Source organism: Aquarana catesbeiana, linkage group LG04, assembly GCF_042186555.1.
Source record: "Aquarana catesbeiana isolate 2022-GZ linkage group LG04, ASM4218655v1, whole genome shotgun sequence".
NCBI lineage: Eukaryota > Metazoa > Chordata > Amphibia > Anura > Ranidae > Aquarana > Aquarana catesbeiana.
The window spans coordinates 165,160,748-165,232,836 of record NC_133327.1 but is presented as its reverse complement, the minus strand read 5'-3'; the positions used below and the strand labels follow the sequence as shown (position 1 = coordinate 165,232,836).

General features: G+C 43.7%; 1 protein-coding gene across 1 annotated transcript; it reads right to left on the bottom strand.

The window, feature by feature from the left end:
• Window positions 1–18,495: 18,495 nt before the first annotated feature.
• On the bottom strand, window positions 18,496–38,634 carry LOC141139607 (carboxypeptidase B-like). The gene is made up of 11 exons (XM_073625906.1): window positions 38,570–38,634; window positions 38,342–38,417; window positions 34,176–34,300; window positions 31,114–31,210; window positions 30,929–31,030; window positions 30,205–30,306; window positions 28,627–28,737; window positions 28,452–28,542; window positions 26,573–26,775; window positions 22,687–22,771; window positions 18,496–18,819 (listed from the first exon to the last, which is right to left on the bottom strand). The coding sequence occupies exons 1-11, from the start codon at window positions 38,632–38,634 to the stop codon at window positions 18,635–18,637; spliced, it is 1,242 nt and encodes a 413-aa protein (XP_073482007.1). The 3' UTR covers window positions 18,496–18,634.
• Window positions 38,635–72,089: the final 33,455 nt, after the last annotated feature.

The window sequence follows — 72,089 nt, the reverse complement described above, 5'->3', positions numbered from 1 at the left end:
ATTATTAACAAAACAGGTGTGCTTTATTGTCACAGAAGGTAAAAATACAAAATACCAATTGACATAGTACATAACACTTCATGGAATTTATACATGACTTCTTACAGATCGAGTTGGTGTGCATAAACTATAGGGAAACGCATAAGAAATATCAATACTATAAGCAGAAATAACTCTTCCCACATCAGGAAACCTCTCCCACCCCACCAACAGACTATTCACACACAACACACTACATGAGATTAGGAGGATATCCACGGGGACCAGACTTTTTCAAATTTCCATGGACAACCTCGGTTAATATATGTCATTCTATACATGGGTATAGCTGCCTCAATCTGTGCTTCCCAGGCTGCAACAGTTGGGGAAGAGGAGTTAATCCACTTCATAAGGATCTCCTTTTTGGAGTAAAAGAGAAGATAGGAGATAAGTAATTTAAGATGATAGGATCGTTGCTCGTCATCATGAACCCCCAATAGAGCTAGCTCTGGCGAGGCTGGTATGAATATTTGTAACCTGGAATTAATTTCTCCAAATATCGCAGACCAAAATGTCGCTATAATGGGGCACTCCCAGAACATGTGGAAGAAGGTTCCATTTTGAAGCTTGCATTTAGGACATATGGGGTCTTTATCAGGGAAGATACGATGGAGTCTCTGAGGAGTGTAATAAACCCTATGAATAAATTTGACCTGAATTAATTTGTCCCTAGATGCTATCACTAACTTATGACCATAATCCAGACAGTCCTCCCACCCCTCCTTATCCAATGAAGGTATGTCTGTATGCCATCTTTCCCATAATTTCTCTATCTTGGGAGAATCCTTGCCTAGGAGTGCATTATATAGAGTAGATAGGGGTTTAGAAATATCTCCGGGAGAAAGAAGTTCCTCAATGGGATCAGCTTGAAGTAGGGGTGTTTGTGGAAATTGAGCCCTAGTCGCGTGTCTAAGCTGTAGATATCTGAACCTCATCCATTGGGGTAACTGAAATGTATCCATTATATCTGGTAGGGGGAGCAATTCCCCTCTAGGCATTATTTGCCCCAGGGTTGTAATACCATATCTAGCCCAAATCTGCGGGTCCAGGATAGTTCCCCCATAAAGGATGCGCTGGTGATAATTGACCCGGTTTAAGGTACCTACGTCTAGCAGCCACCCATACCTTCCACGTTGCCCGGGTATGCCCGGGAACCTCCGGGTATGCCCCTGGTCCCCAGTATAGGAAGTTACGGAGGTCAGTAAGTGAGCCCAAACAGTTTGCCTCAAGACAGACCACCGCATTGGTTCTGGAGCCCTGAAACCACCAGTGGACCAACACCAACATAGCAGCCCAGAAATAAATCTGGAAATTGGGGAGAGCCAAGCCCCCCAACCCGGCAGGCAACCACAAGGTGGAGCGTGCCAACCTAGGGTTCCCCCCACTCCAAATAAAAGAACCCACCAGCCAATCAATCTCCCTAAAGAAAGAAACAGGGACCCAAACTGGGCAATTTCTGAACAGATAGTTAAATTTAGGTAGTATGATCATCTTAAGGAGATTGATGCATCCCAGAAGATTCAGTGGTAAATTCTCCCATGCAGAGCATTTCGTACGTAGGGTATTTAAGACAGGGGTTAGATTCTTTACAATAAAGTTGGGGGGATTTTTTGTAATCACTATCCCAAGGTATTTAAACTCCTTCACCCATTGCAACGGGGAGGAGGGGAGTCCAGAGGCAGCACCATCATCCAGAGGGAACAATACTGATTTTGTCCAGTTGATTTTTATACCTGATAAACCCCCAAAGTTATCAAAAATTCGCAGGGCAGCCTGTAAGGAGGGGCCGGCGTTGTTTAAATATAAAAGCGCATCATCGGCATAGAGGGAGAGGCGCTGTTCCATCATTCCCACCCGCAGGCCCAAGACGTCTGGAGCACTCCTGATCGAAATAGCCAGGGGCTCCAGCACCAGGGCGAACAGGCTGGGGGAGAGCGGGCATCCCTGCCATGTACCGCGAAACAAATTAAAAGAATCCGAGACCCAATTGTTCGTACGGAAGCGAGCTCTAGGTGCAACAATTGAATACTGTGAATAAACTTGTGACCAAATCCAAATCTACCTAATACTTCCCATAAATAGTTCCATTCAACCGAATCGAATGCCTTTTTGGCATCGAGAGAGGCAATAACTCTGGACCCTGGGTTATCACGTGAGATAGTTAGGTTGAGGAATAGGCGTCTAATATTTATGTTGGTTCCCTTGCCTGGCAAAAAAACGGTTTGATCTATGCCGATTAGGTCCTCTATGACATGAGATAAACGGGTGGCCAAGACCTTAGCAAAGATCTTGGCGTCCACATTAATTAAAGCGATGGGCCTGTAGGATGCGCAATCAAGTGGATCCTTACCAGGTTTGGGAACCAACACAATTACCGCCTCATTCATTGAATCAGGCAAGGTCTCCAATGTCTCCAATTTAGAAAGTAGTGAGGTTAATTTAGGAGCTAGCAGCTCAGAGAAATTAGAGTAAAATTTGGATGGTAGACCATCTGCCCCAGGTGCCTCCCCCCCGAAGATGTCCCATGGCAATTTGAATCTCTTCAAGTGTAATATATGCCTCTAGACCCTCTTTGGCTTCCTCAGCCAGGACTGGAATGGACAGGGAGTGAAGAAATAAGGACAGGGCGGAGTCAGAAGCAGTAGTCTGAGAGGAGTACACTTCCTGAAAGTACTCTCGAAAATGGTCACTGATGTTATTAGGTGCCGTAAGTATCTGGCCAGAACTATCCCTAATGGAACCTATGGGGGTAGAAGGTATGTTACCTTTAGCCAGCCATGCAAGAAGTTTCCCATTCTTCCCACCATGTTCAAATACTCGTTGGGTTGAATATAGTAGGGCTTTGTCCGTTTGGGCCATTCTAGCTGTGGATAATTCGCACAGAGCGTGTTTCCACGCCCTATACCGGTCATCTCTGGCAGAGACAAAGTCAGGCTCTAGAACAGCGGCCCGTGTCTCTAGCTCTTCCAGGGTACGAGCAGATTCACGTTTAAGACGAGCAATGCTAGTCCCAAATTCCCCTCTAACCCAGGCCTTAAAGGAGTCCCATAGAATAGGTGGAGCAGCAGAGTCAGCATTGTCCGTCCAAAAGTTGCAAATGGAGGCTGTAAGACGTTCCTGCAGCCTCTCATCATTAGCCCAAAATCTGGAGAGCCGCCAAAGGCGGGTTCCAGGGGGGGTAGTCAAAGTCAGCGTCAGGCATAAGGGTGCATGGTCGGAGATCCCTCTGGGAAGCACAGTCAGGTCCTGAACATGCAAGAAAAAATTGCACTATTTTAAAGTCCAAAAATTATATAAACACATGTGCAGGTGAAATTACAGATGCTTCAGCAATCAAGATGAATTATGTGGTCTTCACAGAAGAATGGTGAAAAAATGCATGCTTACCAAATAGTAAGCCAAAGTAGACAGTTGGCTAATACCCCAGCCTGGGTTGATGGTCAATACTGTATGAAGTGTAGACCTCGGGGGCCATTGACCCCCATTGACAATGTTAGCTGTGACGAAACGCGTCTGAGGAGGTACGTGCTGACGTCACCACACTGTCTCTTTGAAGAGGACGGGACGTGTTTGCTTATGCCGGACGGCGTTTGAATTTCATACGAGTTTTTATCGTTTGTATGTAAGTGTAACTCTTTTTAACCTAATAAATTAGTGTTGACGGTATTACACTATTGGTCTACAATATAGATACCATCTGATGTTAACTATGGCTCCGTGGGATCCTTCCCCTACCTGCTGAGTGATTGATTTGCATCTCATACAAGCCCTCTATCGTGACCTGGTTTCCTGTTGGTGTTGTTACTTGCGCAGTTTAACCCGACATCTGGTAAGGAGGCTCTCTGTATGGTGACCGCCCCACTTGATTCGTTTTCCACTGGGTGGATTTTTTGTTTCTTACTACTTCAATGTCCTCTTTTTGCTCCAATCCGGAAAGGAGACCCTCTGTCTGGTGATGGGGCAATTAGTTTCATCCTTTCCACTGGGTGTTTAATTTTATGGAAGAGCCCTGGGGCCGTCATAAAAAAAAAAACAGAATTATGAGTTTGAAAAAAAAAAGTTTTTTTTACAGAATTCTGAGTTTGAAAGTCAGAATTCTGAGTTTGAAAGTCAGAATCGTGAGTTAAAAAAAAAATCTACAGAATTCTGAGATTAAAAGTCAGAATTCTGAGATTAAAAGTCAGAATTCTGAGTTTCAAAGTCGGAATTCTGAGGTTCAAAGTCAGAATTCTGAGATTTAAAGTCAGAATTCTGAGATTAAAAGTCAGAATTCTGAGATTAAAAGTCAGAATTCTGAGTTTCAAAGTCAGAATTCTGAGATTAAAACTCAGAATTCTGAGTTTCCAAAGTCAGAATTAGTCAGAATTCTGGGATTCAAAGTCAGAATTCTGAGTTTCAAAGTCAGAATTCTGAGAATAAAATCTGAATTCTGAGATTAAAAGTCAGAATTCTGAGTTTCAAAGTCAGAATTCTGAGATTCAAAGTCAACATTCCGAGTTTATAAATATAGTAGTCTCTATTAGGAAGATTTTAGGACCAATGAGCAATAAGGTAGTAACACCCACAGATCATCATTCTGCAGACATACATGTCTTCTGCTCTGTATAGAAATATGTAAATCTATCTTAGTTACAGCACACAGTATAGGGAAGCAGGCAGTGCTGGGTTCTCTGGTTCCTCTACTGTATTAATTAGTTCCTCGGTTTGCTGTCTTATCCTTCTTCTCTGTCATCTGCTCCAACATAAAGAGCCATGCTGAAAACATGTGTACAGTATTGTGTGTGGGGGGGGGGGCGTGCACAGCTTCCATAGATAGCAGAACACAATGGCCAGCACAGCTCTGTACCCCAACTTGTAGGAAACATTGCACTATTGTCCCTACATGAGGGAATTGTGAATAGCTAGAAGGCAGCAGGACAATGTGTGTCTATGGTCATAACAGATTAATCATAGCAATTAATTGTATAGGCTGATAAGGTGTTTCACACACAATATATCTCATATTCAACATAAAAAGTAATGGTTAAGAGTCCCTAAGTGATAGCTTGGTGGTTAGAGTAATAGGTTTATAGTGTTGAATGTTGTGGGTTCTAATCCAGTTCAGAGCACATTCACTTGTTATATATTGATTTTATATTAAACATATTTTAAAATATGAGTTAGTGAGGGCTTAAATAGCATTTTATTGATATATCCAAATTGATTTCAAGGATTATTAACAAAGACATATTGATAAAATTGTTGTATAAGCTGACTACTATAAATTAGAGAGTAGGGATTTTTTTTACAAATCTGTGTATATATTGGGGTGATTTTGGTGACATGGGGCCAGTTCTCAATTTCTGGAAGCTGCATGATAACCATCATGTCTTATAACTCAGCCCTGGGCTCTGCACCATAAGGTAATCTGTGTGTACTACAATGTACACGCCCATATCTCCCCTTCACTGATTGGCTGCACTTTATCCCCACTGACACTGATGCAGCGCCATTTTCCTCTTACCTACACCGTTGACACAGAATTTTTTCCCATCCAATGACACCACCAATTCCGGGTCATTTTGTTTCCATCCAGTGACACCACCGATGCAGGGTCATTTTTCCATCCAGTGATACCACCGATGCAGGGTCGTTTTTCCATCCAGTGACACCACCGATGCAGGGTCGTTTTTCTATCCAGTGACACCAGCGCCTGCCCTCCACCAGTACCCAGGGTGAAGTTTACAAACTGTGCCCCCTCCCCCCTCTCAGGTGGGGATTTGGGGAAAATAGTGGCATGAAGAGCAAAATACTGTCCCTGTATATATATATATATATATATATATATATATATATATATATATATATATATATATTTGTAGTATGTAAGAGTTTAAAACTGGAGCACACATAAGGGGCTAACAGTAGTGAAGAAGGAAAATGACCCTGCATCGGTGGTGTCATTGGATGGAAAAAAATTACCCTGCATCTGTGGTGTCATTGGATGGAAAAAATGACCCTGCATCGGTGGTGTCACTGGATGGAAAAAATGACCCTGCATCGGTGGTGTCACTGGATGGAAAAAATGACCCTGCATCGGTGGTGTCACTGGATGGAAAAAAATTACCCTGCATCGGTGGTGTCACTAGATGGAAAAACGACCCTGCATCGGTGGAGTCACTGGATGGAAAAACCAACCCTGCATCGGTGGTGTCACTGGATGGAAACAAAATGACCCTGCATCGGTGGTGTCACTGAATGGAAAAAAATAACCCTGCATCGGTGGTGTCACTGGATGGAAAAAAATGACCCTGCATCGGTGGTGTCATTGGATGGAAAAATGACCCTGCATCGGTGGTTGAGTTATAAGACATGATGGTTATCACGCAGCTTCCAGGGACAATCTCCTGCAATTGAGAACTGGCCCCATGTCACCAAAATTATCCCAATATATACACAGATTTGGAAAAAAATCCCTACTCTCTAATTTATAGTAGTCAGCATATACAACAATTTTATCAATATGTCTTTGTTAATATGCCTTGTAATCAATTTGGATATATCAATAAAATACAATTTAAGTCCTTGCTATCTCATAGTTTAAAATATGTTTAATATAAAATCAATATATTGAAAATATATATATAATTAAAAAATGTGCTCTGAATTGGATAAGAACCAGAACTTTCAACGCTATAAGTCTGTTATTGTACCCACTATACTATCACTTAAGGGTTCTAAAGAGTTGCTTGCTATGTTTAATATGAGGTTAATTCTCTGTAAAACAACTGTATTAGTCCAGACAAGTGATTTATGGTCAATTCGTTATGACCAGTCTCCTGAAATTGTGAACTGCCCCCCCGGGGAAACTGTAGATGACACCCTAATGATCCCATCTGATCACCCTAATAATATATACACCGTTTTTTCTTTGAAATCTCTACTCTCTAATTTATAGTAGCCAGCAAATACTACAACTTTGTGTGCTCAATATATCAGTGTGTATTTGTTAATATACCTTGAAATAAATTTTGGATATATTGATAAAATACAATTTAAGCCCTCACTATCTCATATTTTAAAATATATATATATAAAAAACTCCCTCACCTGGATTAGAATCCACAACTTCACCAATGTAAGTCTGCTGCTCAGAATTCTGACTTTTAATCTCAGAATTCTGTAGAATTTTTTTTTTTTAAACTTACAATTCTGAATTTCAATCTCAGAATTCTGAGTTTCAAAGTCAGAATTCAGTTTTTTTTTATGATGGCCCCAGGGCTCTTCCAATAATTTCACTTTTTTCACCTTGGCTGTTTTTTATAGTGATCGTCACTATTCTTGGTTTTATTTTTATTTTTACTTTTTACTCTGACGGTATCACGCTATGTATGTTTTTGTTTTTTACACTTTATCAATGGATATTTTTGCTAACGCATGCTGAGGAGGCGGCGAGGTCTACACTTCATACAGTATTGACCATCAACCCAGGCTGGGGTATTAGCCAATTGTCTACTTTGGCTTACTGTTTGATAAGCATGCATTTTTTCACCATTCTTCTGTGAAGACCACATAATTCATCTTGATTGCTGAAGCATCTGTAATTTCACCTGCACATGTGTTTATATAATTTTTGGACTTTAAAATAGCGCAATTTTTTCTTGCTCGTTTATGTTTGTGCTTATCCCACTTTATTGCAACTTAGGGTTTTGTCCACCCTACTGAAACAGTTTAATAGCACAGTTTTTTCTTTATTCCATAGATCCTGAACATATTGTAGTGTAGGGCCAGAGGCATATACTAGATCTATTCTAGACAGGGATTTGTGAGAGGCGGAATGACAAGTATAAACCCTCAATGTCGGGTGCATGTGCCTCCACACGTCAGTGAGGGCAAAAGTTTTAGCCCACTGCCTGAGATCTGGAGTGTCACTAGCCGATCGGTGTAGTCTATCAAGGTGCACCAAGGGAACCATATTAAAATCCCCCAGGAGAAAGACCAGGGCTGTGTCAAATTGCACCGCAATTTGCATGATCTCGTGAAGGATTCTACCAGTGGCTGTTGGGGGATATAGATTCCAACTAATACCACATCCTTATCATATATATTAGCATGTACAATAATAAATCTTCCCTCTCTGTCAGTTTTGACCTCAAGAAGCCTAAACGGCAGTGTCTTGTGAACCAAGATGCTGACCCACGGGCATATGTGGAGAAGGTAGAATGATAATTTAGGCTAACCCAGGCTTTTTTAAGGCAGATAGTTTTGCTACCCTGCAGATGTGTCTCCTGGAGGATACAGATCTGCGGGTTATATTTGTGCAGCAAGCGGAACACCAGGGAGCGCTTTACAGCAGTGTGGAGTCCCCGCACATTCCATGAAATTACTTTGAACTCAGCCATTAGACGTGAGATATGGGGGAAATGTAATTAGTAACCAGCCCGAGGGGGCAGCATCTGAACCCAGTATTACATACAGTAATATGCACAGTTCTATGTCAAAATTTTTAGGTATAGACAAACTAAAGCACCTATAGAAAAAAGAAAAACCAAATAACAAAAATAACCCCCCACCCCCACCCCCCACCCCAACCTAGGAATGCTTTGTTCCCCAAACATCAAACACCCAATGTCAGGGAGTGTGAACCAGTGGGTGCAGTCAGTTAGTGGAGTTAAATCGTCCACATAAAGTGATGAGAGGCTCCGCCGCCAATAGGAAGTAGGGGAAAAAATTCCAACAATAAAAAATTATCAGGCTATTCCAATTCTTGTCTTCATGAATAAAGATAGAAAAACAAAAAAGGGGGATGAAAAATGAAGAAGAATAAGGGAAAATGTCTTCTTGGTTATAACCCCGTTGCCATACCATACAGTGGGGCAAAAAAGTATTTGGTCAGCCACCAATTGTGCAAGTTCTCCCACTTAAAAAGATGAGAGAGGCCTGTAATTGTCATCATAGGTATACCTCAACTATGAGAGACAAAATGTGGAAACAAATCCACACAATAACATTGTCTGATTTTTGAAAGAATTTATGTGCAAATTATGGTGGAAAATAAGTATATGGTCAATATCAAAAGTTCATCTCAATAATTTGTTATATATCCTTTGTTGGCAAAGACAGAGGTCAAACGTTTTCTGTAAGTCTTCACAAGGTTGTCACACACTGTTGCTGGTATGTTGGCCCATTTCTCCATGCAGATCTCCTCTAGATCAATGATGTTTTGGGGCTGTCGCTGGGCAACATGGATGTTCAACTCCCTCCAAAGGTTTTCTATGGGGTTGAGATCTGGAGACTGGCAAGGCCACTCCAGGACCTTGAAATGCTTCTTATGAAGCCACTCCTTCGTTGCCCGGGCGGTCTGTTTGAGATCATTGTCATTCTGAAAGACCCAGCCACGTTTGATCTTTAATGCCCTTGCTGATGGGAGGAGGTTCGCACTCAAAATCTCACGATACATGGCCCCATTCATTCTTTCATGTACACGGATCAGCCGTCCTGTTCCCTTTGCAGAGAAACAGCCCCAAAGCATGATGTTGCCACCCCCATGCTTCACAGTAGGTATGGTGTTCTTTGGTTGCAACTCAGCATTCTCTTTCCTCCAAACATGATGAGTTGTGTTTTTACCAAACAGTTCTACTTTGGTTTCGTCTGACCATATGACATTCTCCCAATCCTCTTCTGGATCATTCAAATGCTCTCTAGCAAACCTCAGACGGGCCCGGACATGTACTGGCTTAAGCAGGGGGACACACCTGGCATTGCAGGATCTAAATCCCTGGCGGCGTAGTGTGTTACTGATGGTAGCCTTTGTTACGTTGGTCCCAGCTCTCTGCAGGTCATTCACTAGGTCCCCCCGTGTGGTTCTGGGATTTTTGCTCACTGTTCTTGTAAACATTTTGACCCCACGGGGTGAGATCTTGCTTGGAGCCCCAGGTCGAGGGAGATTATCAGTGGTCTTGTATGTCTTCCATTTTCTAATTATTGCTCCCACAGTTGATTTCTTCACATCAAGCTGCTTACTTATTGCAGATTCAGTCTTCCCAGCCTGGTGCAGGTCTACAATTATGTTTCTGGTGTCCTTCGACAGCTCTTTGGTCTTCATCATAGTGGAGTTTGGAGTGTGACTGATTGAGTTTGTGGACTGGTGTCTTTTATACTGATAACAAGTTCAAACAGGTGCCATTAATACAGGTAATGAGTGGAGGACAGAGGAGCCTCTTAAAGAAGAAGATACAGGTCTGCGAGAGCCAGAAATCTTGCTTGTTTGTAGGTGACTAAATACTTATTTTCCACCATAATTTGCAATTAAATTCTTTCAAAAATCAGACAATGTGATTGTCTGGATTTTCTTTCCACATTTTGTCTCTCATATTTGAGGTATACCTATGATGACAATTACAGGCCTCTCTCATCTTTTTAAGTGGAAGAACTTGCACAATTGGTGGCTGACTAAATACTTTTTTGTCCCACTATACAAGGAGAGTTATTTCACCAGCGTGTGATCGCTCACCATTGTTAGAGGCACTTGTCTGCTCAGGATACATCTAGGATCATCAAGCCTCACCAGAAATTATTGTCTAGGAGAGATAGGCATGGCAGCTGGTATACATGACCGAATAATCATAAGAAAGAGGAAATTTGAGCTTGCAGTACAGTAAATTAGCACTAGAGTCCTCCAGTTACCAGCTTTAACAAATCATGAATTCCAGTATTAGGGACACTAATCTTTTAGGAGGAAAGCGTGCACTGTCATTGCTACAGCAGACAAACTACCGATCTCCTACCATCCCTGCCCAGGTTTCCATAAGTATGCTGGCACCAGTAAATTAATGCAGATTACATCTGAATACAAAATTTGGCAGTCTTATAGGCATATATCACCTGGACTTGCCAGGGGCACATTACTTAAAATTCCAATAGTCAGTCAGGCAAAAGGCACAACAGGTGCAAACATGGACTTACTGTTAGCAGGATATGATCATCTTACAGTATATATAGTAGATACAAAATAGAATCAACTGCCAGCAGATTAGTGTTTTGGAGGAAGTGACTCCAGCCATGCGTTAGCATCTCGGGGGCATGTGAAGAATCTGGTAGTCTCCCCATCCTGCACCCGAAGACGTGCAGGGAAAAGAATGCTGTAGCGAATGCCCTTAAGGCGCATGGCTGCTTTGACCTGATCAAAAGAACGCCTAAGTTTTTGAGTTTCAACTGAGTAATCAGGGAAGATAAGTAGCTTGCTATTCTGGTATAGCAATTTTCCTTTCACTCTGGCTGCTCTGAGCACCTCATCTCTATCCCTGAAATTCAGAAACTTCAAAATGAAAGTGCGCGGCGGAGCTCCAGGGGGACCTGGTTTGGGTGGAATCCGATGGGCCCTCTCGACAGCATAAAATGGCGAAAACTGGGCCGCAGGAAGAAGGGTGCGCAGTAGTCCCTCAATAAATTCCGTCGGACGCTGACCCTCAGCCCCTTCCGCCAGGCCAACAATATGGAGATTGTTCCTCCTATTGCGATTTTCCGCGTCTTCGGATTTATATTCCAGGGCCCTGATTTTAGTATGTAGGGCACGGAGATCAGCTCCATGGCTCTCCACAGTGTCTTCCACATGTCCCAGGCGCTGCTCAGCAGTAGACAGTCTGGAGCGTATTTTATCCATATCCAGTCTGATCAACCCCACATCCAATTGCACCACATCCACCTTAATGGTTAGGGCAGTGAGAGAAGCCTGGCAATTAACTATAGCTGCCAGCACATCAGCTAAGCCCAGCTGTGAAGAAGGGGATTGTCCCGGCTGCTCAGTTTGGGATGCCATGTCAGTGAGGGCGCGCTTCCCGGCCCCCACACAGTCGACACAGGCCACCTCTGGTATCTCTGTAACAGGGGGAAATTTCAACTTCTTACCCCTTCTTCTTGTAGCCCGGGCCAAGCGGCGGTACATGTAGGTGCTGTATGCCGAGATTCAGGCTCTTTTTACTGCTTTTAAGGAGGAAATAGCCTCGGATCTCAGCGGACTTTCAGAGAAGCGTCCTCTCACAGTGCCATCTTGGCCACACCCCGATACTACACTATATCTGCTACACAACAAAAGTGAAGTACCGTGAAACTTGAACGGTATTTGGCTCAAGTAAACAACAAATTTGGCAAAATGCCGAGTGTTGCTCACAGACAATAGAACTGAATATACAGGTAGGTGATAACACACAGGCGATTCTCAGGAAGTACAGCATAATATTTCAAACTTCTGTACCATACAAAAAAAAAGAACAAAACAGGGTTGCAGAAAGAATGAACTGTACTCTGTGTGAGAGTGAAAGAACCATGCTGTTTGATGCAAATATGCAAACCACATAGTGGGGGGAGGCAATTATGACCACATGCTATCTCCAAAATTGACTACCAAGAAAATCAGCTGAGAAAACTCTATATGAACTGCGGAATGGAAAAGCCCTGAAATTGAACCATCTAAAAATTTTGGCAGCAAAGCCTATATGCACATCTCAAAATAAAAAAATACAAAATAGGATGTTTGCGCAAAGAAAGGTGTACTTGTGGGGTACAGTGAATCTTAAAAGTGATACAGAAATCTACATCAAGACACAAACAAGGTAACTGTCACGATCAGAGGGTAAGAGGGTAACAACTAAACAGGTGTACTCAAGTACGGTCCTCACAGGGTGCAGGAGCACACAAAAAAGGTGTGCCAGAGTCGCAGGATCCAAGGAACCACCCTGTCTTCACCAGAGCCACTGATTGTGTGGATGTGGCGCTGTGTGGCAGCCCCCAGGTTGCGGCTCTCTAGCACACCCATGCAGGCACAGTGAAGCTAAATAGCACGCTGGTAGGACATGGGATACACATAGAGACTACACTGAGGGAGACACACACAGCAACAGGAAATCCACTGACAGAAACCAAAGAGGATATAACTGCACAGCCAGAGGGAAACACAGAGAACAAAGACAGAATCAAACAACAAACAGAATCAGGGAATACCCAGCAATAAGACACACCAGAGGAACAGGAGGGTCTGTCTTCAGCGTGGAGACACGATCGAACATTAAACCACAGGTGCACAGGTTTAATAACAGCTAGGTTAAGGGCGGATTAGCAGGAACCTGAGCAACTTGAACAAGAGGTAAAACCCAGCACCGGATCAATGTACATGAAACCGCAATATTGCCCCACCTTTTACGGGGCCTCCCCAGCCGCTGGGGTCTGGGTTTCAAGGGAAAGCGAAGATGGAATCTTTTTACTAGACAAGGAGCAGAAACATCAGAAGAGGGAACCCAGGATATTTCCTTAGGACCAAAACCTTTCCAATCAATCAGATATTGGAGTTTACCACCAGAGACTTTGGAATCCAGGATTTGGTTAACCTCATATTCTTGAGACAGACTGGTAGGAAAGGTTGCCAGCATTGATGAACATGAAAATGTATTAAAGACCAATGGCTTAAAGTGGAGTTTCGCCCCCGCATGAAAGCTGCTGTCTTTAACTAGTAGGACACTTACCTTTCCTGGAATCCAGTGATGTCGGCACCCCAGCCGATGTTTCCATCAGCTCTCAGGTGCTGCCGCTGCCATAGCCGGTAAGGGAAACCGGCAGTGAAGCCTTGCGGCTTCACAGCCGGTTCCCTACTGCGCATGCACGAAGCACTCTCTAACTGGCCCAGTGGCGGGGCAGGAGGAGGGAGGAGGAGGGGGCCAGACATCTGACGTACCTCACAGCAGCGAGGTCTGACAGGAGTGGAGACAGGTACCTGTCAAAAACAGGTACCCACTCCCCCCTCCCCCGAAAGGTGCCAAATGTGGCACTGGAGGGGGGGGCAGATAAGTGGAGCTTCCACTTTTGGGTGGAACTCAACTTTAAGTAGAGATACATGAAAAGAAATGGCATTTTAAAATGAAAGGGCAAAGTCTATAGCAAACTGGATTGATTCTGGCAGAGATGACATAAGGCCCAATATAATGAGGAGCAAACTTCATGGAAGAAACCTTTAGGCGGTTATCCTTCGTAGCAAACCAAACTTTATCTATAAGTAGAAGGACGCTTCAGTGATATTGGTCAGCAAGTCTGTCAGCTGCCTGCAGAAGTAGGGTCTGGACCTGGGACCAAATCTGATTCATACTCTTCTGCATGACTTCTAAGGCAGAGATCTCAGGAGTACAGGGTATCGGCAAAGGAAGACGTGGGTGTTTACCGAAAACTATAAAAAATGGAGATTTCTGGGTGCTGGCATTAAGATAATTATTGTGAGCGAATTCTGCCTAAGGCAGAAGGGTAACCCAATAATCTTGGTGAGCAGACACAAAGGTCCGAAGGGACTGCTCCAAGGACTGGTTGTTTTTTTCAGACTGTCCATTGGACTGAGAATGGTAGGCCGATGAAAGCTGCAGTGATACTTCTAGGGATTTACAAAGAGCTCTCCAGAATTTGGAAGTAAACTGGACTGAAACTATACTTATAGGCATCCTGTGGAGTCTAAAGATCTCACGAATGAAGACTGGCACCAGTTCTGCTGCTGATGGCAGTGAGGGAAGAAGTACAAAATGTGCAATTTTGGAAAATCGGTCTACCACAACCCACACTATAGTACAGCCCTCAGACAGGAGAAGGTCAGTTTTAAAATTTATGGTGATGTGACACCAAGGTTCCCTGGGGGTAGGCAATGGGAGAAAGGGTCCTGCCAAAGTTGGTTAGGGGATTTGATACGGGCACAGACTGGACAGACTTTCACAAAGTCCTTAATATCCTTGTGGGGGCTTGGCCACCAGCAGAGAAGAGATAGGAACATTAGGGTCCTGTGGATACCCGGATGACCAGAGAGCTTAGAGTCCCTTCGTGACAGCTTCATTCTATAATTTACTGGCACTAAAGTTTTCCCTGGTGAATAGTATGTTGAAGGAGAGGAGTGCAGAGTGTACAGTGGTGGGTAGTATGTGCAGGATGGTGTCAGTAGGACAGTGGACAGTGTCAGTAGTTCTTTATTTTTATTTATTTTTATTTTTTACAATAACACTTTCTTGTATTTGTTTTTTCAAAGTGCTTTTTGGGGGCCAGTGGATGGAGGCAGTAGAGCAATGGACAGTATCATAATTTTTTTATTATTTTTTACAATTTCATTTTTTAATTATTTTTTACAATTTATTTTTGTATTTTTTCACAATTATTGTGGTGGGTGGGGGGCAGTGGACAGTGTCAGCAGTTCTTTGTTTTTATTATGTTATTATCTATAATTATTATTATTTTTTTAAATCATTTTTTAAATATTTTCCTTCACAGTGCTTCTGGGGAAGGGGGTGTGGGTGTAAGGGGCAGTGGACGGTGTCAGTAGGGCAGTGGAAAGTGTCAGTAGAGTGGTGGATGGTGTCAATAGTTAGGGTGGGGGGGAGGGTGATGTCAGTAGTTTTTTATTTTATATCTTTTTACAATTTTATTTTTTAGCATTTTTTCCAATTTAATTTTGTAATATTTATTGCATTTTTTTTTTAATCAGCCCTGTTGGTGGGCTTTGGTGAGATATCAGGGGTCCAAACAGACCCCTGACATCTCCCCTTTGAGACAGAGAAAGGGACTGAGGACACTCATTCCCCAGTCTCTTTCTCAGCAGCCTCAGCATTATAAACAGAAGACACAGAGGCTCCTATTCATTCATAAACTGAAGCAGAATAGACACAGTTTAATCAGTTATCAAAGGACATAAAAGCGATCGGTAGCGATCCCTCTCTATGTCCACTTCAGAAGAAAAGGGGCCGGTAAATTACATATTTACCATCCCCTTCCTCCGCTCTCCACCCTGACACATCTCCCTAGCAGCTGGCTGTGGGGGGGATGAGGGGGCAGAGCAGGAGGACACAGCGGGCTGGAGGAAGAGGACAGGGGGCCGAAGGAGGAGAACACAGGCGAAGAGGAGGATCCGGAGGCTGGAGGAGGAGGACACAGGGAACAGTCGGGATGATCGGTGCGGCGGTGGGACAGTTGCAAACACCGAACTCCCTGTATAGTTTCTCAGCTGACAGCCATGGGAGGGAGAGGAGTAGAAGCGTCTGTCAGCTGAAAAGCTATACAGGGAGATCGGTGTTTGCAACTGTCCCCCCGCCGCACCGATCATCCCTACTGTCAATGGACAATTATCCATGGGTGCAGGGTAGGTCACAGTGGGACCCCCCCTTGGGGGCCTGTGTGCAGTGAACACCCTACACACATGTATGACACACAACTGGCTCAGGGGGGATGTGGACTCCTGCCAAGAAGACATCGAGGTAGACCCTCAGTGCCCACAGCGGCCACCTCATGCTCACTAAAAGAACAAGGAGAGGTTCCCAAGGTGGAATCCACCGAAATCTACAACCAAGAGGAATGGGCGCTGATTCATCAGAAGGATCCAGCTCTTATGCAGGTGCAGCGTTTCCATAAAACCACCATAAAGTGTCTAACACAGCTAGAGCGATATTAAGGCAATTGGACCGACTTGGGACGCCGAACAATGTGCTGTATCACCAGTCACGCATTCCTACCGAGCAGTAGAACATCATACAATATGTGATCCTCCAGTCACACATCCTCCAAGTCTGCCAAGTACTACACACTGTGATTAGACACTTTTGGGGCTGACAGGACTGAGTCTTTGGTCAGAAGATACTTCTTCTGTCAGTGACTGGCAGAATGGGTCCAGAAGGTCTGCCGGGAGTGCAAGACTTGTTCTGTAGGTAAGTCCCCGCCTGAAAGAACCACGCCAGTGACCATTACCACCTTGAGTTGGACTTTTTAACAATCTCCAGGTCGCCCCCAGGATATCAATATGACCTCGTTTTTGTCAACCATTTTACCAAATTTGTGGTGAAGGTCCCCAACAAGGATCAGATGGCCCCAACCACGGCTAAATTGTTTTGGGACTATGTGGTCCAATCTTAAAGTTGCTCCAAATAGGTACTCTCAGACTAAGGCCCAAACTTCAAGTCAGTGATTTTGTCTGAGCTGTGCCAACTCAGCAGTATCAGGAAATTACATACCACGCCCTAGAATACACAGGGATGCTGGGGACTCTGGAACAAGGGAACTAGGACAGATAGCACCAACATGTGGGGCGGGCCTACAATGATACCATGCCCCGGGCTACCCCGGGCTACCGCCCTTTTTCCTGATGTTCGGGCATTATGGTTGGCTACCAGTGGATCTCCTACTGGGCTCTCCTGAAGAATCCAGTAGGAACACCTATCACCTGGGTGCAGGAGCACTGGGATAGGCTACAGAAAGCCAAGCAGGTGGTGCTAGATAGACACAGAAAACACATTTTTCCTTGGACTCCAGTGTATGGTTTGCGACTGTTCTGCCAAACCAGCAGGAGCTTGAGAGAGATGATTGATTCTGTGGAAGTCCCACCAGCGCAGGAAGTCTCAGCTGAAAGGTACCTGCCTTCTCTCTTGCTCGAGACTCTGGCCTCTCCTGATCTGGAAGCAGGAGGCCACAGTACAGTCACTAGGGATAGTCCAGCCACTCCTGCGAGTTCCATGGACTGTTCAGAATCAAGAGAGGATTTGGGCCCAGGTGATGGGGGTTTGGAAGGCCTGATTGACTCCCATCCACCTGTAGCCTAGGAGTCACTGCCAGAACAGGATTACCTGCAACCTGGTTTCTCAGAGATCACTGTTGCTTGTTGGGCTTTCCAGTCTAACTGCGGCCGGCTTCCTGCAGGATACTCTGATTATGTTGTTTGAACTTGTAGCTATTATGCTTTAATTATGTTCATTGCATTTTTCTTTTTGCTCTTTACTGTGCTGCGATGCTGAGGACAGCATTTATCAAAGGGGGGGGGGGGTAGGCTGGTGCAGTCTACTTTCTCCACTGCACTGGATGTTGTTGCCCCATGTGACTTTAGCAGCCATCTTGGGTCAGGCGGAGCCTATTTAGGGCCCTGGATTCCAGGCTTGATGCGCATTTCACGTGTGGTATTGTAGTGTAGGGACAGGTCTTCCATCTGACAGGAAGACTGATTAGAAGCAGGGAGAGGTTCCTTCTGGGAACCTCCCCACTTGGGTTCAGACTGGCCAGGCTTCATTCCGCCCCTCAAGACAGACATTGTCGGCACATCTAAGACCTGCTCTGCTACATATTGCTTTTACATGCGGTGAGTGTTCCCGGTCAGGTGCCTTCCCATCGTGCTTGTTGTGAATTACTGGATTCTGCATTAATACAAATTATGCTCTCTGTTGCTGGACTCTATGTGTTTACTGCCTTTGCACCACGCTGCACCTCCCCACAGGCGACTTAAAATAAGTGTTTGCCATTTTGTTAGCTTTAGTCATTTGTAGTTTTCATTTCAAAATAAATGGACATTTGGAAAATGCTAACAATATCAGATGCTTAGGCATCAGAACTATATATATTGTATATGGTATGTGTGGTTAATCAACAAAAAAAGTTAAATGATCAAATATATCCATATTTCCATTAAACATCTTTATTGTCACTTTCTTTCTTTATCAATAGATTTTACATCATGTTATTGTGTTGCAAATGAAAACCTAGTTTAAAATTAATGAATGGTATGAATGGAACTTTACATTTCTCATTGACTTTACGGCATTTGGCCCCACTGGTAAGTTACTTATTATGCATTGTTCAAGACGTAGTTGGCAATGTATTTGACAGCAAGCATAGTTTCCTCACAAGTGGGTTTGATCTGACTTTCGGGTAGAGCAAATCCATATTCTTGTTTGTCGCGCAGTTCAAATGTGTAGGAATATTTCACACCAGCATCATAAGCCCAGTCATCGGAGCCTCCTGCAGCAAGATCTGTAGTAAAGAATACATTGTTTTTTTAAGGATATTTATAATAGATACAGTAAAAGAGTTGTTTCACCCAAAAGTCATATTTTAGCTATAGCTTGATTCTAGTGAACCCAAATGAGCTGATTTAGAAACTCCAGGAGAAAGCTATAGTCCTTGTCACTTTATCTGCCCCTCTGTCTATTTATGAGTAGTCCTCACGTCTCTTAGGCCAGCTATAGATGGTTCGAATCTCGGTCGGCTCCTGCTGAAACCAGCTGAGATTTTAACCGTTTCAGCAGGCTGAATGCACCAAGTCGATAGTTTAATCAACTTGGGTACAACCAGCCTGCCGAATTCACTTGTGATTATCGCTAGTGGCTGCTATCTATAATCACTGTGTTCTCTCGGAGGGAATAGACAATGGCTTGGACAAAGGGATTCCCCTTTCAGCACTGGTTACAGGAAAAAAATTAGCATTGTCTATTGCCTGTCTAAGTCCTTATCTCCTTTTTGTACTGTTTTGCACTGAGCTTCACAAGCAAGCCACCTAGTATCTAATGCTCCGAAAACCCCTATAATTTCTCAGGCGCCCAAAGTTCCCAAAAATAAACACAAACCCCCTGGTAGGATTGGAGAATATATACAGTAGATGTCTGATTGCAGGTATTAGTAAAAACAGCCCTTCACTTTTAAAAGATAGCAAAGATATTATTACACAATTGAGGGATTTGCCATTGAATGAGGGGTGTATTCTGGTGACAGTAGATATTGAATCATTATATTCTAACATAAAAAAGGGAGATGCCCTGAAAGCAGTAAAACTGGTTTTAAGAGATCAAATAATCTGAAAAGAGAACTGAGAAAGTTTATTGTGGAAGCCTTGCAAATAGCAAATATTCCTGGTATCAAAATCAGTCTTACATCCAGATTAACCACTTAAGCAGTTTTACTGCTACAGGGTGACACCTCTGCGCCAGATCATGTATACAATTTATACAGTTCACAAATGTAAATACACCCCTCACATTTTTGTAAATATTTTATTGTATCTTTTCATGTGACAACACTGAAGAAATTACACTTTGCTACCATGTAAACTAGTGAGTGTACAGCTTGTATAACAGTGTAAATTTGCTGTCCCCTCAAAATAACTCACCACACAGCCATTAATGTCTAAACCGCTGGCAACAAAGATGAGTACACCCCTAAGTGAAAATGTCCAAATTGGACCCAAATTGTCAATATTTTGTGTGGTCACCATTACTTTCCAGCATTGCCTTAACCCTCTTGGGCATGGAGTTCACCAGAGCTTCACAGGTTGCCACTGGAGTCCTCTTCCACTCCTCCATGATGACATCACGGAGCTGGTGGATGTTAGAGACCTTGCGCTCCTCCACCTTTCATTTGAGGATTCCCCACAGATTTTCAATAGGGTTTAGGTCTGGAGACATGCTTGGCCAGTCCATCACCTCTACCCTCAGCTTCTTTAGTAAGGCAGTGGTCATCTTGGAAGTGTGTTTGGAGTCGTTATCATGTTGGAATACTGCCCTGTGGCCCAGTCTCCGAAGGTAAGTGATCATGCTCTGCTTCAGTACATGTTGGCATTCATGGTTCCCTCAATGAACTGTAGCTCCCTTGTTCGGGCAGCACTCATGCAGCCCCGGACCATGACACTCCCACCACCATGCTTGACTATAGGCAATACACAGTTGTCTTTGTACTCCTCACCTGGTTGCTGCCACACACACTTGACACCATCTGAACCAAATAAGGTTATCTTGATCTCATCAGACCATAGGATATGGTTGCAGTAATTCATGTCCTTAGTCTGCTTGTCTTCAGCAAACTGTTTGCAGGCTTTCTTGTACATCATCTTTAAAAGAGGCTTCATTCTTGGATGGCAGCCATGCAGACCAATTTGATGCAGGGTGGTGCATATGGTCTGAGCACTAACAGGCTGTCCCCCCACCCCTTCAACCTCTGCAGCAATGCTGGCAGCACTCATACGTCTATTTCCCAAAGACAACCTCTGGATATGCTGAGCATGTGCACTCAACTTCTTTGGTCGACCATGACGAAGCCTGTTCTGAGTGGAACCTGTCCTGTTAAACCACTGTATGGTCTTGGCCACTGTGCTGCAGCTCAGTTTCAGGATCTTGGCAATCTTCTTTATGTAGAGCAACAATTCTTTTTTTCAGATTCTCAGAGAGAGTTCTTTGTCATGAGGTGCCATGTTGAACTTGCAGTGACCAGTATGAGTGAGTGAGAGCAATAACACCAAATTTAACATACCTGCTCCCCATTCAAACCTTAGACCTTGTAACGCTAATGAGTCACATGACACCAGGGAGGGAAAATGGCTAATTGGGCCCAATTTTGGAGATTTTCACTTAGGGGTGTACTCACTTTTGTTGTTAGTGGTTTAGACATTAATGGCTGTGTGTTGAGTTTTTTTGAGTGGACAGCAAATTTACACTGTTATACAAGCTATACACTCACTACCTTACATTGCAGCAGTCATTTCTTTAGTGTTGTCACATGAAAAGATACAATAAAATATTTACAAAAATGTGAGGGGTGTATACACTTTTGTGAGATACTGTATGTGAGCTAACTTTTCCGGGTAGGGGGCGTGCGTGTGCGCAGCCGGCGGCTTGCTCCCGCTGTTTTTACACACATCGGGAGCCAAGCAGCAGGTACTGTGGACTCGATGTCCGCCGGCACCCGCTGATCATCAAGCAACGAGGCAGAACGGTGGTCTGCCTATGTATACAAGGCAGATCTCCGTTCTGACCGGAGAGAAGATATAAAATTTGTATTCTTGCAAAGCAGGGAATACATTTAATCTTTTCCACTAGTGTAGTAAAATACTGGTTAGGCACCCTCTTTGTCGAGTGCTCCAATGGAAAGCCACTTTCCATGGGGGCACCTGTGCATGCTCGCTCCTGATCCCCAATGCTGTGTCCATTGACACAGACAGTGGGACTCGGCCCAACCCCCCCACTCCCGTGTCACAGGTATTGATTGACATCAGCGGGAGCCAGTGGCTCCCACTGCTATCAATCTGTCCAATGAGGAGAGAGACAGCAGCAGGAGCCACTGCACTCATGCACATCGCTGGATTGGATCGGGCTCAGGTAAGAAAAAGGGGGTGGGTCTGGGGGGGAGCTGCAGCTCACAAGGTTTTTCACCTTAAGAAGACTTAAAAACTACTAATTCTTTTTTTTTTTTTTTTTTTTTTTTTTTTTAATCCTACCTTAAACTCACTGACCCTGACCTTTTCTAAAATGGAAGACAAGGTAAAATTGTGAAGTGATATTTTCCTACAAACTAAACATATCTCCTATAGTATAAATTAATATACAGTATATAATAAAAATTATACAATGATATATTAACAACAACATACAAGGCCATCCACAACTTTGCCCCTAGCTACATCACCAAGCTTGTCTAAAAATATCACCCAAAACATCCTCTTCGCTCTTCCCAAGATGTCCTGCTCCTCCTCCAATACTCCCATCTAGGATTTCTCCAGAGCTTCTCATATCCTTTGGAACTTCGTACCTCAATTTGTATGGCTATCTCCTACTCTATCTGCCTTTGGAGGATCCATGAAAAGAGAATCCATGAAAACTCATCTGCCAGGGAAGCCTATCCCAACTCTATCTACCAATTGGAATTTTAATTCCCTAACAACTCATCCCCACATAGTTATTACCTTTGCTTCAGTTGCCGTTCTCTTTTAGATTTTAAACTCTTGCGAGCGGGGCCCTCCTAACCCTCTTGGCTTAAATTATATTGTAACTCTACTGTCTCCCTTTATTTTTTAAAACACTATGCAAACTGTAAGCTCTGTATTAATCGTGTACAATAGTAATAATAACTTACAAATTGTAGATGCACCAGGACCATACGTGTATTTAGTTCCATAGAGGGAAGTCAAAGCAGAAACAGCATCCTTGGCAACAGTATTCTGAAAGAACATGGAGTCACAAATGTATTAAAGAGAATAAACATCTCTGTGAACTTTCCAGACTGGTACATATAATGTCCTGGTGCTATGTGTGATTTAAACGGGGTGTGATTTGCTATATTTGTATCATTGCTCAAAGAACGCTCTAACAGAAGAAAGCCTATGTTCATATATTTATAATGCCTAGGGCCCAACTACACAAACCCTATTCTTCATGTGCAGCCAGTGTTTGGCATTGTCAGCATCCACTATGTAATACTCCTGACGCTGGAATTATATTTTCTGCCTCTTGGCCAGGTAAAATGTGCCACATCTTCCTTGCCTTTGTGTTGGCTGAGGAGAGGACGAAAGACTGCTCACTCAATCTGCATATGTTCACCCAGAACCAATCCTCTAGAAGAGTAGTGAAAACAATTTTATTGGCAGTTCCATCAGAGCTTAAGTTGTGGAGAGGCAATAGGATGCAAAGCCTACACAGTATTAATGCTGTGTAGTAAATTTACTTGCCAAGAGTACTCGGCTTGGTCGATTGATAGAGATCTATTGATTTCTCCCTAAATTTGGCCTTGTTGCACTTTTCTCTTCTACCGCTAGGTGACCAGGAACTTGGTGGTACTAGATATGAGAAGGGCAACCCAAGGTCAGGTCATGGGTATATGGGGTATTTCAGCCAATGGGCAGGGGTTTTCTTGAATCCCTTGGCCTGCTGGGAGAACTTACATATTCGGGTGAGGTCAGGTGATTGGTGTTCTGTGCCACCTGGACGGCTGTCTGGGTGGACGTGTGTCGTATGCTCCAGGCTGCTAGGCCAGAGATTGGGCCTATCCCGGGGGCATTTGGCTGCCGGGCTGTGTGAAGGACTCTACAGAAGTGAAAGGGAAGCATAGGGTTTGGACTGCGGCTTGCAGTCCAACCGAAAGTGAAGGTTCTGTCGGCCGGAGAACCTGTCAGTGGTCGGAGGTAGAAGGGAAACTGTTGCCACAAAGGGACCAACCACCTTTACCAGGGACCACAGTGAGTAACTGAAGAATGTACCGGAACCATATTCTCACCGAACGAGCACGGTGCAGAATCTGGAAACTTTGGGCGGTGATCAAGTCAGGGACCCAACCAGCAGAGGAGATACTTGCAGGGCAGCCTTGTGAGTCAAGCCAGGGACCTTGCCGGTCAGCATGGGTGAAGCTTGAGAAGTATCTGGAGTGCCAAGCTAGGGACCCAGCAGGGAAGCGTGGGTGACGCTTGAGGGTGATACCACCGTCAACTTTGGAGGAGCTCAAGGGATTCAGAGTCAGTGAATCAGTGGGTCTAGTGAGAGACCAGGAGCTCAGTGTTGAAGAACTACAAGACGGAGTTGTAGTGAAGCTGAATGAACTGTTACGTTTGAGTTAGGAACTGTTGAAGGACTGTTACCATAGGAGACAGCATTCCAACATGTGCAGAAGTGGCGCCTTGCTGGGGCCTTTCCCTGCACGGCTGTCCTCCTATTGAGGTCTCAGAGTGTGCCAATTGAATCTATAACTACTTAAGGGTGTCCTGGCCCTAACCCTCTTTCCCCCAAAAATACAAAAAGGACTATCAAAAGAAATAAAACCTCTTTTACATCCAAGAAGTGTCTGGCGCCCAATGACTTTCACCATCTTTGCATCCACTATGCCTCATAACCCACTAAATATTGAAGGATGTCAGCTATCTTTGTCCTTGGAGGTCCTCATTAGACTGGACAAGGCCGGAGACCTTGCTACAATACATTTTGATGTCATATGATAATGTCATATTTGTTTAAATATTTGCTTTACATATAAGGTATCTTTTATGATTTGGCTACTTTTCTGTAATTCCATGCAAATATATTTATTTTACACTTTGATATCGGTTATGTTGAAATGGTAATTCTACAATGTCTCTGCAGTAGTGCCCTTGTTATTTCTACTTTTCTGTGTAAACCAAACTTATAACGAAAAAGTTAAAAGATAAGATACCTATACTAATTGTGGTGATGTGTAATGTGGTTTCTATCGGGTTGATTTACTAAAGAAAAACAGGTTTTTCACTTTGCAAGTGAAGTTGCACTTTGCAAGGGAATTTTCCTTTTTTCGACTTTATGAAAAATACCCAATCATGTCCAAGGAAATTAAAAAAATTACATAGTTACATAGTTAGTCAGGTTGAAAATAGACACAAGTCCATCTAGGTTGACCAATAGAAAAAAAAACTGAATAAATAAATAGAAGACCTCCATATACAGAATCCTGTACCCACCGTTGATCCAGAGGAATATGTAAAGCAAATAAAGTGTGGTCCAATTTGCTCCAGCAGGGGAAAATTGAATTCCTTCCTGATCCCCCAGAAGGCATTTGGATACTTCCTGGATCAACAATCCCTAGACTTTTTACCAATAAACTAAGCAAAACTTCCCTTGCAATGTGAACAATCTATTTATCTTTATCTATTTATCTTTAGCAGAACAATCCCAGTGTGTTTCTAAAGCTATTCCATCAGGGGGCAAGCAAAACCATTGCTTGTTTACAAGCCAGGTAGAATAGGAAAAGGTATGGGAAGATTGTTCTATGGTTTCCAATAAGAAATATTTCCCCCAGGAACTCAGACAATTTTTGAAAGCTAACTTCTTAAAATCATGAGTTATCAGTAATTGGTGGACTTGCCCTTTACACACTTTAAAATATAATTTAACACAGTGCATTGGTAATGCATTTGGAATGATTTACTAAAGGAGAAGAGTATGTTCTTCAGAGGGCCTCACAGTATGGGTTTTGGAAGCCATCCCTCAGAATTTGCCCATGGCTGAAAGATTCATGCATTTGCGCGCCAGAGAAATATATACGCTTGATACCTTGTCGCCAGGAGTCATGAATGAAGACCTGGAGATTCATTTTATGATATCGGTCCTCTAGAAAACTAATAATAATTACCCACTGGTTGCCTGATTCTACTCCCCTTCCTCTGCCGGAGGGTACCACCATTCTTCCACCCCAATGGCTTAGTTTATAAGTGCACACAGCAAAAGGTTTTTTAAATCTATTTGAATTGATCTTGTTTTATTTTAATTTTGATTTCTTATTTTTATATATATATATATATATATATATATATATATATATATATATACCTGTATATTAAATTTACCTTGTTAATAATGCTTTACACATTTATCCTTTTATGCAGGACCCATAAGGTCTTTTTATTTCATCTTAATTTGGAAACATTTGTCTGTTTGTAAGTATGCCAGTAATTTTATTACTAATATTTTATTATTTTTGCAAAGTTTACTATTTATGCTCGTCTATCAATATATAGTGTGAGGGGTGTTTCTTTCTGAGCGCCACCTGGTGCATCATGCTTTGGCAGCAGCATGGCTTTGTGACTCGGCTGCACATAAATACCAACTTCAAACATGGCTCCCTCATGGCCTGAAGAAATAGCATGCATGCTCCAAATGCGTGCCACGCCCACCGTCAGTGACGTCAGTGACGCCAGTGATGCCGGCTCAACCTCCGTCCACCCAGGAACCTCGGACCAGCCTTTTGGGAAATGTTGCTGTCTACTCACACTGCCAAGGGCTTTATCCGGTTTCCCTTTCAGGAGGAACTCCGGCCATCCAGCCACCTACAGCGGAGACTTTTATCTAATTGCCGAGCATTACCTACCATGATTCTGTGAGTCGATAACATATTGTGGTCATAAAGGTCCTATACTGCTACACTTAGATGGTGCTGCTTCTTTTCTTGTCTTTTAGTAAATCAACTCCACCATCTGGAAAACAATAGGTGTTGTCAAACTCACCAGTTCCTTGTGATCTTTGGAAAGAGTACGGGTATAAGAGTAAGGAAACAGCAGCATCTGGCCATAAGAGTGGATAGTCAGGTAAGCCTTGATGGAATCAATGTTGGCACGTATAAAGTCAGCTACAGCTTTAGCTTCCTTTTCAGATTCAGGAGCAGTACCGCAATATGTTTCATCGCAAGCTCTTGTAGAAGCTCCGGCAGCTTAAAAGGAAAATATTAAACATAAAATCAGATTAGAGCAAATAGACTAATGAGTATGTAAACTGCAGCAATGGATTTATATACAAAAACATTGAGCTGTGAGCAACACTGATAGGTCTTCTTTCAGACACTTTCATTCATGAAGCCCACATTTGGATAGTATGTCACCCATATTTGATATCTGACTGAATATAGCATCTTACTTCTTTAAATGAATAGCACAGTATTTGTAGTTACTGAATTTAAGCACATTTTGATGGAATTCAGTGGAAGCTACAATAGAGTAACTTCACCAAAATGTTATTAGACAACTTGCATATCTGCATATTATGGGGCGTGCACACGGACGGACTTTCCGACCAGACTGGTCCGACGGACTTTCCGACGGACTTTTGACAGACTTCCGCTGGACTTTTTTTACGTACTGACTTGCCTACACACGACCGGACTTTCTGGCAGACTATGTCCGCCGGTCTTCCTGATGGACTTTTCCGAATGAATGGACTTGCCCACACGCGAACAAGTCCGTTCGAAGATGATGCAGAAGTCTGGGCCACCGCTAGCAAAAGAGCGGCAGAAGATAGCGGAGGAGCCGGCAGAAGAACCGGACACTGGAAGAAGAGGCCGGAGAGCGGGAGAAGAACCGGACACTGGGAGAAGAGGCCAGAGAGAGCGGCGAAGTCGGAAGAAAACCCCCGAAGTCGGAAGAAGACCCCCGGAGCTGTCTAATAAATTACTTTAAAAACCTGTGTAGTGTGTTTTTTTATTGACCCCATACTCATTCACATTGGGTGGGGGGCCGGGAACTGGGGGCCCCCTTATTAAAGGGGGCTCCCAGATTCCGATAAGCCCCCCACCCACAGACCCCGACAACCAACGGCCAGGGTTGTCGGGAAGAGGCCCTTGTCCTCATCAACATGGGGACAAGTTGCTTTGGGGTGGGGGGGCCACAGGGCGCCCCCCTCCCCCAAAGCACCCACCCCCCATGTTGAGGATATGCGGCCTGGTACGGTTCAGTAGGGGGGCTGCTCGCTCGTCCCCACCCCCTTGACTGGCCGGCCAGACTGCGTGCTCGAATAGGGGTCTGGTATGGATTTTGGGGGGACCCCACGCCATTTTTTTGGCGTAGGGGGTTCCCCTTAAAATCTATACCAGACCTAACGGAGATCGTCGCCTCCTTCTCGCGCTCGCCTCAATAGGAAAATTTGTTTTTCCTATTGCAGCGAGCGCGAGATGTAGTACCCTGCCCTTGCGTCGTATCTGGTCCGTCGGACCAGCATACAGACGAATGGGATTTCCGTTAGGAACTGAGTCCGGCGGAGTTACGACGTAAAGATTTGAAGCAGGTTTCAAATCTAAAGTCCGTCGGATTTCCGACCGAAACGGTCCGTCGGAAGTCCGATGCAGCCCACACATGGTCGGATTGTCCGCCGGATTCGGTCCATTGGACCAGTCCGGTCGGAAAGTCTGCCCGTGTGTAAGCTGCATTAGACAATTTGCACATCTTCAGCTGTGGAGGAACTGCAACCCATAATGTCAAAGCCTGTTGAGATTTGTGAACATCCAAGAACATTCTTTATTTCCTACAGCTGGAATATGCACTTTACATGAGTTTAAGAAAAAAATCCTTTTTTAGGATTTTTAAAAAGGTTTTAGAAAAACATGAAGCCACTTACTGCACCATCCAGCGTTGAAGTTTCTGTTTAAATCGGTTCCCATGCAGGCCGAATTCTTGTTAACAGAGAGAGTCTTTCTCCACATGCGGTACTACAGTGAACATTACCATGGTTAGAGAGTTTAGCTACACTAAATAACAGCTCCTTTTGTTATTGATTGTCACAGGCTACTTACTGTGGTCCAAGAATACACATAACCATCAACGTTCATAACAGGGAGAACATAGAAGTCCAGGTTGTTCAAGAGGTTGGTAAACTGAGCATCACTGCCGTAGTTGTTAACTGACTGAGATTAAAAAAATTAAGTTAACTATATCCCATACGAATGTGTAAACATTTAAAAAAAAAACTCAACACAGGAGACTTGTACCTATGGTTCGAAAAGACATTATTTGTATACTGCAAGACTCTAACTCAGAAAAGAGATGCTTTTATCAATGTACTTAAAGTGGAACATCACCCAAAAGGGGAAGTTCCACTCTTCCTTCTCCCATTTTTTCTCTCTCATATTTAGAACTTTTTTTCTTGGGTGGCAGGTACCTCCTTTTGACAGGTACGTGCTTCCACTTCCACTCAGATCACCTAAGCGACCCGAGCAGACTTAAAGTGGAACGTCACCCAAAAGGGGAAGTTCCACTCTTCCTTCTCCCATTTTTTCTCTCTCATATTTGGTACTTTCTTTCTTGGGTGGCAGGTACCTCATTTTGACAGGTACGCGCTTCCACTCAGATCACCTAAGCGACCCGAGCAGACATTCATCCCCCCCCCAACCCCCCCGCCCGCAACCTTCTGGGACATGTCGCAGGTCCCAGAAGGCTGCCGGGACAAAGCACAGCGGGTATCTGGCTGTCAAGCCACAAGGAGTCAAGCCGGCTGCCCATAGTTAACATGCCGACACCCGGGAGTGAATACTGGTGAAGAAACCAGCCTGGGTGAGGACAGTGCTGGATCCCTGGACGGGTAAGTGTCTGTTTATTACAAGTCAGCAGCTACAGTTTTTGTAGCTGCTGAGTTTAAATTTTTCAAGTAATAACTGAAAAACCGCTTTAAAAAGACCCTGTCACTAACTTGGCCAAAGTCCACCCACCTCCTTTCATACAAAAAATGTATAATAGTATAGAATATCACTTGAGTGACAGCTCTGAGTCTGCTAAGGCTGCTGAAATCACATCATGGTGGCTCCAACTAGTTGTCTAGGCGTTTTTGGATGTCTACACAATTTGGATGTCTACACAAGGGAGTCTTTTACAGGTAAATAACATGCAGAAAATACAATAAATGCACATAAATACTATGGGAAGACTTTTGTTGTCTTTTTTTTCCAATAACTTTTTTTTATTTTGTTAAGTAAGAACCTTACAAATAAATTGCTGTATATATTAAACAACATTTGTAGTAACATTTAAACTGAAAGGCATTTAGTATAGAGTTGTTCAGATCTTGATGACCTGGGCCTGCCTACCCCAAATGGGTTCATACTGTAGATGGGAGGTCACCAAGTAAATCTATAGATCAGCCCATTCATACTTTAAATAGGGAAGGAATATTAGAAGAGGGGAAAACAGAAATATAGGATAATCAGAAATACTGATCTACACCGACATATTGCTTAAATGATTGTCCATAGGTTTCTTCAACTGGCAACAACTTAAAATGAATATATATATTTATCAGTTTGAATCATGATGATATACTCAGTATTTCCATTATAGCTTATCCTAACTTGATCTTGCACACAGCAATGTGTACTCACTTCCTTTACAAACCACTGACAGAAAGCAGGGGAGATCCATTCTCTAGCGTGGATCCCACAGTCAATGAAGACAGCCTTCTTGTTTGCTCCATTTTTTCCAACCTTAAATATTAAACATTACTGTCACAATTTTTTTACCAAATAAACAACATAGAGCAGGGTAATTCAATTGTAGACATACCTGTTCTTGATAGAAAAATATGTAAAATATGAACAGACCACAAAGCAAGTAAAATCAGTGTTGGCACATCATGGGCAGATCATAAGGAAATATGGTAAATAAATGCCCATTGTGTTGGCATTCCAAAGCTGGGAGTTCTACCCCAAACTGAACGATTTTCCTATATTTCACTTTTAGCACATAAACGACACAAATATTGCAGACTACCTTTGATGCACATTGCTTGGGAAAACTGTATAGTGCATTGCCATGGACATACAGTATCTCTTTCTATAGGGAAAAGATTATGCTAGTGAAATAACACTTCTGTGAAAAGTGTGAAAGGATTACCATGGTGAACTAAAAGGCAATGCCCACAGTACAAACACAATACAGACTTTCTAAACAGGCCCTCTCTACTTACTACATTTTGAAAAGAAACTTCAAAAGGTGTAATCCAGCCCCACTCTACTCCACCCCAGAAGATATAATTTTTTTCTGAAACTACATTAAATACCACCATCTATAAATGTGCGCTGGTAATAATGCTGACAGTAAAATTACCTTAAGTAAATACAGAGGACGTCCCTGGTATGAGGTTCCAATCTGAGAGCGTGACACCAGAGATGGGTTCTGAGCGGCGATGTTAGCAGACCAGGCATTGATCTTTGGGATACACAGATTTTTTAGTCAACATGAATACTTTATATACAGTACATTGCTTAGAGAGCTACAGTAAACATACGTACAGTATCAAGATTGTTGTACTTTTCATAGCTGTGTACTGCACGAATGTTGCTATCACGCTGCTTGTCCAGTGCAAACTGCAGGTCATCGATTATAATTCTGAAGGAAAATCAGATTATCATGTTATACATTTTAGAAAAGGGTAGCTGTAGAAAGCAGATGGTTAGTTAGTTGTCTGCCTTTTTTTCTTTTTGGTTCATTATTTCATTTATAGTGGTCTAATCATTCACTATACCCTGGATAATTTCATAATTTTAGTCCTAGTGCTGTTTTAAATCAAACTTTGCCTCAGCACTGTAGTGGCTGCAGCCAGTCAGAGATGGAATCCCTGGCTCTTTATGGTCCAGCTCACAGTAGCTAAATCAATTTCTGGGCTTCTGATCATGCTACAGATGCTAAAAGATTGCACTGCAACATGGTATAACAACGAGTCTGCATGAGAAAATGCATTAGCCCTCGTTTAAACTGGTGCAACTTGTCATGCAACTTGACAGTTCCAAATGGCATGACAAGTCCTATTGTCAGCAATGGAACTGTTCAAATCGGTGCAAATCCGACTTTGCAGTACCACACCGATTTGAAAAAAGGGTTCCTGCACTATTTTGTGCGAGTCAGGTGTGACTTGCATAGACATCTGTGCATGAAGTTGCACAGATGTCAGACAAATCGCACCTGAAATCTCACTGACCTGCAGTTTTGAAATCGTGCTACTTCAAGGGAAGTGGCACGATTTCAAAGTTGCATTCAGTGTGAACAGGGGGCTTAATTTGATGTCACTGAATGTGCAATAAACTCCTAAGATCTTATTAGAAGAGACTCAGCTTATTCAATTACCTGTAATATTGAGTTATTTTATGCAGATAACAGCAAAAAATAGATCACTATTATACATGATCTGAAAAAATAAAATGAAAGTGTATGTCAAGTCAAAACTTTTCATTTTCTTTTTGGGCAGAGAAAAAATCTCTGGGTCTCCTTTAGAACAATTTCTCTTCACTATCACAGTGACAATGATTAAAAGGAAGTAAAATAGAATCTTCAACAGCACAACACAATGAAGCAATAACAATATCATTTACTCAGCATATATAGATAGATCCCCCTGAGGAAGGCACGTGATCACCCTGTCGTCACGTGTAGGGGAGGGGCCAGGACGGTGGAGGAGACAGTCACTTTCCCTCTGAGCTAGCTGCTGATTCACACAAGCATGCAAACCATTTGGAGAGGATTTTAACATTGTATGTTTTCTATAGCCTGGTGCACTGCAAGCACCCATAAAGTGTGAGTAACCTGATGTTTACCTACAATAAATTTCTATATTTAAACAATAATGCACTATCTGGCCTCTTTTGTATTTTAAATTAGGGATACCACCTTTGGATTACACCTGGGGGAGCCTGTAAATCCTACTACTTAGAGCCCAGAGGTGGTTCAGCTGCTGTTGTGGACCAAACTTAATTGTGCGATCACACAATTGGAGGTGGGCGGAGTCACACGGGAGGGAGCACGTGTGTGAAGTCACGGTTAATATTATTTGGATCATCATCACGGAGTCACTTTATGAGACATTAAATTATATATATATATATATTTTCACTGTGGACTTGCTGAAAATAAGTTTTGAATATATATATCTTTTTTCACTGTGGACTTGCTGAAATAAAGATTTTTTGATATTTTGATGTTTCCTTCAATATTTTTATATTTCTTTTACTGTGCACTTGCTTGCTTATAATATATATATATATATATATATATATATATATATATATATATATATATATATATATATATATATATATATATATATATATATATATATATATATATATTCACTGTGGACTTGCTGAAATTAAGTTTGGAATATATATGTATATATCATTTTTTTTTTCTCACTGTGGACTTGCTGAAATTAAGAATTTTTGATCTTTTAATGTTTACTTCAATTTTTTTATATTTCTTTCACTGTGCACTTTGCTTGACAACAAGTATTTTATTTATATATTTTTGCACCATTTATATTCTTTGTTTGGGAATTCAAGTTGCTCCAACATTCACTTGTGCATTGCCCACAACAAATATATATATTTTTTCACCTGAGTGAGTGATATATCACATAGCGCTGCATTTGTTTATTTTGAATATTTTATACACAGATTATGGGAGTGTGAGTATGCTTAACAGCTGTGGATTGGTTCTCTTACTTTAAAAACATTCTTTGGACACTCTTCATAGCTCGCAAGACATCTATCTATATCACCCTGTTTTTTCTCCTATCTGGGTCTCCATTAGAACACTTTCCCTTCACTATCTATCACAGTGACAATGATTAAAAGGAAGTAAAATACAATCTCCAACAGCACAACACAATGAAGCGATAATAAAATCTTTTACTTAGCGTACAGTAAAGGCTAGAACCACTGACAGTTTTTTCAAATGTATGTGTGTGTTGCTGTTGCATATTTTTCTTCATTCCCTTTCTGGTGAAACCTTTGTCCCCGGGAGAAACAGAGATCTAAATTTCTCTCGCGGAGACCCCTTCTAACCAAAACACCCCGAAAATGTTTGGCCAGAGATACACTTAATAAGCACAATAATATTAAAGAAAACAAAATCCCATATTACAGCAGATACTCCAGATGTTGTAAAATGCCTTTTATTCTTACTGCATGAGTGTCAACCATTCATGCAAGTATGTTCAATGTAATTCAGCATAGTTCAAACCTGTATACCGGTAAATGGTACCATTGTATAATCTACATTCTGCACAATCTGCACTCCCCCAATTCACAAATGATTTACACAAAAAACTTTTTGTGTTGTGGTGCAATGTTGAAAGGGGAAAACTCCCCTTTAATTGAAAGGCCAACTTAGAGCATTACAACTCAACTTCATTATCTATAAATTACACATTTGTGACATGCATCCTTACAGAAAATATTGTAATTAGTTTTTTGTTATATCTGAAAGATAACAAGGCCATTGACTACCTTCTCTACCTTCCATACATCATATTGTTTTCTCCAGATCCATAGGCTGCCATATAACTTAAAGTTCAACTTACTTATAGGATATTCCACTCTGCTCAAGCATGGCCTGAACATCATAGACAACATGGCTCTCAGCACGGAAGTCAACACTTCTGCCCGGTTCTACAAGATCCACAGAGTCGGGAACCCAAAAGTCAAGCTGTTATGTACAATTAAAATAATAATCAATGATATATTCCAAGTAAAGATTGCTACTTACGTTAAAAGTATTGTAGAAATACAGTGATTACTGAACTAATGAAATAGAGAACAAAGTGATCTTGGTATAAACAAGATGATGCTTGTTTATTGATCTGAACCTGCTATTGTTAAATGTAAGGACAGGCTTCCATAAAACCCTCACATATGCATTACATTTTTTTTAGGGATTCTATTAGTATGAGCTCATTTATACTTTACCACACTCTCTGCTACATGCTGCAGTTTTGTTTCTCAAAAAGCAATATTTTAAACATCATTTGTCAGTTTTATTTAGGTTATTAAATCCTTAAAATAAATATAATTATCCAGACCCCCTTCACATCCACATATCCCTAATGTTTCGTAAAATCACAAGAAGCGGCAGCTCTTTGTCATTAATTATTTGCTTACCTATGGAACAAATGCTATATAGGAAAGTGTTAATGGAACAGTAAGCATGTGAAACAATTACATGAGAAATTACAAGCACAATGTGTTTCGACTGTATTGCCAGATGATTTGAATATTGATTTCCACTATACAAGGACATAGGCACTTGAAGTGTGTTTATGATTCAGATAAAAAGAACATTTTATAGTCATGCACATGAAAGAGAGAAGGTTAGAACAACAAAACTTATCTCATTCTCTACAATGCAGCATGAAAAAGTCTTGCAGAAATAACATTCTATGCCTGAAAATGAATCATTAGACAAATTTGAAATGCATTTACAACAACCCATAATATTTTATTAACATCTAAAAGTGTTTTATTAAATTAGCATTAAACCCTCAATGTAATTGTGCGCTTGCCAATAATCTCCACTCAGCTAGTAGCTAACACATTATTATTTTCTCTTATTGTGCTCCAAAGTCTGTTTTTAGTTGATATGTTTTTCTCTTTCATGTGTCCCTGTCTTCAGTGCTTGGTGAGACATCGGAAATCTACATTTTTGAGACTATATGTCCCATAATTCCTTGTGTGCTGTCCATGATGTGCATGCACTGGCCGAACACAGTACAAGACTGTTCATACTGCACATGTACATCCAAACACAGTTCCAGGGCACTGCATCTCAGATACTTGGTAGTGTGTGAAGATTCCTTCATAGCAAGGGGTGCACATGTCAGGGTGACTCCAGGTAGTCCCCGCAAGGCAAAGGAACCACCTTGAAAATGTGGAAACGTCACACACCAGACTTATGAGGATTCATTATGCTGCAAAGACTGCATGAAACAGTGGACAGGAAACAACGATAATGAAGGACATGCTGCTACATTTATTCTTTATTTTTATTGGAGGGTTTAATAACATGTTCATAAGGTAGTACTGAACGACCAATGTGTACTTACAGCCAAGGTTTTTTTCTGAGATATGGAAAGAAAAGTAAAGGGTTAGAATCTCTATCAGTCTCTATTGAGATTGAGCTCTTCCCTCACTTTCTGTTTTGGTGACCACTTCTCTTGGGTATTTTCTACAACAGGGATACAAACAGCAATAAAGAGAGCCTGAAGGAGTTTGAATGCTTTACTACTCTGCAAAAACATATTATAGCTTGTATGTTTCTTTATTTATGGGATTGGTTTCACTGGCCCCGTAAGGACCCATTCACACATGTTCTGTGTGTTAATGCTGTTTTACTGCCTGTTAACTAATGTTGTACTAAGGCAGCCTGCTCATCTTGGGCTGCCAATACACTGCAATGGACCCAAAAACACACATTTTGCAGCAGAGCACTAAAAAGCAAGGTGCTGTGTGTTGTCCACTAATGTATAGTGTGTTGGGGTGCCATTTAAAATGAATAGCCCCACAAAGTACTGCAGTAGAATATGTGATAGGTCAGGTAGAATTTCTTATTTTAAACAAGACTCTTTATTTTTGAGATGTGGAATACACTCTCATATACTCTAAGATACACAATCACATTTACCAAAATATCTATAAAATATTTACTGGGTGGAGGACTAGCTTTTATGAGCTAGTCACAAGTAGAGTAAAAATCTTTATAGAATAGTCTGCAGTTTTGATTCATACTTACTATGCTGTACAAAACATGTTGGCTTCTTAGAAATACACAAAATATTTTATTCTAAGATGAACAATGGGCCTTTGAGACTACTTACTACTCTGCAAAGTTTAGCTTAATGGCTTAATGGAAAACTAAAGCCATTTCATAAACTGATTTGCTTTTTGTATAATTAGGCATGTATATATCAAATATTATATATATATATATATATATATATATATATATATATATATATATATATATATATATATATATATATAAATAATCTCATAGAATTGAGTATACCCCTCACATTTTTGTAAATATTTTATTGTATCTTTTCATGTGACAACACTGAAGAAATTACACTTTGCTACCATGTAGTACCAAGTAGTGAGTGTACAGCTTGTATAACAGTGTAAATTTGCTGTCCCCTCAAAATAACTCAACACACAGCCATTAATGTCTAAACCGCTGGCAACAAATGTGAGTACACCCCTAAGTGAAAATGTCTAAATTGGGCCCAAAGTGTCAATATTTTGTGTGGCCTCCATTATTTTCCAGCACTGCTTTAACCCTCTTGGACATGGAGTTCACCAGAGCTTCACAGGTTGCCACTGGAGTCCTTTTCCACTCCTCCATGATGACATCACGGAACTGGTGGTTGTAAGAGACCTTGTGCTCCTCTACCTTTCATTTGAGGATGCCCCACAGATGCACAATAGAGTTTAGGTCTCGAGACATGCTTGGCCAGTCCATCACCTTTGCCCTCAGCTTCTTTAGCAAGGCAGTGGTCATCTTGGAGGTGTGTTTGGGGTCGTTATCATGTTGGAATACTGTCCTGCTGCCCAGTCTCCGAAGGAAGGGGATCATGCTTTGCTTCAGTGTGTCACAGTACATGTTGGCATTCATGGTTCCCTCAATGAAGTGTAGTTCCCCAGTGAACGCAGCATTCATGCAGCCCCAGACCATGACACTCCCACCACCATGCTTGACTGTAGGCAATACACAGTTGTCTTTGTACTCCTCACCTGGTTGCCGCCACACACGCTTGACACAATATGAACCAAATAAGTTTATCTTGGTCTCATCGGACCACAGGACATGGTTCCAGCAATCCATGTGCTTAGTCTGTTATACAAGCTGTACACTCACTACTTTACATGGTAGCAAAGTGTAATTTCTTCCGTGTTGTCGAAATGAAAAGACATAATAAAATATTTACAAAAATGTGAGGAGTGTACTCACTTTTGTGAGATACTGTATATATATATATATATATATATATATATATATATATATATTTCAAAATTACACATATATATATATATATATATATATATATATATATATATATATATGTGGATATCCATGACAGAAACATTAATTTGAAGCCCAGCAGGCTTTTTTGTTGTTACTCTGACTGTCCCCTCCCATCCCACTCGACTTCTAACTGGTCCATTGCTGTGATGGCTGGGTATCCCTAGTGATGATTGATTGACCTAAATGGATAGTCAGTAAGATGTTGTTGATGATCCATTTTGGTCCATAGCTGGACTCTATGCCAGCAGTTAACAGAAAAGTACAACCACTGGCAGGAGCAACTTGCGACTTGAAAAAAAAAAAATTCTTATAGTATATATTCTTATAAATATATATATATATAAATATAACCATGTTTTTTCAAAAGTGGTTATATTTGAACAGCATGTTCATTCAATCCCAAAAATTATATTTTCTTATTTTCAAATTGTATACAAAAATAGTGCAAATTGACCTCCAGTAGGCTTCACTAACCATTTTCACCGAATTATTCTTCATCTTCTATATCACCAGGAGAATGGCAAGCGTGATCCTTTGCTTAAATATTTTGTACTAAATATTGCCCCTTGTGTTCATCTCAGAAAGTTTGGATGCATAAGTTAATGTTGATTTGGCTGGGGAAGAGGCAAATTATTTGTTTAGCGGTACATTTCTAAATTGACAACATACCTTTGCATGCTCGGCCAGGGATTTAATAAGCTGTATTTGTGCATAAGTTTGTGGAAACACACGAAATACTTTTTCCCTGAAACATACATAAATAAAAAAAAAACACATAAATAAAACTAATAAGAGTATTTTAATTTACTTGTTATTTCCTATTTACCCATATATATCATGTAATCATATATTCCTATCATGTAACATGTCATATAATATTTGTTTTTTTCTTCTTACCCATGAAAGCTTCGTGGCTCAGCTGATGCTGCTGCAATACTTGCAAGTATAAGTATGGTCCACATAATGATAAAGAAAGAAAAAGTGAATTGTGTCTGTAGTTTATATATGTTGGTCAGGTTGTTTTTTTAGTATATGATTTACTGAAAGAAACTGTACAACTGTTTGTATGTATGATTAATTACAGCTCTGGCCTTGCTCTGTTTACCCAATGATGTGTATTTCATACACCTGTGTTTTATTATATCATGTTCGATGCAATGTAAATTGCTTTTTTTAACAGTTACCTAGAAGGGAATGCTGAATAATTCATTCATATACTTAGTTTTCCCATTGTTTTTAATAATTAATGTTGTACCTGTATATTGTTTTACTACTAAAACTTTGAGGTTGATTTACTAAATGCAAATAGGCTGCTCAATTTGCAAGAGAATTTGCCCCAGATCTTGATGAATATGCTGAAATTTCACTATGCAAATAATACACAATTATGTGCCAGGAAAAAAAAAAAGAAAAAAAAGAAAAAAAAGAAAAAGGAAAATGAAAAACAAAATTTTTTTACACATGATTGGATACTGGAAGTCAGCAGAGTTTTGCCTCATTCACTAAGCTCTGGGGAAAATTCCCTTGCAAAGCGCAACTTAAAGTGGAACTTCAGTAATTTTTTCATCTTTCCGTCTATTAAATCCTCTGCCCTTGTTGTTTTAACTTTGAATAGTAAAACATTTTTTTTTCTGCCAGTAATTACCTTATACAGCCCACTTCCTGTTTCTTGTCTGGTAAAAAGCCTAAGCTTATGACATCATGCACAGCTCTCTCTCTTACTCTAGTGAGAGTTTGCCAGAAAGGGAGGGGGGATGAGTCATAGAGGGCCAATGAGAGCTGCAGAGCTGGAGGTGTGCCTCTGTAAATCCAGGAAGTAAACAGGCAGCAGCTTCAGCTCCCCACAGTTAAAATGGATGCAGCCAGACTCCGTGGAGGGAGATTTCTGCAGCATATTTGGCAAGTACAGAATCACAGTATGTATAAAATATTATGCAAAGTGGTTGGAGGGAAGCTTTGGAATGGCAAAGAGGGTTTTATTACAAATTATGTGAGCAGACCGCAGTTCCTCTTTAACATGCAAAATGAACAGCCCATTTGCCTTTTGTAAAGCAACCCCTACAAATGAAATGTATAATCCTCCCAGCCAACAATATTAATTACCACATAAAAAAAACCTTATTAGGTTTTCAAAAAAGAGTGAAAACACTTCATCTTGCATTCCCACACAGGTATCATGTGTGTTTTCTTAGAAAAGAGATATGATGGGCAAGATGGAAGAGAAGGAGTTGCTAAATAAAACAGATGCAAATGTATCTAAAGTCATGACAAAAAGTAAGTGAACACCTAACCACCACTACTACACTATGACCAAAAATAAGTGGGAACCTCTCGAAATTATTGAGTTCAGGTGTTTTCAAGGAAGGGTTCTGTTAACGCTACAGTGTACATTTTAGACAAGTGTGTGCTTTCACCCTTTTGGCAAAAGTTTAGGGGAGACACTTCTCTGTTTCAGCCCCTATGCAGAAAGTCTGGTCCATAAAAAAAAGTTTGAGGAGTTTGGTCTGGAGGAGCTTCAAATGAACATCTTTGGGATAAGTTTGAATGTGGATTCCCAGCCTGGTCTTCCCATGCAACTATAGTATCTGCTCATTTGCCTGAATGGACACACATTCCTACAAACACACCACAAATTATTTTGGCAAGCATTCCCAGAACAGTGCATATTAATACTCATGGTTTTGGAATAGGATGTTCAACAAGCTCATATGGGTCTGATGGTCGGGTTTCACAAACTTTTGGCTATATAGTGTCAGGGTTGTTAACCTCCGAAGAGAAGTTTGCTGATATGACACAAAAAAATTACTGACAGAGCCATTTTTTTTAATGACAAAACACAAAAAAATTAGCAATGTGCTTAAGATAGAACAAAAAGCAAAAACATGTTTCTCATTTTACATCAAATTACTGACAGAGCCATTTTTTTAATGACAAAACACAAAAAAATTAGCAATGTGCTTAAGATAGAACAAAAAGCAAAAACATGTTTCTCATTTTACATGAAGGTCAGGTTAATAAACACATCAGTTCCCCCTTACATGAGAGTCTGCAGGGTTCCCCTTTATAGTGCAAGGGGGAACTCTGCAGACCCCAATTTAAAAGGGAACAGTGTGGACACTGTGATGTAAAGGAGAGATCTGTGGAGTCTGATGTAAAAGAGAACTCTGAGGACTCTGACTCTGATGTAAGGGAGAATGCTGCGGACTGTGGTGTAAAGGGAAACCCTGATATAAGAGGGTCTCTGGTCACCAAAGCCCCCCTCCCCCTTACCCAAGAGTCCACAGAGCTCTCCTTTACATTAGAGTCCACAGAGTTCCTCCTTACATCAGACTCCAGTGTTTCCCTTTACATCACAATCCACAAAGTTCTCCCTCACATCAGAGTCCACAGAGCTACAGTTTATATCAGAGTCTGCAGGGTTCCTCTTTACAGGCACATCCTGCAACCTGCGCCTACATGACCCAACCAGCTGACTGCTCTGTCATCAGCAGATTTGTGCTATTTTATCAGATGGTCTCACATAAGATAGCCGTGACATCTAAAATGTCAACATGGTTACAGTTATCATCAGGGCCGGTGCTACCACTAGGCTAACTAGGCAGCCACCTAGGGTGCAGTCATGGACGCTGGTTTCAGGCTATCCTCTATACAGTGTCTGTGGTAAACATTTAAAGAGACACGTAAAAAAAACATTTTAGAGCCCCCCTCTACACACGCACACACACATACAAAAATGCATGTTATGTATCACTGCACTAGCCGGAGTGAGAGCAATAATTCTAGCATCAGTTAATACAAGCTAAAAGCACATAATAATATGTCCAGAATGCTCCTGCATTCCACGGACCTAAAAGCAAGCAGACTGGATGTGACATAGGTGACACAAGAAGGCTTCACCCAACACGTTTCATCGTCAATAACATCATCAGGAGTGGCCTCATCTTGCTTCCACTTATCCTATACAGTATCTCACAAAAGTGAGTACACGCCTCACATTTTTGTAAATATTTTATTATATCTTTTGAAGTGACAACACTGAAGAAATTACACTTTGCTGCCATGTAAAGTAGTGAGTGTACAGCTTGTATAACAGTGTAAATTTGCTCTACCCTCAAAATAACTCAACACACATCCATTAATGTCTAAACCACTTGCAAAAAAAGTGAGTACACCCACAAGTGAAAATGTCCAAATTGGGCCAAATTAGCTATTTCCCCTCCCTGGTGTCATGTGACTCGTTAGTGTTACAAGGTCTCAGGCGTGAATGGGGAGCAGGTGTGTTAAATTTGGTCTTATCGCTCTCACTCTCTCATACTGCTACCTGGAAGTTTAACGTGGCACCTCATTGCAAAGAACTCTCTGAGGATCTAAAAAAAGAATTGTTGCTCTACATTAAGATGGCCTAGGCTATAAGAAGATTGCCAAGGCCCTGAAACTGAGCTGCAGGACAGGTTTCAGACAAAACAGGCCTCGCCATGGTCCACCAAAGAAGTTGAGTGCACGTGTGCAGCATCATATCCAGAGGTTGTCTTTGGGAAATAGACGTATGAGTGCTGCAGAGGTTAAAGGGGGGGTGGGGGGGGGGGTGCTCAGACCATACACCACACACTGCATCAAATTGGTCTGCATGGCTGTCGTCCCAGAAGGAAGCCTCTTCTAAAGATGATGCACAAGAAAGCCCACAAAGAGTTTGCTTAAGACAAGCAAACTAAGGACATGGATTACTGGAACCATGTCCTGTGGTCTGATGAGACCAAGATAAACTTATTTGGTTCAGATGGTGTCAAGCGTGTGTGGCAGCAACCAGGTGAGGAGTACAAAGACAACTGTGTATTACCCACAGTCAAGCATGGTGGTGGGAGTGTCATGGTCTGGGGCTGCATGAGTGTTGCCGTCACTGGGGAACTATAGTTCATTGAGGGAACCATGAATGCCAACATGTACTGTGACACAATGAAGCAGAGCATGATCCCCTCCTTTCGGAGACTTGGCCGCAGGACAGTATTCCAATGTGATAACAACCCCAAACACACCTCCAAGACGACCACTGCCTTGCTAAAGAAGCTGAGGGTAAAGGTGATGGACTGGCCAAGCATGTCTCCAGACCTAAACTCTATTGAGCATTTGTGGGGCATCCTCAAATGAAAGGTAGAGGAGCGCAAGGTCTCTAACATCCACCAGCTCCGTGATGTCATCATGAAGGAGTGGAAAAGGACTCCAGTGGCAACCTGTGAAGCTCTGGGGAACTCTATGTCCAAGAGGGTTAAGGCAGTGCTGGAAAATAATGGTGGCCACACAAAATATTGACACTTTGGGCCCAATTTTCATTTTCATTTAGTGGTGTACTCACTTTTGTTGCCAGAGGTTTAGGCATTAATAGCTATGTGTTGAGTTATTTTGAGGAGACAGCAAATTTACACTGTTATACAAGCTGTACACTCACTACTTTACATGGTAGCAAAGTGTCATTTCTTTAGTGTTGTCACATGAAAAGATATAATAAAATATTTACAAAAATGTGAGTGGTGTACTCACTTTTGTCAGATACTATATACATTACACATTGGTTGTCAAGATACACGGCTTAACTCTTCAAAGGAAGGGTAGGGACTCTACTTCTAGGTTAGCACATTGATATTGTTTAGGTCACTTCAAGTATATATTGCCAGCAAGAAGGGTCAAAAAATCAGCTTGTCTCCTCACATTGACCATGTATTAAAAAAAAGGAACTTTCAGTAGGAGTTTTTTATTTTATAACTAGTGTAAGAATGACTGTAGCGGGAGTAGGAATGACACAAACTTCTTTTAACCACTTGCCACCCACCATATAGAAAAATGATGTTGGCAAAGTGGTGTTGCGATATGCTGACCGGATGTCATATGACGTTTTCAGGATATCAAGCCGCTGCGCGCCCCCGGGGTGCGCATTGCGGTGATCGTTGTTGCGGCGTGTCAGTCTGACACACTGCACCTCCGATATAGGTAAAGAGTCTCTGAAAAAGACTCTTTACCATGTGATCAGCCGTGTCAAATCACGACTGATCATGATGTAAACAGGAAGAGCCGTTGATCGGCTTTTCCTCACTCTCGTCTGACAGACGTGAGTAGAGGAGAGCCGATCGGCTGTTCTCCTGACAGGGGGGTCTGTGCTGATTGTTTATCAGCGCAGCCCCCCCCTCGAATGCCACCCAGGACCACCAGGATGCCGCCAGGACCACCAGGGATGGCCACCACACTGGACCACCAGGTATGCCACTCTAGACCACCAGGGAAATGCCAATCGGTGCCCAGGCAGCTGCTAATCAGTGCCAATGAAAAATGCCTGCCAGTGCCAGTGCCACCAGTGATGCCTATTAGTGAAATCTATCAGTGGCAGCCATTAGTGCCCATCATTGCTGCCTTTCAGTGCCCATCAGTGCCCAGCAGTGCTATCTATCAGTGTCACCCAAAAGTACCCATCAGTGCAGCCTTTCAGTGCCCATCAGTGTCACCTATCAGTGCCCATCAGTGCCCACCAGTGCCACCTATGAGTGCCCATCAGTGCCACCTATCAATGCCCATCAGTGCCGCATATCAGTGCCACCTATCTGTGCCCACTATCAGTGCCCATCAGTGCCCACTATCAGTGCCCATCATCAGTGCCCATCAGTTCCACCTCATCAGTGCCATCTCATTGGTGCTGCCTTATCAGTGCCCATCAGTACAGCTTATCAGTGCCCATCAGTGAAGGAGAAAATTTACTTATTTACAAAATTGTATAACAAAAACAAAGAAAAACTTATTTTTTTCAAAATTTTCGGTCTTTTTTTTATTCATTTAGCAAAAAATAAAAACCGCAGGCGTGATCAAATACCACCAAAAGAAAGCTCTATTTGTGGGAACAAAATGATAAGAATTAAGTTTGGGCACAGTGTAGCATGAACGCGCAATTGTCATTTAAAAAGTGACAGCGCTGAAAGCTGAAAATTGGCCTGGGCAGGAAGGTGCGAAAGTGTAGTGTATTGAAGTGGTTAATGACAGTCTATGAGACTAGTACACTAGTAATTATGAAGTCTGTGACTCAAAATAACCATATGTCTTTTTACCTTTTCCCATGGCATAATTTTGAGACATGGTTTATTTGGCAATGTACGAGAAATTAAAATTTACTTCACTTTAAAATGTATTTTGGGTCATTGAAAGTACTTTACCAGTTCTGACAGAAATGCTAATAATACATTGAAGTTCCTCCCTCTTTGTGAGCTATGCAGGTTTGTACACTGTGACATTTGGAACGTCATTATCATATTTTTTTTGTGATGGCGACTTCTTTTACATGGTTGGGGAATAGCTCACAGATGCTTACTTTATTTTTCCTCCGTACTATTTAAGTAACCAGACGTGTGCATTTACGTTTTTCTCACAGGAATAGTTCCTGTTTTCTAATATGGGAATGTGTACATGACTGACTCATAAGTTCCTTCAAAACTCTGGAAAAATACTGTAATGTTTTGACAGCTGAACGTGTATAGGTCAAAGTCCCTTTAATATCCTGCCATTTCACCCAGCCCTGATGAAGGGGTATTGTGTGGCCCTAGGGTTGCCAACTTTTGTTAAGCCAAACCTGAACACTTTAGCGGCGCACGGCAATTTTTAATTTTTTTATTTGCAGTATACATTATAGAAATGTAAAAGACCTGGGACAACCTTTTGGGTGCCCTAAGAAGAGTAGTAATGTTACATATAGTTACATAGTAGGTGAGGTTGAAAAAAGACACAAGTCCATCAAGTCCAACCTATGTGTGTGATTATATGTCAGTATTAAATTGTATATCCCTGTATGTTGCGGTCGTTCAGGTGCTTATCTAATAGTTTCTTGAAACTATCGATGCTCCCCCACTGAGACCACCGCCTGTGGATGGGAATTCCACATCCTTGCCACTTTTACAGTAAAGAACCCTCTACATAGTTTAAGGTTAAACCTCTTTTCTTCTAATTTTAATGAGTGCCACGAGTCTTGTTAAACTCCCTTCTGCAAAAAAGTTTTTTCCCTATTGTGGGGTCACAAGTATGGTATTTGTATATTGAAATGATATCCCCTCTCAAGCATCTCTTCTCCAGAGAGAATAAGTTTAGTGCTCGCAACCTTTCCTCATAACTAATATCTTCCAGACCCTTTATTAGCTTTGTTGCCCTTCTTTGTACTCGCTCCATTTCCAGTACATCCTTCATGAGCACTGGTGCCCAGAACTGGACAGCATACTCAAGGTGCGGCAGGACCAGAGTCTTGTAGAGCGGGAGAATTATCATTTTATCTCTGGAATGAATCCCCTTTTTAATGCATGCCATTTTTGCTTTGTTCTGCTTTGTTAGCAGCAGCTTGGCATTGCATGCCATTGCTGAGCCTATCATCTACTAGGACCCCCAGGTCCTTTTCCATCCTAGATTCCCCCAGAGGTTCTCCCCCCAGTGTATAGATTGCATTCATATTTTTGCCACCAAAATGCATTATTTTGCATTTTTCTACAATGAAACTCATTTGCCATGTAGTTGCCCACCCCAGTAATTTGTTCAGATCGTTTTGCAAGGTTTCCACATCCAGAAGTTATTGCCCTGCTTAGCTTAGCGTACAGAGATTGAACTGTTTACCCCATCCTCCAGGTTGTTTATGAACAAATTATATAGGGTTGGTCCCAGTACAGAACCTTGGGGGACCCCACTACCCACCTCTGACCATTCCAAGTACTCCCCATTTATCACCACCCTCTAAACTCGCTCTTGTAGTCAGTTTTCAATCCATGTACTCACCCTATGGTCCATGCCAACGGACCTTATTTTGTACAGTAAACGTTTATAGGGAACTGTGTCAAATGCTTTTGCAAAATCCAGATATACCACGTCTACGGGCCTTCCTTTATCTAGATGGCAACTCAGCTACTCATAGAAGGTTAATAGATTGGTTTGGCAAGAATGATTCTTTATGAATCCATATTGATTGCTGCTAATGATACTCTCATTACTAAAATCTTGTATATAGTCCCTTATCATCTCCTCCAAGAGTTTACATACTATTGATGTTAGGCTAACTGGTCTGTAATTCCCAGGGATGTAGTTTTGGCCCTTTTTAAATATTGGTGCTACATTGGCTTTTCTCCAATCAGCTGGTACCATTCCAGTCAGTAGAATGTCAGTAAAAATTAGGAACAATGGTCTGGCAATTACTTGACTGAGTTCCCTAAGTACCCTCGGGTGCAAGCCATCTGGTCCCGGTGATTTGTTAATGTTAAGTTTCCCAAGTCTAATTTTAATTCTGTCCTCTGTTAACCATGGAGGTGCTTTCTGTGATGTGTCGTGAGGATAAACACCACAGTTTTGGTTACTGAAGCCCCCCCGATTCCTTTGTGAAGACTGAGGGGAAGAATAAATTCAATACCTTCGCCATCTCCCCATCCTTTGTAACTAGATGTCCTTCCTCATTCTTTATGGGGCCAATTGGTCTGTCCTCCTTTTTTATTGTTTACATACTTAAAAAATTTCCTGGGACTTTTTTTGCTCTTCTCCGCTATGTGTCTTTCATGTTCTATCTTAGCCGTCTTTACTGCACTCTTACATTTCTTGTTGCATTCTTTATAAAGTCTGAATGCTGAGGATGATCCCTCAACCTTGTATTTTTTGAAGGCCTTCTCCTTTGCTTTTATATGCATTTTTTTGGAGTTAAGCCATCCAGGACTTTTGTTCGCTTTTTTCAATTTATTACCCAATGGGATGCATTGGCTAATGCCCTTATTTAATATGCTCTTAAAGCAAACCCATCTCTCCTCCGTGTTCTTTGTTACTAAGATTTTATCCCAATTTATGCCTTCTAGCAAGGTTTGTAGTTTAGGGAAGTTGGCTCTTTTGAAATTCAATGTCTTTGTATTCCCCTTATGTTTCCTATTTGTGTGATTTAAACTGAAGCCAATTAACCTATGATCGCTGTTAGCTAAATTGCCCCGTATTTCCACATCCGTGATCAGGTCTGTATTGTTGGTAATCAGTAGATCCAGTAACGCTTTATTTCTGGTTGGTGCGTCTACCATCTGACCCATAAAATTGTCCTGCAAGACATTTAGGAACTGGCGAGCCTTAGATGAATGTGCGGTTCCCTCCGCCCAGTCTATGTCTGGATAATTAAAATCCCCCCCATTATAATAACACTTTCCATCCTTACTGCTAATCCAAATTGTGATAGGAGATCTGTCTCCCCTTCCACCCTCTGGTAAGAGGGCCTAAAGCATACTCCCAGTATTATTTTCCTCTTATCTTCATCCCTTTGGAGCTCTACCGATAAGGATTCCACCTCCTCCCTAGCTCCCTTAATGATGTCATCTCTCACATTCACTTGCACTTGTACCCCTCCCCCCTTTTTACCCTCTCTATCCTTGCGATAAAGGGTATACCCTTGAATGTTTGCCAGTCAATCATGAGAGCTGTTGAACCAGGTCTCTGAAATTCCCACAAAATCCAAATCCTCCTCATACAACAGTATCTCTAGTTCACCCATCTTGTCTGCCAGGCTCCTTGCATTGGTGAACATGCCACGTAGTTTAGACCGGTCGCATATTATCCTCTTATTGGGTGTTCCAAGATTGCAACTAGGACTTGCTACTATACTTACCTTGGGTTTATGTGCTTTGGTCAACCTACCACTAATGCCCCCAATACTACCCTCTGGAATATGTTTCGCGCTGATTATCTCTACCTCTGGACCCCCCCCCATCGCCTAGTTTAAAAACCCCTCTAACTTTTTGGCCATCTTCATTCCCAGCTGATCTGCACCCTCCTCATTTAGGTGCAGTCCATCCCTTCTATAGTACTGGTTATCGACTGAGAAAGTCAGCCCAGTCCTCCAGGAACCCAAACCTCTCCTTACTACACCAGCTCTTCAGCCACTTGTTTACTTCCCTAATCTCCCTCTGCCTTTCTTGTGTGGCTTGATGTACCAGTAGTATTCCTGAGAATACTACCTTGGAGGTCCTTTTCCTCAATTTAGCTCCCAAGTCCCTAAAATTGTTCTTTCGGACACTCCATCTGCCTCTGACTTTGTCATTGGTGCCAACATGCACCATGACAGCTGGGTCTTCCCCAGCTCCTCCCAGTAATCTGTCCACCAGATCCGTGATGTGCCGAACACGAGCTCCCAGTAGACAACATACAGTTTGGCGCTTCAGGTCTTTGTTACAGATTGGCCTCTCTGTCCTTCTAAGAATTGAGTCCCCTACCACCAGAATCCAGGCATGTACTGGTCATCAGGACAACCAGGAGTTTCCCGGTGGGCTGATGGCTCAGTGGGCCAGTTTCAATGACAGCGGACCGCCACCCCCCTCCGCTTCTCTGGTCCACCACCCACCCCACCCCGCGCACACAGTGCTCGCCTCCTCTCCCTGGCTAGTTGTGTGGTTCGTGCTGAATATAGACAAGATCCTCAGGAGTCGGCACTGAGAAGCTCATTGTACAATCCAGAAGGAGAGCAGCCAATCACAGCTGTAACATAACCTCCCTCGGCTCTTGTTCTCCTGGTCTTTCCTTCCCCCCGCTCTCCATCTAGATTCCCCGTGGCAGCAGACAGGATGGAGAGTGGGGGGAAGGAAAGACCAGGAGAACAAGTGCCGAGGAAGGTTATGTTACAGCTGTGATTGGCTGCTCTCCTTCTGGATCGTACGATTAGCTTCTCAGTGCCGACTCCTGAGGATCATGTCTATATTCAGCATGAACCACACAACTAGCCAGGGAGAGGAGGTGAGCATGGGGGGGGGGGGACCAGAGGAGCATAGGGGGAATAGAAGAGCACAGGGACCAGAGGAGCATGTGGGGGACCAGAGGAGCACAGAGGTGGGAATCCGGGAAGCATGGGGGAACCAGAGGAGCACAAGGGTGCAGAGGAGCATGGGGAGCAACAGAGGAGCAGTGGGGAGGACCAGAGGAGCAGGAAGGGGACCAGAGGAGCAGGGGGGACCAGAGAAGCAGGGGGGAAGACCAGAGGAACTAGGGGGGACCAGAGAAGCAGGGGGGAGGACCAGAGGAGCAGGAAGGGGACCAGAGGAGCAGGGGGACCAGAGAAGCAGGGGGAAGACTAGAGGAACTAGGGGGGACCAGAGAAGCAGGGGGGAGGAGCAGGGGGGGGACCAGAGAAGCAGGAGGGAGGACCAGAGGAGCACGGGTTGAACCAGAGGAGCACGGGTTGAACCAGAGAAGCAGGGGGAGGAGCAGGAAGGGGACCAGAGAAGCAGGGGAGGACCAGAGAAGCAGGGGGGAGGACCAGAGGAGCAGGAAGGAGACCAGAGGAGCAAGGAGGGACCAGAGCAGAATGGGTGGACCAGAGGAGCAGGGAGGGACCAGAGGGAGCACGGGGGAGGGGACAGTCAGGGAGACTGTCAGGGAGAGGAGGTGAGCATGTGGGGGGACCAGAGGAGCATCATGGGGGAATAGAGGAGCACAGGGACCAGAGGAGCATGTGGGGGGCCAGAGGAGCACAGAGGTGGGAATCAGAGAATCATGGGGGGACCAGAGGAGCACAAGGATGCAGAGGAGCATGGGGAGCAACAGAGGAGCAGGGGGGAGGACCAGAGGAGCACAGAGGTGGGAATCAGAGAAGCATGGGGGGACCAGAGGAGCACAAGGGTGCAGAGGAGCATGGGGAGCAACAGAGGAGCAGAGGGAGGAGCAGATGAGCAGGAAGGGAACCAGAGGAGCAGGGGGGACCAGAGAAGCAGGGGGAAGACCAGAGGAGCAAGGGAGGACCAGAGGAGCAGGAAGGGGGGGACCAGAGGAGCAAGGGGGGACCAGAGAAGCAGGAGGGAGGACCAGAGGAGCAGGAAAGGGACCAGAGGAGCAGGGGGGACCAGACAAGCAGGGGGAAGACCAGAGGAACAAGGGGGGACCAGAGAAGCAGGGGGAAGACCAGAGGAACAAGGGGGGACCAGAGAAGCAGGGGGGGACCAGAGAAGCAGGAGGGAGGAGCAGGGGGGACCAGAGGAGCACGGGTGGAACCAAAGAAGCAGGGGGAGGAGCAGGAAGGGGACCAGAGGAGCAGGGGGGACCAGAGAAGCAGGGGGAAGACCAGAGGAACAAGGGGGGACCAGAGAAGCAGGGGGAAGACCAGAGGAACAAGGGGGGACCAGAGAAGCAGGGGGGGACCAGAGAAGCAGGAGGGAGGAGCAGGGGGGACCAGAGGAGCACAGGTGGAACCAAAGAAGCAGGGGGAGGAGCAGGAAGGGGACCAGAGAAGCAGGGGGGACCAGAGAAGCAGGGGGAGGACCAGACAAGCAGGGGGGAGGACCAGAGGAGCAGTGGGGAGGACCAGAGGAGCAGGAAGGGGACCAGAGGAACAAGGAGGGACCAGAGCAGAACGGGTGGACCAGAGGAGCAGGGAGGGACCAGAGGGAGCACGGGGGAGGGGACAGTCAGCTGACTTAACAGCTATGGCCTGGGAGTTTCCCACTTTCCTGCCTAATCTTGTCCCATTGGGGGGAGGCCTAACTGATTCTTTGCCCCAGGTGAAAGAATGTCTGGCTTTGCCACTGGTACTGCCTATAAGAGAAATAAAGTAGAACGGCTAATGGTCAGTGAAGGGGGAGGTGTTTGGTGGCCATCGGGGTTGGCCGGCCGGCCGGTATGGGAGAGACCTGTCAAAGTGGGCCGGTCTGGATGAAGTCCAGTGCCAAATTTTTGTCCCAGTCCAGCTCTGCCAGAATCTGTCTTTACTTACCCTTCACTTCCCCCCCACTCTTACTAGAGGAGTCCTTCCCTTGGCAGCTAGGAGAGTCCTTCAGCTCCAGCAGTGCTGGTCCCTGGCTGGTTTCACCAATGTCACTCAATGGAGCGTACTTATTGGGATGCTCCAGCCCAGGATCGGCCTCCCTGGCACTTCCCCTTCTACCCTTCCTGACTGTCACCCATCTACTCTTTCCTAGTGCCTGCACCTCTTTATCTCCACCCGCCTCTGTGCTGGCCCCGGCCGGCATCTGCTGTGTACGTTCCTGGCTCTCCTTTAGTAAGGAGGGACTTTTCAGTGCTGACAGTTGCTTCCCCAGATTCAGAACCTGAGCTTCCAGGGAAACAATGCGCTTACATTTTGCACAGCAGAATTCACCTTCGATCGGATTATCAAGGAATGCATACATGCCGCAAGATGTACAAAGAGTTGCCTCTCCACACCCTCTGGACATTGTACCTATTAAATTTAATGAGGATTGGGGATTATACCCTGTCCAAATTACCTAACAACTAGCTTCCTGACACTACACAGGTACTCAATAAGAAACTACACAGGTATTCAACAAGACACGACACAGGTACTAAACAAGACAATACACAGGTACTCAACAAGACAATACACGTGCACTCGCAGAACTATGTGCACTCGCAGACCTACATGCACTTGCAGAACTATGTGCATGCGCAGACCAACGTGCACTCGCAGACCAACGTGCTGATGCCGTGATGAACAGTGGGTGTGGCCGAAAGGTCAGTCTGTTCCCCAGTATAATCCCCCCCAGGTCAGTCTGTTCTCTAGTATAATCCCCCCAGGTCAATCTGTACCCCAGTACATCCCTCCCCCAAGTCAGTCTGTCCTGCAGTTTATTCCCCCCCAGATCAGTCTGCAGCTCAGTATAAACCTTCCCTCTCCCAGGTCAATATGTCCCCCAGTATAATCTCCCCTGTCAGTCTTTTGAGATAAAGAAAGTAACTGAAGACATATAGTCCTCATCTCCTTTCTCTGCAGCCTCAGTTGCACTGCATATGAATGAATACATTTCTGTACATTCACAAGCTGAAGCATAGTAACTACCGTTTACTATGCTTCAGTGAATGAACACAGGATCGATTGGTACAGATTGCTCACTGTATTCATTCAGGAAGGGACTGACATGTTTACCAGCTCCCCCCCCCTCTCCATCTGAACACATTACTGATCTCTTGCTCCAGCATCAGCTGCAGCCAGGTGTAGGAGAAGCAGGCAAGCAGTGTTTTTTGGAGGATGTGCAAAGGATCGGAATGGGAGGAGTAGTACAAGTGAGGGGTGGAGGATCAGAGCAGTGGTGGGGAATCTAATTTTATCCTGGGTTCATACTTATGTGATGCGGGAACCAGCACAATTCCAGCGTCGTTACCGCATCGCTCGTCTCTGGGAGGCAGTTCACACTGCCATCTGTGAACCGCTGCGGGTGTCATTAGCAAAGTTAATGTCACCCCAAGTTTAGTTCACAGATCGCAGTGGGAACTGTGAACGCGCACAAGAATCAGATCGCATAGATGAGAACACCCATGCGATCCGATTCTAGTGCGGGGAAAAACAAGTCCCTGCACCATTTCTGTGCGAATCCAATGCGAGTTCGGCCATACAACTGTATGGCCAAACTCGCATTGCTCAACATCGCATGTGAGTGGCACCTGCAGTGCGGGTGCGAATCACATGCGATCTCTGAGATCGGAGCAGTGTGAACTCAGGCTTAGAGACAAACCCCACTGTGGCTCCCTTGCAGCCAGTGCCAAGACAAAGTCAGCTGGTGCCCAGGGAAAAAATGTCAAAATGTGCCCCCCCCCAAGCTGCAACATTTGGTATGGTTATGGTATGTGCTAAAATAATGCCAAAGCAGTCAGGGATCCCCCCCCCCACACACACACACACTCATCCGGGAATACAAGAACCCCCTTCCAGTTAAAGAAATCCCCTGACCAGGAGGACTGCAGGGTGGTGATGAGATGGGTTCCCCATCTGGGAATACAGGAACCCCCTCCCTCCAGGTAAAGGAGAACCCTGGATAATTTGACTACAGGGGAGTAATCAGAAATGAATACAGAAACTCCCCTCCCTCCCTGCAGTTAAAGAAGAGCTCCAGATATGAGGACTGCAGGGGGGTGATAAGAGGGGATCCATATCCAGGAACATAGGAACTTCCCTCTAGCTAAAGAAGCTAAAGAAGACCCCCAGCGGGGAGGGGAAGGGGGATTATAAGAAGGGACCCCAATACGACTCACAGTTGCAGAGAAGGAGGAGAAAATCGTGCACAGTTCCGATGTCTGTGATGGACTCTGGGCAGACTGTCACTACTGCTTCTACTTCCCGTGTTCTCCACGTTGCTGAAACTTCTCTCCCTTTACTCACTGCATTAGGACAGACAATCCCGGGCTCTGCAAAGGGGGGAGGGTGTGGAGGATCCACAGTGGAGGCGAGAAGTATGTGCAGGGAGTAGCGCCTCTTTCCCTTATAGGTTAAAGCTGTGGAAGCTGCCAGTGATGGAGAGGAGGATTGGTGCTGTGTCTGGGTCTCGAGCAAACAGAAACCCGGACAGAGGATTCCAAACTCGTACTGCCCGGGTGAGTCCCGGACAGGTGGCAACCCTGTGTGGCCCCCCAATATGCGTTGGCTGTCTTTTGCTTGTTGTAAGCAGTTGAACAATAATGGATTTTTCATTTGGTGCTCTCTCTCACCTATAACATTTGGATTTCTCAACTCGGGTGAATGTCCTCTCCTGGATGGGGTTCCCCTCTTTGTGGTGAGGTGCTAAATACAGGCCAGTTGGGCTCAAGTAATGACTTTGTTTGCATTTTGATATGTCCAGCACTTCCTTTTGAAGTATTTCCTGATGGACACTCACGATAGGGTGATAATTCTATTTCCATTAGAAACTGACACTTTCCTTTGTGTTCACTGGCACAGTCAGTCAAGTGCCCAAAGGACACATGTTAAACTAATGGCCTGGAAAACATGATCCAGACTGTATGAACTTTACAGGGCCATATGTCAAGCAAAGCTAAGAATCAGCTGCTCTTTATTATGGCAGGGACAGGACAGATCCAAAAGGGCTATCTTTGTCACTTCCCTTATGCCACGTACACACGATCAGAATTTCCGTCAGAAGAAACTTGGATGGTTTTTCTGACGGAATTCCGTTCAAGCTTGCCTTGCATACACACAGTCACATCAAATTCCGACCGTCAAGAACGAGGTGACGTACAACTCGTACGACGGGACTAGAAAACGGAAGTTCAATACCCAGCGCGCCACCCTTTGGGCTCCTTATGCTAATCTCGTGTTTATCTCGTGTTAGTAGAAGTTTGGTGAGAGACGATTTGTGCTTTTCATCTTCGTGCTTTTCAGTCCGTTACTGTTCTTCAGTTTGTGCTTGTGGGTTTGTATCTGGTTTTCAGTGCGTGTAGTCAGTTCGTATCCGTTTTTCAGTACGTTCTTGTCCACTCGTTTCAGCTCGCTCTTCACAGGCCTTTCTGTTCTTCAGTGCATTCTGTTTGTTCGTTCTGACCAGCCGACTGTTTTGAAGCCATGTTGCAGGTATGTACTCATCGTAGAGTTTGTGCTATGGGGGGGCTTGGTGCTGGGGTTCTTGCTTTGACCCAAGCCCAGTCCATAAACAGGGTAGGGAGGAGTTCATGGACCAAGAATTGGTTGCACCAGCATGTCCAATTCTTTCATATGCCTTTGCGAGAGATCCAGGAGAATAACCCAGATGATTTCAGGAATTTTCTCCAGATGACGGACCTCCTTTTTCACCGTCTGTTGGCTTTGCTGTCCCCTTGTATTACGAAGCAGGACACCTGCATGCGGCAAGCCATCACTCTGGAGCAGAGGCTAGTCGCCACGTTGTGGTACTTGGCGACGGGGAGAAGTCTACAGGACCTCAAGTTCTCTACAGGCATCTCCCCCAGGCTCTGGGGATCATTATTCCAGAGACCTGTTCTGCCATCATAGAGGTCCTGCAGAAGGACTATATTAGGGTAAGTTTTCTCCTTTAACATCACATTCTATGTATTTAATGTATGCTAATGTTTTGTATTTCTTTCATCATTCCCTAATTACCATGATTGTAATATACTGTGAATGTCCCCTTTGTCCTCATGCATGCTGTAAGCTTTTAATGCTCCTTTTTTGTCCTTCATGCATATTTACCTTCACTAACCTCCCCAGCATGCTATCCTGGGCCAATATACACCTAGCCTAGTCACTTAACAATGTATTTTGTCAGCTCCATTATAGTGCTTTACCCTAAACACCCCCTAAAATGTGTCCGAATGTTATTGTTGTCCTTAAATTCAGGCAGAGTGCCAGAGGCTTTTTTTTTTGGAGTCCAAAACTCATTTATACCCCCCCCTAAAATGTTTCCAATGGGCCATCAGAGGGGGTGAGGAATCTGATAAATGGACCTTATATTTTTGTCTTTAAATACTCCTTAAAATAAATGTTATACTGATGTTGGCCAAGAATGTTTGTGTCTAATCTGCTTGCAATGTTATGTGCTAAAGTACTAATATTTTTTTTCTTTTTTGACTCCACAGTTTCCTTCAACGCCACAGGAATGGCAGACTGTGGCTTCCCAATATGCTCATTGTTGGGACTTTCCCAACTGTGTAGGGTCAATCAATGGGAAGCACGTCCACTTCGTCCCACCACCCCATTCGGGGTCATACTATTTTAACTATAAGGGGTTTCATAGTATTGTGTTGATGGCGGTGGTGTCGGCGACATACAAGTGGACATGAGGAAGAATGACCGGATGTCGGATGGCGGAGTCTTTGCCCAGACCGAGTTCTACCGACGTCTCCAGAGTGATGGCTTGGGATTGCCACCTGCCGAAGAGAGCGTGGAAGGACTCCCATTTGTTTTTATCGCTGATGAAGCATTTGGTCGGGGTGATCACCTGATGAGGCCATTCCCCCAGAGGACCCTCACCCCGGAGAAGAGGGTTTTTAATTACCGGCTGGCCAGAGCCAGAAGAGTCGTGGAGAATGCCTTTGGGATAATGGCCAGCTGGTTCCACCTATTTCTTACGACAATAAATATGGCGGAGTACAAACTTAACCACATAGTTCTAGCATGCTGCATACTTCAAAACTTTTTGAAGAGAAATACTCCGAATTATGTTGCCTCAGTTGGGCTTGAGGCCAGACTTCCAGAAAATACACTGACGGCCCTGGAAACTGTCCGTCCTGGCTTGCCCCCCAAAGCGCCCGTGAAGTGCGTCAAAAATATGTAGATTATTTTATGTATAGGGGGGCCATTGCTATGCCAGCAAATTTGTAATTTATTTTAGATATTAAAAAAAAAATTGATCTGATCAAGTCTTGATTTTGATTTACTGCTTGTGTTTCTTTTAGCTGTCTCCTAGGTTGTCCTAGTGCATTTGTAGTGCCAAGTGGTTTTTCCATTATTAAATAACACCCATTGTCACTGTAAACACCAACTTAATACAAAAAATGGTATTGAGCATTGAAAGAAGAAGCCACACATTGTTGAGTATAAAACCTTTTACTCCGCGCACATTCACATGCGTTGTAAAACGTATTTTAAAAAAAAAAAAAACATCTTTTTTTTTTTAAGTTTTACCTTGAAAATATTTTTTTAGTACATAAACAGGCATGTTTCAAAACACAACATACACAACTCAGGAACATACAAAGTTCAACATTGAAAAACTGAAGGCAATATCAGACATTATAGTGTCAAAAATGTGTTGATATTGCCTTCATCAGATGAGGTGATGTCCCCCTGTAAAAGACAAATTTTGAAGATGCACACAAATTGGGAGTCAAACTGGGGATTTCCCTCCTGATCCCATGCCTAATGTCAACATGTGCTATCTCCCATCATGGGGGATCAATGGACATGTTTTATGGGTGCAACCACTTCCTCTCACCTACTTGAGTTACAAGGAAGGGGTTGCACCCACAAAACACATACATTGATATCCCCCGATGGCAGATAGCACATGTTGACACACTGTGTGCATCTTCAAAATTTGGCTTTTAACCACTTAACAACCGGCCCATAGCCGAATGGCGGCTGCAGGGCGGTTGCTTAACTCTGGGAGGGCGTACTATGACGTCCTCCCAGAATTCCCCTCTCGCGCGCCGCCCTCGCGCACCCGAACACATCCGTGACCGCCGGGTCCAGAGGACCCGGCGCATCACGGATCCCGGTAAATGGCCGCTGATCGCGGCCGTTTACCATGTGATCGCTCCGTCAAATGACGGAGCGATCACATGTAAACAAACCGGCGTCATCTCATGACGCCGGTTCCTCTCCTCCCCTCCCGTGTACCGATCGGTACACTGTGAGCGGAGAGGGGGATGGATGGATGGCTGCAGCGCTGTGGGCTGGATGTGTAGTGCCCACAGCGCTGCATAGTGACATCCAGCCATCCATCCATCCATGCTCAGCCATCCCTAATGCTCTGCAATGCCCTGCAGTACTCTGCAATACCCCACAATACTCTGCAATACCCCCACAATACTCTGCAATACCCCACAATACTCTGCAATACCCCCACAATACTCTGCAATACCCCCACAATACTCTGCAATACCCCGCAGTACTCTGCAATACCCCGCAATACTCTGCAATACCCCGCAGTACTCTGCAATACCCCGCAATACCCTGCAAAACCCCGCAATACCCCGCAATACCCTGCAATACCCCGCAGTACTCTGCAATACCCCGCAATGCCCTGCAATACCCCGCAATACTCTGCAATACACCGCAGTACTCTGCAATACCCTGCAATACTCTGCCATACCCAGCCATACTCTGCAATACTCGGTGATACCCAGCCATACCCAGTCATACATGGCGATACCCTGCAATACCCTGCCATACTCTGCAATACCCCCCATACTCTGCAATACCCCGCCATACTCTGCAATACCCCGCCATACCCTGCAATACTCAACCATACCCAGCCATACCCTGCCATACCCTGCCATGCTCGGCCATACTCGGCTGTACTTGGCCCCTGTATGTGACCAGGCTGTGGAAGTCTCACACATGTGGTATCGTCGTACTCAGGAGGAGTAGGAGAATCTATTTTGGGGTGTCATTTTTGGTATGTACATGCTATGTGTTAGAAATATTGTATAAATGGACAACTTTGTGTTATAAAAAAAAAAAAATGCGTTTTAACCACTTCCCGCCCGCCGGCTGTCATACAATGTCCTTGAATTTGTGCGGGGATATCTGAATGATGGGTGCAGCTACAGGCATCATTCAGATACCAGCTTTTTCATCCAGCGATTCTCTACACCATAAGAATGATCATAGTGACTGTTCCACTGCTTGATCATTCTTACGGGAGGCGAGAGGGGATGACCCCCCTCCCGCCGCCCTCTGGTGCTTCTACCGACTCACCGCTACGATCGAAGCCAGGATCTTTTTTTTTTTTTTTTTTATTTCAGGCTTCCCAGCCTAGAGGTGAGATGTGGGGTCTTATTGACCTCATATCTCACTGTAAAGAGGACCTGTCATGCCATATTCCTATTACAAGGGATGTTTACATTCCTTGTAATAGGAATAAAAGTGGTCAAAAAATTTTTTTGGGGGAAAAAGCATCAAACTAAAATAAATAAAGTAAAATGAACAATAAAAAAAATTTATTTTTTTTAAAGCGCCCCTGTCCCTGTGTGCTCGCATGCAGAAGCGAACGCATACATAAGTCCCGCCCACATATGAAAATGGTGTTCAAACCACACATGTGAGATATTGCTGCGATCGGTAGAGAAAGAGCAATGATTTTGGCCCTAGACCTCCTCTGTAACTCAAAACGTGTAACCAGTAAAAATTTTTAAAGCGTCGCCTATGGGGATTTTTGAGTAGCAAAGTTTGGAGCCAATTTTGAAAGGTGACATGTTGGGTATCTATTTACTCAGCGTAACTTCATCTTTCACATTATGCAAAAACATTGGGCTAACTTTACTGTTTTGGTTTTTTTTAAAGCACAAAACAGTTTTTTTTCCCAAAAAAACGCGTTAAAAAATTGCTGCGCAAATACCGTGCGAGATAAAAAGTTGCAATGACCACCATTGTATTCTCTAATGTTTTGGGGTTCTATGTAATTTTCTAGCTAATAAATGATGATTTTTACATGTAGGAGAGAAATGTCAGAATTGGCCTGGGCACTCCAGAACACCTGAAGGTGCTCCCCTGCATGTTGGGCCTCTGTATGTGGCCAGGCTGTGTAAAAGTCTCACACATGTGGTATCACCGTACTCAGGAGTAATAGCAGAATGTGTTTTGGGGTGTAATTTGTGGTATGCATATGCGATGTGTGAGAAATAACCTGCTAATATGACAATTTTGTGAAAAAAAAAAAAGTAAAAAAAAAAACTTGATTTTGCAAAGAATTGTGGGAAAAAATGACAACTTCAAAAAACTCACCATGCATCTTTCTAAATACCTTGGAATGTCTTCTTTCCAAAAAGGGGTCATTTGGGTTTTTTTTTGTACTTTTCTGGCATGTTAGGGTCTCAAGAAATTAGATAGGCCGTCAGTACTTCAGGTGTGACCAATTTTCAGATATTGGCACCATAGCTTGTGGACTCTATAACTTTCACAAAGACCAAATAATATCCACCGATTTGGGTTATTTTTACCAAAGATATGTAGCGGTATAAATTTTGGCCAAAATATATGAAGAAAAATTACTAATTTGCAAAATTTTATAACAAAAATGAAGAAAAATGCATTTTTTAACAGATTTTTCGGTCTTTTTTCTTTTATAGCGCAAAAAATAAAGAACCCAGCGGTGATTAAATACCACCAAAAGAAAGCTCTATTTGTGTGAAAAAAGGACAAAAATTTCATATATATACAGTTTTGCATGACTGAGTAATTGTCATTCAAAATGTGAGCACCAAAAGCTGAAAACTGGTATGGTTATTAAGGGGGTTTAAGTGCCCATGGTCAAGTGGTTAAAATGCGTCAAAAATTTGAAAAAAAGGGTCCCCAGTCCAGTGGACGTTGTACCCAAACAAAATTTATTTCCTTTTGTCCCCACAAATAGAGCTTTCTTTTGGTGGTATTTGATCACCTCTGCGGTTTTTATTTGCGCTATAAACAAAAAAAGAACGACAATTTTGAAAAAAACGCATTATTTTTTACTTTTTGCTATAATAAATATCCCCAAAAAATATAAAAAAAAAAATTTTTTCCTCAGTTTAGGCTGATTCCTCTACATATTTTTGGTAAAAAAAATCTCAATAAGCGTATTTTGATTGGTTTGTGCAAAAGTTATAGCGTCTACAAAATAGGGGATAGTTTTATGGCATTTTTATTAATATATATTTTTTTACTAGTAATGGCGGCGATCAGCGATTTTTATCATGACTGTGACATTTTGGCGCACACATCGGACAATTTTGACACATTTTTGAGACCATTGGCATTAATACAGCGATCAGTGCGATTAAAAATGCATTGATTACTGTAAAAATGTCACTGGCAGTGAAGGGGGTTAACACTAGGGGGCAGTGAAGGGGTTAATGTGTATCCTAGTTTTTGTTCTAACTGAAGGGGGATGAGGACTGTGCAGGGAAGCTAACAGTATGTATGAACAGACGATCTGTCAGTTCTCCCCTAAGAGAACCGGAAACTGTGTTTACACCCACAGTTCCGGGTTCTCCGTGTGCCCTGAGCGATCGTGGGAGCCCGGGTGTGATCGAGACCACCGTGCACTCACATCGGCTCGAGGAGCGAGCGGGGAGCGCACACGCCCCCTAGTGGCCACAGGGAGAGTTACATAATGTTGTTTCGCCCAGCCGTGCCATTCTGCCACAGTACAACTGCAACGGCTGGTCGGCATGTGATTAAAGTACAGCTTTTTGACTGCATGATTATCTTTATAATTCCATTTATGTAATATGGATTGTTTATCCTATTGTAAATGATGTCTATATGGTATTCACTTGTTATGCTTTTGCCATTTTTGGTTTGTTCTTTGTCATTATGTTTTTCCTATATTGTAAACATGTTGGCTGTCATTGTCCTTTGGGTCCATTAGGTGGCACACTGTGTGCTCCATGGGCTACCTTGTTTTCCACCCGGCGAATAGGCTCCACCTGCGCATGGCCGATGGATGACAGGGGTTCCCCTGCCTCCACATCAAGCCATATGTGCAGGGAGGAGCTCCTACCTGTCCCCGCTGTGTCTCTGACATGGATGGGGATTTCTTTTTCGCTGATGACGCACCGACGCATGACTTCATCACGCCCCGAGGGGCAGGGCTACACCGCGCGCCTCCACATCAGAGAACCACTCTGAATCCGGCCTCAGCTGCTCTCTATGCAGCAAATGAGGCCGGACACCTAGTACCATCCCCTGCAAGGATTGGCTCCCTTAATGGGCTACTCCCTACTTATAGTGCTCACACACAGCTGGCACGTCTCGGTCTGAGTATGGCCGCTGTGATGTCTGCACTCTCACCAGCATAGTGAAAGGTAAAGTACTCTTGCACACAGGCAACTCTGGGCAATATACTGTATGTCCCTGCTTTGCTGTCACAGCATACTAGTTGTGTCTGTGTACCAATCTCAATACATTTTTTAATCTCCTTTTGTTTTTTCTGGCCTTTTAGACATTATTACTCTTTTGCTGGTGCAGCCATCAGGGTGTTTCTTATGGATGTGAATCCGTGGCTAGTCCGGGGTTGCATGCTTGTTCACCCATGCTGTTCGTGTGGACTTTCTCAGCCAACATGGATCCCCTGTAATTCTTTTTATCATTTCCTCATGTTCTCCCAGTGAACCCTTTATGTAAGTACCTCTAAGCCTAATACTATATAGCTTATTATGTAAAACTATTTGCTCTTATGTACTATAGTGCAAACACTATGAAGCTATATCTATGTTGCAGATAAAGACAAAGTCACCCAAATGTTAACCTCCCCTGACGAAGGAAAATACATACCAATACCAATACATACCAATAAATTTCCGAAACATGTTGGGTTACATGCTATAAATCTTCATGGATTGACCTCAGCTTGATTGGCAGTACCTGGATTATTCGCCTTGGGTTTGACATATACATATGTGTTAATTGGTTCATTGGTATACTTTATATATTTTAATGTCACTGTTTATGTTCACAAATTTTATTATATTGTGTACTCAATAAAAGTGGCACATTGTTGCCTTTTACTTACTCTGTTACTCCCATTTCTGCATTAAAAATCCAAGGGGGCAGCTCTTGATGCACTTTTTGCATATCCCTTTTCTCAAGATCTGGATATTGTAGTGTAGAGGTACTTATATAGCGCTGTCAGTTTACGCACAGCTTTACATATATACTGTACATTCACATCAGTCCCTGCCATAAAGGAGATTATACGGTCTTACGCTGTTTCCTCCACTGTGTGAGGAGACCCCATGTTGGGATAGGAGTTAATAGAGACACACTGAGTCTGAGCAAGGATGGGGAACCGACCAAGTGATCTGCAAGTGAGTGCCACTGATCCCACCCCCCACCACCGCTGCCACTTATCCCATCGACCACCACCACCGCTGATCCAATCCACCACTGCCACTGATCCTATTCACCACCGCTGCCACTTTTACCATCGACCATTACCACTGATGCCACTGATCCCATCCACCACCACTGCCGCTTATCTCATCCATCACCACCACTGCCACTTATCCCTTCCAGCACCGCTGTCACTGATCCTATTCACCACCGCTGCCACTTATCCCATTGACCACCACCACTGCTGCCACTGATCCCATCCACCACCACTGCCGCTTACACTCCACACTCCTCTTCCTGCACATTCCACCCACCACCATACACTCCGCACTGCTTTAACGCACATACCACCTACCGCTGTACACTCCGCACTTCTCTTCTGCACATGTAGCACCTTGGAGTTTAGGCAGGGTTGCTCCACACAAATTTACTTACAAGGAGTAGTTATCCTGGTTGATTGCCTGAGATCTATTGATTTCTCCCTAAGTTTGGCCTTGTTGCACTTTTCTCTTCTACCACTAGGTGGCCGGATATTTGGTGGTACTAGATACAAGAAGGGCAATGCAAGGTCAAGTTATGGGTATATGGGGTATCTCAGCCAATGGGCAGGGGTTTTCTTGAATCCCTTGGCCTGCTGGGAGATCCTATATATTCGGGTGAGGTCAGGTGATCAGTGTTCTGTGCCCCCTGGACGGCTGTCTGGGTGGACGTGTGTTGTATTGGCTGGGTTCCTAGGCCGAAGATGGGGCCTATCCTGGGCACACCTGGCTGCTAGGCTGTCTGAGGACTTATCCAGAAGCAAGAGAGCAGAGCAGGTTTGGGACTGCGGCTTGCAGTCCAACCAAAAGTGACGGATCTGTCAGCCGGAGAACCTATCGTGGTTGGAGGTAGAGGGGAAGCTGTCGCTAGTAAGGGACTTTCCACCTTATTACCAGGGACCACAGTGAGTAACTGAAGCAAGTACCAGAGCAGTATTCTCACCAACCGGGGATGGTGAAGAATTGGGAAACTTTAGTGGGAATTAAGCCAGGGACCCTGCCAGCGGAGGTGACCCTTGCAGAGCAGCCTTGTGTGTCAAGCTAGGGACCGAGCAGGCCAGTGGGAGTGAATCTTGAGAGGTATCTAGAGTGCCAAGCTAGGGACCCAGCAGAGAAGTGGGGGTGACGCTTGAGGAAGATACCACCGTGAAGATTGGAGGAGCTCAAGGGATTCAGTGGCAGTGAATCAGTGGGTCTAGTGAGAGACTGGGAGCTCAGTGTGCTGAAGAACTACAAGGAGCGATTGTAGTGAAAGTGAAGGAACTGTTAAGCCTTGTGTTTGGAACTGTTAAAGACTGTTGTCATAGGAGACAGCATTCCTACACATGCAGTTGTTGAGTCTTGCTGGATGTCTTTCCCTGCATGGCTGTCCTCCTATTGGAGTCTCGGAGTCTGCCAATTAATCTTGCAACTACCTAAGGGTGTCCTGGCCCTAACCCTCTCTCCCCCAAAAAAAGTTTGTTAAGAGAAATAAACTTTCTTTTGCATCCAAGAAGTGTCTGGCGCCCAATAAATTTAACAACTATACACCCACCATGCCTCACAACCCACCACTAGGGATGAGCTTTGAGTTCGAGTCAAACTCATGTTCGACTCGAACATCGGCTGTTCGCAAGTTCGCCGAACAGCGAACAATTTGGGGTGTTCGTGGCAAATTCGAAAGCCACGGAACACCCTTTAAAAGTCTATGGGAGAAATCAAAAGTGCTAATTTTAAAGGCTTATATGCATGGTATTGTCATAAAAAGTGTTTGGGGACCTGGGTCCTGCCCCAGGGGACATGGATCAATGCAAAAAAAGTTTTAAAACGGCCGTTTTTTCGGGAGCAGTGATTTTAAACCAAAATTTAAAAAAAAAAAATGGTGTGGGGGTCCCCTCAAAATCCATACCAGACCCTTCAGGTCTTCAGGAGGGGGGGTGTTCGGCTCATCCCTAATTGGTAATTACATTCCAGGTGCATCAATAAAATGGTGTGCAAAGTCTTACAGTTTCCTGGACTTATACAGTCAGGTCCATAAATATTGGGACATCGACACAATTCTAATCTTTTTGGCTCTATACACCACCACAATGGATTTGAAATTAAACTAACAAGATGTGCTTTAACTGCAGACGTTCAGCTTTAATTTGACACCCAAATCAGGTAAACGTTGTAGAAATTATAACAGTTTGTATATGTGCCTCCTACTTTTTAAGGGACCAAAAGTAATGAGACAGATTAACAATCATCCATCAAACTTTCACTTTTTAATACTTGGTTGCAAATCCTTTGCAGTCAATTACAGCCTGAAGTCTGGAACGCATAGACATCACCAGACACTGGGTTTCATCCCTGGTGATGCTCTGTCAGGCCTCTACTGCAACTGTCTTCAGTACCTGCTTGTTCTTGGGGCATTTTCCCTTCAGTTTTGTCTTCAGCAAGTGAAATGCATGCTCAATCGGATTCAGGTCAGGTGATTGACTTGGCCATTGCATAACATTCAACTTCTTTCCCTTAAAACTCTTACTCTTTGGTTGCTTTTGCAGTATGCTTTGGGTCATTGTCCATCTGCACTGTGAAGCGCCGTCCAATGAGTTCCAAAGCATTTTGCTGAATATGAGCAGATAATATTGCCTGAAACACTTCAGAATTCATCCTGCTGCTTTTGTCAGCAGTCACATCATTAATAAATACAAGAGCACTAGTTCCATTGGCAGCCATACATGCCCACGCCATGACACTACCACCACCATGGTTCACTGATGAGGTTGTATGCTTTGGATCATGAGCAGTTCCTTTCCTTCTCCATACTCTTCTCTTCTCATCACTCTGGTACAAGTTGATCTTGGTCTCATCTGTCCATAGGATGTTGTTCCAGAACTGTGAAGGCTTTTTTCGATGTTGTTTGGCAAACTCTAATCTGGCCTTCCTGTTTTTGAGGCTCATCAATGGTTTCATCTTGTGGTGAACTCTCTATATTCACTCTGGTGTAGTCTTCTTTTGATTGTTGACTTTGACACACATACACCTACCTCCTGGAGAGTGTTCTTGATCTGGCCAACTGTTTTGAAGGGTGTTTTCTTCACCAGGGAAAGAATTCTTCGGTCATCCACCACAGTTGTTTTCCGTGGTCTTCCGGATCTTTTGGTGTTGCTGAGCTCACCGGTGCATTCTGCGTTTTTTAAGGATGTTCCAGTTGATTTGGCCACACCTAATGTTTTTGCTATCTCCCTGATGGGTTTGTTTTGTTTTTTTTTTCAGCCTAATGATGGCTTGCTTCACTGATAGTGACAGCTCTTTGGAACTCATATTGAGAGTTGACAGCAACAGATTCCAAATGCAAATAGCACTTGAAATGAACTCTGGACTTTTTATCTGCTCCATGTAAATGGGATAATGAGGGAATAACACACACCTGGCCATGGAACAGCTGAGCAGCCAATTGTCCCATTACTTTTGGTCCCTTAAAAAGTGGGAGGCACATATACAAACTGTTATAATTCCTACACTGTTCACCTGATTTGGATGTAAATACCCTCAAATTAAAGCTGAAAGTCTGCAGTTAAAGCACATCTTGTTAGTTTAATTTCAAATCCATTGTGGTGGTGTATAAAGCTAAAAAGATTTGAATTGTGTCGATGTTCCAATATTTATGGACCTGACTGTATATATTGTACATTCACATAAGTCCTTGCCATGAAGGAGCTTATAATCTAAGGCCCCTAACTCACATTTAGGGATGAGCCGAACACCCCCCTGTTCGGTTCGCACCAGAACATGCGAACAGGAAAAAAGTTCGTTCGAACATGCGAACACCGTTAAAGTCTATGGGACACGAACATGAATAATCAAAAGTGCTAATTTTAAAGGCTTATATGCAAGTTATTGTCATAAAAAGTGTTTGGGGACCTGGGTCCTGCCCCAGGGGACATGGATCAATGCAAAAAAAAGTTTTAAAAACGGCCGTTTTTTCAGGAGCAGTGATTTTAATAATGCTTAAAGTCAAACAATAAAAGTGTAATATCCCTTTAAATTTCGTACCTGGGGGGTGTCTATAGTATGCCTGTAAAGGGGCGCATGTTTCCTGTGTTTAGAACAGTCTGACAGCAAAATGACATTTTGAAGGAAAAAACTCATTTAAAACTACCCGCGGCTATTGCATTGCCGACAATACACATAGAAGTTCATTGATAAAAACGGCATGGGAATTCCCCAAAGGGGAACCCCGAACCAAAATTAAAAAAAAAAAATTACGTGGGAGTCCTCCTAAATTCCATACCAGGCCCTTCAGGTCTGGTATGGATATTAAGGGGAACCCCGGCCAAAATTAAAAAAAAAAAATGACGTGGGGTTCCCCCTAAATTCCATACCAGACCCTTCAGGTCTGGTATGGATTTTAAGGGGAACCCCGCGCCAAAAAAAAAAAAAAAAAACGGCGTGGGGTCCCCCCAAAAATCCATACCAGACCCTTATCCGAGCACGCAACCTGGCAGGCCGCAGGAAAAGAGGGGGGGACGAGAGTGCGGCCCCACCTCCCTCCTGAACCATACCAGGCCACATGCCCTCAACATTGGGAGGGTGCTTTGGGGTAGCCCCCCAAAACACCTTGTCCCCATGTTGATGAGGACAAGGGCCTCATCCCCACAACCCTGGCCGGTGGTTGTGGGGGTCTGCGGGCGGGGGGCTTATCGGAATCTGGAAGCCCCCTTTAACAAGGTGACCCCCAGATCCCGGCCCCCCCCTGTGTGAAATGGTAAGGGGGTACATAAGTACCCCTACCATTTCACGAAAAAAGTGTCAAAAATGTTAAAAATGACAAGAGACAGTTTTTGACAATTCCTTTATTTAAATGCTTCTTCTTTCTTCTATCTTCCTTCATCTTCTGGTTCTTCTGGCTCTTCTGGTTCTTCCTCCGGCGTTCTCGTCCAGCATCTCCTCCGCGGCGTCTTCTGTCTTCTTCTCCTCGGGCCGCTCCGCACCCATGGCATGGGGGGAGGCTCCCGCTCTTCTCTTCTTCTTTTCTTTTCTTCTTCTCTTCTTCATTTTCTTCTCCGGGCCGCTCCGCAATCCATGCTGGCATGGAGGGAGGCTCCCGCTGTGTGACGGCACTCCTCGTCTGACAGTTCTTAAATAACGGGGGGGCGGGGCCACCCGGTGACCCCGCCCCCCTCTGACGCACGGTGACTTGACGGGACTTCCCTGTGGCATTCCCCGTGACGTCACAGGGAAGTCCCGTCAAGTCACCGTGCGTCAGAGGGGGGCGGGGTCACCGGGTGGCCCCCCCCCGTTATTTAAGAACTGTCAGACGAGGAGCGCCGTCACACAGCGGGAGCCTCCCTCCATGCCAGCATGGATTGCGGAGCGGCCCGGAGAAGAAAATGAAGAAGAGAAGAAGAGAAGAGCGGGAGCCTCCCCCCCATGCCATGGGTGCGGAGCGGCCCGAGGAGAAGAAGATAGAAGACGCCGCGGAGGAGATGCTGGACGAGAACGCCGGAGGAAGAACCAGAAGAGCCAGAAGAACCAGAAGAACCAGAAGATGAAGGAAGATAGAAGAAAGAAGAAGCATTTAAATAAAGGAATTGTCAAAAACTGTCTCTTGTCATTAACATTTTTGACACTTTTTTCGTGAAATGGTAGGGGTACTTATGTACCCCCTTACCATTTCACACAGGGGGGGGGGCTGGGATCTGGGGGTCACCTTGTTAAAGGGGGCTTCCAGATTCCGATAAGCCCCCCGCCCGCAGACCCCCACAACCACCGGCCAGGGTTGTGGGGATGAGGCCCTTGTCCTCATCAACATGGGGACAAGGTGTTTTGGGGGGCTACCCCAAAGCACCCTCCCAATGTTGAGGGCATGTGGCCTGGTACGGTTCAGGAGGGAGGGGGGGCCGCACTCTCGTCCCCCCCTCTTTTCCTGCGGCCTGCCAGGTTGCGTGCTCGGATAAGGGTCTGGTATGGATTTTTGGGGGGACCCCACGCCGTTTTTTTTTTTTTTTTTTGGCGCGGGGTTCCCCTTAAAATCCATACCAGACCTGAAGGGTCTGGTATGGAATTTAGGGGGACTCCCACGTCATTTTTTTTTTTTTTAATTTTGGTTCGGGGTTCCCCTTTGGGGAATTCCCATGCCGTTTTTATCAATGAACTTCTATGTGTATTGTCGTCAAAGCAATAACTGCGGGTAGTTTTAAATGAGTTTTTTCCTTCAAAATGTCATTTTGCTGTCAGACTGTTCTAAACACAGGAAACATGCGCCCCTTTACAGGCACACTATAGACACCCCCCAGGTACGAAATTTAAAGGGATATTACACTTTTATTGATTGACTTTAAGCATTATTAAAATCACTGCTCCTGAAAAAACGGCCGTTTTTAAAACTTTTTTTTGCATTGATCCATGTCCCCTGGGGCAGGACCCAGGTCCCCAAACACTTTTTATGACAATAACTTGCATATTAGCCTTTAAAATTAGCACTTTTGATTTCTCCCATAGACTTTTAAAGGGTGTTCCGCGGCATTCGAATTTGCCGCGAACACCCCAAATTGTTCGCTGTTCGGTGAACTTGCGAACAGCCAATGTTCGAGTCGAACATGAGTTCGACTCGAACTCGAAGCTCATCCCTACTCACATTCATACATACATATGTTAGGGCCAATTTACCTACCAGCTTGTCTTTGGGGTGTGGGAGGAAGTCCACACAAGCATAAAGAGAACTTGCAAACTCCATGCTGGTAGTGTCATGGTTAAGATTTGAACCAACAATCCTAGTGCTGCCAGGTGGAAGTACTAACCACTTAGCCACTGTGCTAGATGAACAAACTAGTCAAAGTTTGGTCCTCAGGAGAGGTAACGCTGAACCCCACTGAAGTTTATGGGAGCCGAACCTTCTTGGCACTTTCAAGGCCAATTTGCAATCATTTGTTTAAAAATTACATTGATAGCTGGACACTTTCATAAGTCTCACGATATCTCAATTCAAATTAGAAATGTATGTTTTACTGGTGGCGAAACAGACCATAGCAAAAGCTTAGAAACAGCAATTTGTCCATTTTACAGATGTCTGCTGCCACACAGATACTTTTTTTTATCAATGTAAAACTCACTAGTATCCTCCTTAACACACTCAAAAGACCAAGGCCCCGGATACTGATGCCCACTCCACTATGCCCAAAGCTAACTACACGTCTTTATAAGTGCTGAGGTCCTAAGAATTTGGCCGAAGTGTTCCTGAAGTCCCTCTCCTTTCCTTCTCCCATGTCTTTTTTCTTCTCACCTTTTCTGGTCCCTTTGGCATGGAGGCCTCTCAACATACTTTGCTGTCAATTATGGTGCACCTATCATTTACATTGATTTCAAAAGAGCTCTCTGCTCCGCAATTGATGCTCAGTCTGCGCTTTTATGAACAATGCCAATTATTCTTATTATGTTAGTTTACAGTCTAGAATATTCTCTTGTCTCTACTAATACTTGCTAGCCCATTGCTTTTGTTTGTGTACTTGTATTGGATACACTTTGTATTCTGTTAAAACTTCAATAAAAATTTATTGAAAGTGAAAAATACAATGCAATGGCAGGGTGTTTTTAAAAGTGGCTTAAAGAATAACATTTATAATTCACAAATTCTTTAACAGGCTTTGGGGATGCCTTAAACCTGCACTTGATGCTGCGGTTGCTGCGGGGTGTACTTTAAAAATAAAACTTGCTATTTTCAAACACCAGCAGAGGAACTGTAATTAACCATCAGTAGCACTACAGCTGCTGAATGACAAACCCCAATCAGCTTCTGTTTGTAAACAAACATACAGATGTCATGACCATATTGGGTCAATGAGGTCAATCAGGATCCCTGGTGTTGTTGTTCAGCAGCTGCTGCCTAAAAAAAAGTTAAAAAAACATGGTAAACAACTGGTCTGAAGGTTCAGGAGGGTGAGCTGACCACTGGCCAGTTTGCCCATTTGCTGCACAGGCTGGGCTTGGGGGTGGAACTAATGTTCCACCCAAACCAGAACCTCATCCCTATTGTAGAGCATAAGAATATAGAACAGGGGCTCACCATGTGAGGAGACCCCATTTTGGGATAGAAGTTACTAGAGACACACTGAGACTGAGCAAGACTAGGAAGTCGACCAAGTGATCTGCAAGTGAGTGCCACTGATCCCATCCCCCCACCACCACTGCCACTTAACCCATCGACCAACACCTCCACTGCCACTGATCTCACCCCCTGCCAAAACTGATCCCATCCACCGCTGTCACTGATCCTATTCACCACCGCTGCCACTTATCCCATCGACCACCACCACTGCTGCCACTGATCCCATCCACCATCACTGCTGCTTATCTCATTCATCACTGCCACTGATCCCTTCCACCACTAATGCCACTGATCCCATCCACCACCATCACCGCTGCCACTGATCCCACCCACCCACCACCGCTGCCACTGATCTCATCCACCACCACTGCCACTTATCTCATCCACCACTGCTTCCACTGATCCCATCCCCCCACTGCTACCACTGAACCCATCCCCTTACCACTGCTGCCACTGATCCCACCCCCCCACAAACACTGATCCCACCTCCCTCCCCCACCACCGTTGCAACTGATTCCCCCACCACTTATCTCATCCACCACTACCACTGCTGTCACTGATCCCATCCCCCCCCCGCTACCACTGAACCCACTCCCTCCCCACTGCTGCCACTGATCCCATCCCCCTCCACCCCCACTGTTGCCACTGATCCCTCCCCACCACCACTGCTGCTACTAATTGTCACGTACCTGGTAGGAGTCTGAAATGACGAGGTCAGCCTCTCTTGTATCTCCAATCCAAGCCCCACTGGAGATGGAACAGATGGTGGCAAGGATCAGGAGGAACACGAGTGCCTGTGAATGCTGCGTGCAGAACTTGCCGGAAGTGTTGCAGACTGGGAAGTGCAGGCAGGGTTTCTGGTGAAGAGCTGGAACCAGCAAAGCTGGGAGGATGGACGGCCAGCACAGGTACTCGGAAACAGCGTGGAGCCAAACAGGAGACAGGAGCGAGGTCATCAGGTAAGCCGGGTTCAGTAACGGGGGGGCCGCGAGGTACCAAGGTATAAACAGGAGCAAGGTCAAACAGGAAGCCAGGTTTAGG

What these genes read in the sequence shown, in the direction of transcription:
- LOC141139607 (XM_073625906.1), bottom strand. Translation starts at nt 38,634, where the DNA reads ATGTGGACCATACTTATACTTGCAAGTATTGCAGCAGCATCAGCTGAG. An exon ending in GTCCTCTGTATTTACTTAAG is followed by an intron (nt 30,307 to 30,928) that starts GTAATTTTACTG and finishes TTAATATTTAAG; the next exon opens with GTTGGAAAAAATGGAGCAAA. An exon ending in CCAAAGATCACAAGGAACTG is followed by an intron (nt 22,772 to 26,572) that starts GTGAGTTTGACA and finishes ATGTTCTTTCAG; the next exon opens with AATACTGTTGCCAAGGATGC.